General features: G+C 43.2%; 1 protein-coding gene across 10 annotated transcripts; it reads right to left on the bottom strand.

The window, feature by feature from the left end:
- Window positions 1-17,172: 17,172 nt before the first annotated feature.
- On the bottom strand, window positions 17,173-68,404 carry TPM2 (tropomyosin 2). 10 transcript variants are annotated; one of them, XM_075187469.1, is made up of 9 exons: window positions 68,182-68,404; window positions 66,691-66,816; window positions 40,496-40,629; window positions 37,539-37,656; window positions 32,496-32,566; window positions 28,851-28,926; window positions 27,872-27,934; window positions 27,704-27,773; window positions 17,173-18,072 (listed from the first exon to the last, which is right to left on the bottom strand). In XM_075187469.1, exons 1-9 carry the CDS (start codon window positions 68,293-68,295, stop codon window positions 17,990-17,992), a joined length of 855 nt encoding a protein of 284 aa, XP_075043570.1. In that variant the 5' UTR covers window positions 68,296-68,404; the 3' UTR covers window positions 17,173-17,989. The 10 variants fall into 10 exon arrangements, with proteins under 10 accessions (XP_075043570.1, XP_075043558.1, XP_075043590.1 ...); XM_075187457.1 differs by lacking the exon at window positions 28,851-28,926 and adding an exon at window positions 28,163-28,238; XM_075187462.1 differs by lacking the exon at window positions 17,173-18,072 and adding an exon at window positions 26,912-27,403.
- Window positions 68,405-72,089: the final 3,685 nt, after the last annotated feature.

The raw sequence follows: 72,089 nt of genomic DNA, 5'->3' as shown, positions 1-72,089 counted from the left end.
AACCGGACTATACTAGACCTAGTAATAACAAATAATGTGGATGTAATATTAAATATTCAAGTAAGGGAGCACTAGGGAAACAGTGATCATAATATGGTCTCATTTGAAATTAGTTTCCAGAAGCAACTGTATAAGGGATCAACTAGGACCAGGGGCGGATCTAGGCAACTGCTCTACCCGGGGTGATTTTAGGGGGGGGGGATTTAGGCCCCGCCCCTTTCTAATTTCTAAGGCTGCCGGCGGCTGCACAGTATGTGAAGGTCCGCTCGGCAGTGGCAGTGTGCTGTCCCGCGTGTTGTGTTTAAAACACAATCAGAGCATCCGGGCAGCACACTGTCAATGCTGAACGGACCTGCACAGTGTGCAGCTGCCGGCAGCAAGCCCCTGCTAGGGGTGCGATCGCCCTGATCGGCCCCTACCTGGATCCGCCACTGACTAGGACTTTAAACTTTAGAAATTCAATTTTTAACATGCTAAAGGAGTCTATAAAGAGCATAGACTGGGACGCAGTATTTGAAGGAAAAAATACAGAAGAAAAGTGGGCTGTCTTTAAAATGTTGTTGGAAACATACACGTATAAGTTCATTCCTATTGAAAACAAAGGTAAAAATATTAAGTCTAAATCAATGTGGCTAAATAAAAAGGTAAGGGAAGAAATGCAAAGGTAGAAGCGTGCATTTAAATTGTTTAAGTCTGAAGGGTCAGAGGAGCAGGGCCGTCTCTCCCATTGGGCACAATGAGCAGGTGCCAGGGGGCCCTGCAGCCCAGGGGGCCCGTCAGAGGCAGCTCACTTTTTTTTTTAACGTGTATATATATATATATATATATATATAGGGGCCCCGGTGCACTGCTTTGCCCGGGGGCCCATAATGTTGTTAAGAGGGCCCTGCAGAGGAGTCCTTCCGTAGGTACAAGGAATGTAATAAAACATGCAAAAAAGAAATCAGACTAAATTAGAAAATGAAAAATAAGTTGCAAAAGAAAATAAAACAAACCCTAAAATATTTTTTAAGTATATAAATGGCAAAAGGATAAAAAAAAAGATAATATAAGACTCCTAAGAAGTGAGATGGGTGAATTGCTAAATGATACTAAGTAAAAAGCAGAGATATTAAACACTTTATTTACTTCAGTATTTTACTAGAGAGGAACAAATGGTAGGAGCAATACATAAAAACGGAATTGAAACCGTATCATTAATTAATACTTGACTGACTAAGGAGGAAGTCCAAAGGCGACTGAAGAATATTAAGCTAAATAAAGCTCCAGGTCCAGATGGCATAGACCCAAGGTTTCTTATGGAGCTAAACCAGAAATAGCTAGAACACTGTGACAGGTTGGACCGCCTACGCCACCCTGTCTGTTGTTGCTTTGAACCGGCTGCGCTTACTTTGCCACCGCCCTCTTTCGTTATTCCGAATACGCCCCACCTGCCGCAGTAGGAGGAGCCTCCTGCCACCTGTGAGGATACCGCGTTTAACGTAACTTTCTGCATTGCACAGCTGGCCTACCCAGTACCTATCCAAGGTTCAAATCATCCAGTCAAATATCCAAAATAATACAAATAAGTTTATTTAACAAAATGGTAGCAAAAAACAGCAATAAACATATTTAAATAATAACTTACAACAAATAACACTACAATCTGTCACGGACAACATACAGGGTATAATGAAAACACCTCACCAGTAGCCTTGTTACTCTCAGAGACTGCTGTCTATCAATCCAAGCCTTAAATCACTGTCACTCTGCTTACAGTGGACACACAGCTCCCCAAGACCTGGAAAGGTAGATCAGGGCAACGGCAGTACTCCAGGGACCTCTCCTGTCAGGGGCAGAGATCTATAGCTCAACGCCAGCCTGACTTCTGTGCTGGTACACTTGGGCTGGTACCCCTGACCGCTTACTATGGATCAGGGTGCTGTGGATGGATCCCCCCTGGCCTATCACACTGGCCAGAGCTGCTGAGTAGCGGCAGAACGGTGGTACTGGAGAGCTGGGTCCCAACCTCAGATACAGCCGGAGGACGGATTAGATTTAGGGTCTAATCTGTAGGTCACAGGATTACAGCAATATTGAAGAAGTTGTCAAACAGGGTCTTGAAACAAAGAGTATTGTTTATTTTGCTCAAATACAGTTCCATTGATTAAAGGTATCAGGTGGTCAGGTCAGATGGAACATCAGAATGATACATTTCAGTGTACAAGGTGTCTCTTTTATACTATTTTAGTCACAGCCTTACAGGTTATTTTTAGAATCAGGATGTAACCTGTTTACCAAAACATAGATTTACATGTATTGCAAAGCTAACAATATTTATGCTTATCTGTGATATCTTAAAACCTTGCTGTGATATCCTGCATCTTAATTTGGACACAGTGGACATTTGACATCTGACAGCAAGTCTAATTACATCCTCCTATGTCTTCAAGTGCTAGACCCTCACACATCAAAAGGTCTAATTAGCATGGGTCCTTTCTTCAAACAGTTGCAAAATACACATTTCCTCCAAAGAAAAGAATTTCCCCCAAAAAAAGTTGCAAACCCCAAACAAGGCATTGCCTTACACCAAGATATACAAAAGGCTTTCTAAACAAAGGCTTATTGTATCAGATATATAAATCAAAAATAAGGCATTTCCTCCAGCAAGGTTAAAACAGAAAAAACTAATTTTCTTCCCTGGTCTCAGAAATAAAGATTTCCTATATCAAAGTATACACAATATCAAAAATACGTGCATTGACAATTATATAAATAAGTGCCCTGTGCTATTTCCTTTAAATAAGTTTATACCATAAGTTATTTATAAGTGATCCAGTCACACTGCTTATTGCCTATGTATGTACCAAACACCGGCTTACTGACCATGTACTTCGGATTTAGCCACCCCTCACTATATCCACTACGATAGTGAACTGTTCTGGGGGCAGTGATCTGCGAACCTTTGGCAGCGAAGTCCATACCACCTTGTGGGGGTTCCTGGTGAAGACTGGTGGGTTCCTGAGATTCCATGCCCTGGTTTGGCCTCTGCCAACATTATTTGATAGTGAACTCCATCTTGCTGTAGGGGGCGCGCCAGATATCTTGAACTTAATGGCCGCTCTGCCAATGTTCTCTATCAGCGAGATAGGGATCTGAGTCCTCGTCTCCCTGCTCCAGCAGATTTACCATGTGAACAGATCTGTGAGCAACTCTGGATGGAGAAGAGCTCCTGGGTAGCAAGATAAATGAAGTAGTTGTAGGATCAGACGCAGGAATCACGATGGAGCTGGTGAGAGACGACTCTACACCAAGCTCTGGGAATCCTTCAACACCCTCTAGTCTCCCTTGATGGTTCAAAAGTTCTTTCTGGGGAAAGTCCACCCTGCATGTGTAGTCCCAGATCTGTTGGGAAGAGGATTGGATGTGATGGACAATTGGGTTCATGATGGGCAAGATTCTCCCTGCTCAGGGCTCTCCACTGTTGGGCAGCACGTTGGCTATGTGGTTAGCACTTCTGCCTTACAGCACTGGGGTAATGAGTTAAATTCCCGACCATGGCCTTATCTGTGAGGAGTTTGTATGTTCTATCCGTGTTTACGTGGGTTTCCTCTGGGTGCTCCGGTTTCCTTCCACACTCGAAAAACATACTTGTAGGTTAATTGGCTGCTAACAAATTAACCCTAGTCTGTCTGTCTCTCTGTCTGTCTGTGTGTGTGTGTGTGTGTGTGTGTGTGTGTGTGTGTGTATTAGGGAATTTAGACTGTAAGCCCCAATGGGGCAGGGACTGATGTGAGTGAGTTCTCTGTACAGCGCTGCGGAATTAGTGGAAACAATAACCCATGAATTATTAATGTAACCCACCTGACAACTTTTATGAATCAGATGGGTTTTAGGTCTGTGTCATATACAAATAACAAATATATGTAGATATAAATAGATACTCCAGTTTCAATATATCATATATAATAAATTTTAACTTATATACCATGATACATGGAATCATCACAACGCATTGGATTTATTATCACTGCATAATTGAACCCGCTAGTTTTGGGGAAGACAAGGAGAGGTGCCAGAATAATGACATATTTCACATGGTGCACTTAGAACAATTTATTACATCAAGTCTGGTTAATCTAACCAATAACTTATGTACGCACAATGATATAAATGACCATTATATATTTTATACTAGAAAATCCTAACCCTATCTCACCAATTACCTATAAGACATTTGGAGGCATCAATTACTATAGCGGTAGTTACGGAAGGGTTAATCTATTTTTAAACTTCTTTTCTTATCTTTTCTATGTGTTTTTATCTCTAGATTTTACCGTATATTCACTATATGCTCTAATAAGGGTCATGGCCCTGATATATGTGATATACTTATTTAATTACCCTCTGGAAACCGGAGTGCCCTTGTTCTTTGAACTACAACTTATTTTTTTTAATTTGATTTTGATTTTAAAAATGTGTCTAAATCTGTATATAAGTCCTGTCTTGTACTGGAAATTGTTCTTCTGATTCCATCTGACCTGCTCCCCGGTACCTTCAACCAGTGTGAGCAAATAGACATCACTTTCACTTGCTTCAAAGACCTGCTTGAGAACATCTTCCATGCTGAAAATCCTGTGACCTACAGATTAGACCCAAAATCTAATCCGTTTCCGGCTGTCTGAGGTTTGGACCCAGCTTCCCAGCACCACCGCTCTGCCGCTACCCAGTAGCTTTGGCCAGTGTGATAGGCCAGGGGGGATCCATCCACAGCAGCCCTGATCCATAGAAAGAGGTCAGGAGTACCAGCCCAGGTACACCAGTAACGGGGTACACAAACACGGTCAGTTACCCAGAAGGAACGTGGTTCTGGAGTCCAGTGGTGGCAGCTTTTGTAAGCCCCTCCTACAGTGGTGAGAGGGCGCGTTTGCTATACCGAAAGGGAATGGTAGCAAAGTAAGCCCAGCCGGTTCCCAGCAGCAGCAGACAGGGTGGCATAGGCGGTACTGTCACAGGTGACCTGATTTTTTATTTTTTTTTAATTAAAAGCATATGTGACCCAAGTGAAGTGGTGGCATAAGACCAGAGGGGGGCGTGGTCAGTTTTTGCAGGGGGTGTAAATTATGGATATAGATTACAGAAGCTATTTTTGGTAAATGAACATTAGTACAACAGGTGTCATAGCAGCAACTACAAATATACTAGAGATGCTCACTGACCCCCGTGTTTTGGTTTTGGTTTTGGATCTGGATTAGCATCGTGTTTTGGTTTTGGTTTTGGTTTTGCAAAACCGCCATTGCGTGTTTTGGTTTTGGTTTTGGATCTGGATTACCATCGTGTTTTGGTTTTGGTTTTGGTTTTGCAAAACCGCCATTGCGTGTTTTGGTTTTGGTTTTGGTTTTGTTTGGTTTTGTTTTGCTATTTTGTTGGAAAATCAATGTTTTTGTGCATAAAATAACCACATTTAGTGCTCCACCTGTTTCTTGGATAAGTAATGTAATTGTAAAGCTAATACATTATCAAAAAAACAGTTTAATTCCTGGTAGGCCTTCATTAATTCTACACACAAAACAGATTGTCTTCCTCTCCATCTATGCATATTGGCAATGCAGCCATCGTCTTTGGATGTATATTACACCCTACACTTATAGTTAAATATGTAAAGAAATGGACAAAGGCAGTTTGGTTTCTGTCTCTCTAGGCCGCCCTCCAGTTGTAGAAAATACAAATAAATTCAGCCGTTATAGACTGTACAATATTAATTGAAATGGACAAAGCCAGTTTGGGGTCAGTCTGTGTATGACACCCTACCCATAATGAGAAATTGCCAAAACAGCAACCTTTCAAGATGGTATGTGATATGGAAATGCCCCAAGTCCCTTTCCTCTTTGGGGGTAGATTGAACCCTACACTTACATAGAAAGTTTTAAAAAGATGTTATCGGCATCATCTTCAGCTTAATCCTCACCCTCATCAGTGTGTACGTCATCATCACAGACTATCAATTCATCGCCGCTTGAATCCGCCATTAGAGAACAGTCAGTGCTTGGATGTCTTGGATGGGGAAGGCCTTCCTCCTGGAAGATGTAGTTCATTTTTATAAACATCATTTTCTCCACATTTTTGGGAAGTAACCTTCTACGGCGATCACTGACTAAGTTCCCGGCTGTGCTGAACACTCGTTCAGAGTACACACTGGAGGGTGGGCAGCTTAGGTATTGCAAAGCAAGTTTGTACATGGGTTTCCAAATGGCCTGCTTTTCCTTTCAGTAAGGAAAGGGACTGTCTGACATTTCCATATCAATTACATCTTGAAAATAATCCTCCACCATCCTTTGCATGTTTATACTCGTATTGGATGGAGTTATGGGCAAGGTGACACATTTTTTTGAAAAATCCTTCAAACCAGCCCAGATGTTAAATTGTTCTGGTCTGCCCCCTACGTCTTCCCTGCTTTTTTTGGGGAAATTACATTTTTTACGAGCAGCAGCAGCTTGAGAAAGTGAAGGAGGACACGTTGTCAAGCCGAGGCCCAGTTCAGCGGCCAACTTGCTGAGCAATAGCTCCTTGCAAAAGTTCACATCTCGTTCATTTTGAAGCAAAGACTCAATGTAGGTCTTAAACCTTGGATCAAGCACAGTGGCCAAAACGTACTGATCCGAGTTCAAGATCTTAATAACTCGAGGATCATTGTGAAGCGAATGAAGTACTTGATCGTCAAGGCCAACATACTTTGCGGAATAGCTTGATTTCATCTCCTCCTTCAGTTTCTCAAGCTGCTTTTCCAATAGTCTAATTAAATGAATGACTTGGCTCAAACTAGCAGAATCTGCACTCACTTCACACGTCACAACTTCAAATGGTTTCAGCACCTTGCACAGGACTGAAAGGATTCCCCACTGTGCAAGAGTGAAATACATCCCCCCTCCTTTCCCAATGTCATGGCTTGTGCAATACGCTTGGATGGCTTTGTGCTGTTCCTCCATCCTCTGAAGCATGTACAGGGTTGAATTCCACCTAGTTACCACCTCTTGCTTAAGTTGGTGGCAGGGCAAGTTAAACTGCTCTTGGAGCTGCTGTAATCTCCTACATGCTGTGGCCGAATGCCTGAAATGGCCTGAAATCTTACGGGCCACCGAAAGCATCTCCTGCACCTCACGGTTATTTCGTAGGAAGCTCTGCACCACCAAGTTGATGGTGTGAGCAAAACAGGGAATGTGCTGGAAATCACCCAGCTGTAATGCTCGCACAATATTGTTGGCGTTATCTGAAATGACATACCCTGGGGAGAGTCCGAGTGGTATAAGCCATGTATCAATCGCATCGCTTAGTTTGCGTAACAAATTGTCAGCTGTATGCCTGTTAGTGAAGCCGGAGACACAAAGAGTGGCCTGCCTGTGACAAATGTTACGTAGTGGTATACATGCTGCTGCTGTTCCTGCTGGTGAAGGTGAATGACCAACCCAGTGGGCTGTCACAGTCATATAGTCTTTGGTTTGACCACTTCCACTTGTCCACATATCTGTAGTTAAGTGTACAGTGGGCAGAATGGCATTTTTCAGCACAATCTCTACATTTGTACACACTTTTTGGTATAGTTGTGGAATAGCTTTACGGGAAAAATGGTGTCGCAATGTATTGTAATTCTGGAACGCGGACACAAAACCTCAATTAACTGTGAAAAACCAGCTGCGTTTATTGTGGATATTGGACGCAGATCTAACATTAACATGGCAGCCATGGCGTCTGTGATTCGCTTGGCGACTGGGTGACTGCTGTCATATTTGCTTCCCCTAGCAAATGATTGTTTCACAGTTGAAATGTAGGACTGCTCATTTTCTGGGCCTTCCTCTGGGCTGACGATTTACCCCCAGCAGCAGCAACAGCAGCAGCAGCAGGACTAACGCTTTCTTCAGAGAAATCAATAATAGTGCAGGAGTCATCCAGCCTTAATAAGTGGGATGCCGGGCTAACTCCGAGAGCCACTGAGGATATTGATGAGGATGGTGTTGTGGGTGTATTTTGTAGCCGTCGGGATGTCGATGACCGGAGGGTCCTAGCTGATGATGGAGTGCTTGTAATTTTTGTGGAAGAACTTTCAGCTTTTCCCAACACTTTGCCATGAACTCTCACCAAATGGCGCAACATAGACGAGGTTCCAAGATGGTTAAGGTCCCTCCCTCGACTGACTGTGGCTTGACATACACTACAAATGGCTATACAATTGTTGTCTGGATTGGGGTAGAAATAATTCCACACATAAGAAGTGGATTTTTTAGTTTTATGGCCTGGCATGACAATGCCCTTTTTCTTGTCACGTGCCAGAACTGCTGCCACTGGTGCAGGACTTACACAAACCTCGTCGCCTACACAAATCTCCCCCTCATCCTCTTCTATTTCCATAGTGGCATCCTCAATTTGTGTATCACCGGCTACACTCGGGCTGTTCAGGCACACATCAGCAGAACTGCTGAAAGGGCCCCTCTTTATGGGTACACTAACAGAATGCTCACGATTAGACATCCCACTGTTGGATGGACTCTACACAGGGATTGGTGTCATTTGTGATTCAGAGCAAACATTATCCTCTAATGCCTTACTGTTATCTTGCAGCTCGGCTTTGACGCGTAACAGTAGTTGTGCACCACTTGTAGGCTCGGTAACATTTTTGGATCTGCCACTAATAGAGAAAGGTGAAGGCCTTATTCTCTCTTTGCAACTGCGTGTGTAGAATGGCATGTTGGCATTTTTTTTTTTATCGGCACTTAACTTTTCCTCAGTTACACTTCTTTTTCGCTTCAACACAGTACATTTTTTTTGGGGGTGTGTTTTTTTGACTGATTTCAAAACACTGTGTAGTTTTGCATCGCCTTGCCCAGATGACGTACTGGGAACACTACCATCAGGACTGGTGACAGAACCTGGTTGCTCATTCTGCTCATATGTGGACTGCTTTGAATCCATTCTGAGCCCAAAGCACTTGTAGTGCTACAAATTGTTTTAGATACTGCTGACAAATATGACTTTTGACAGCCAGAAATATTAAAGCAAAAGAATGGGGGACACCCCAAATGCACTTGGGAGTGCGAAAAAAAAAATTCAGACTGCTGACAAACAGGACTTTTGACAGCCAGAAATATTAATGCAAAAGAATGGGGGACACCCCAAAAGCACTTGGAGTGCTAAAAAATATTTTTAAGATTGCTGGCAAACAGGACTTTTGACAGCCAGAAATATTAATGCAAAAGAGTGGGGGACACCCCAAAGCACTTATAGTGCCAAATATTGAAAAAAAAGACTCCTCTATCCTCTTCTCTTCTCAATTGTTATCAGAATTGTAATCAGAATTGTAATCAGAATTGTTATCAGAATTGTATTCTCTGTCCCTGCTCTAATCAGCCTGTGACTACATCCTGCTCTCTCTCTCTGTCAAATGGCGATGGATTGCTGTGGAGGCAGGTATTTATAATTTTCAAATATCCCGAGAACCAAGCCCCGAGAACCGACGACGTCACAATGACGTTCGGCCTCGATTTGGAATCCTAGCGGGCAGGAGAGTACTGAGCCTACTCGGCCCGGTTCTCGGATAGGCAAAGTTAGGGTGGGTTCGGTTCAGGGAATCGAGCCCGCCCATCTCTAAAATATACACAACATGTCTAATCAGAATATTTGCCGTCTCCTGCCAAATACACTGCTTCCTGCAGACATCTCCTTCCCAATCTCCCGCCTTTGTCATGGAAGTATGACTTATAGGTCCTTCTAAGTGGGTAAGGGAGCTTGGAGAGACATGAAAAACGCAGTTCCCTCACCTTGAATACTGTCTACAATTCTAGAGGCCATATCATCAAAAAAACAAAATAATGACAAACTATTCACTGAAGGGCTTCTAAAATGGTGCATGTGGTATATAACAAAAATAATCAGGAGAGACTACATGCTAATTATTGTACTGCTTGGAGGACAGAAGGGAATAATAGAAACGTAAAGATATTAATAGTTCAGGATGGCCCTATTATTATTTACAATAAGAGAATTTCTAGAATAAGGCGACATGTTTCTGGAGTAAAAGACTGAAAGATAATATAAGGAAGAAAAAAGAGTGATGGATCCATGTAATAATCTTTCATCATTTGTGGTAAGGAGTCATACCCCCTCCCCCAGTAGGTACCACACTATTTGTGTCTCCCCCTTTCCTTTAGGATGTTAGCTCTCAGGAGCAGGACCCTCTTTCCTTGTGTGCTCCTTCTAATATTCCATCACCCCTGTACCTCTTGGCTGCTTCCCTAGCCCTGTTTTCTTAAGCTTAGTACTACTTCCCGCTGATATCTACCATCACTCTCACTCCCTGTCCCTCATATAATTTGATCTACATTACCATGTTCAGTGTCAGACTGGGGCATGAAGGGCCCAATAAATTAATAGCATTTGTGTATAATAAATATACCTATTTCCTGCAACTGACACTGGCATTAAATAATTCATATTCACATTTTATAAATAGACCTCATGCTTCAGGTGGTGAAAGTGACAAGAACAGGTCGGAGAGAGCAGGACAGTCTGCCAACTGTCCTGAATCTGGTGGGACAGTCCCAAGTTTGGATGACTGTCTCAGGATTTGGTCCGACTGCAAGGACAGTTGGGAGTTTTTTATTTTTTTATTTTCTATCATTATCTTTTATTTATAAGGTGCCACAAAGTGTCTGCAGCGCCTTATAAAGATTATTACATGGATCCATCACTCTTTTTTCTTCCTTATATTACCTTTCAGTCTTTTACTCTACAAACATGTCACCTTATTCTAGAAATTCTCTTATTGTAAATAATAATAGGGCCATCCTGAACTATTAATATCTTTATGTTTCTATTATTCCCTTTTGTCCTCCAAGCAGTACAATAATTAGCATGTAGTCTCTCCTGATTATTTTTGTTATATACCATATGCACCATTTTAGAAGCCCTTCAGTTAATAGTTGGTCATTATTTTGTTTTTTTGATGATATGGCCTCTAGAATTGTAGACAGTATTCCAGGTGCGGGAACTGCGTTTTTCATGTCCCTCCAAGCTCCCGTACCCACTTAGAAGGACCTATAAGTCATACTTCCATGACAAAGGCAGGAGATTGGGAAGGAGATGTCTGCAGGGAGCAGTGTATTCTGATTAGACGTGTTGTGTATATTTGTAGTTGCTGCTATGACACCTGTTGTACTACTGTTCATTTACCAAAAATAGCTTCTGTAATCTATATCCATAATTTACACCCCCTTCAAAAACTGACCACGCCCCCTCTGGTCTTATGCCACCACTTCACTTGGGTCACATATGCTTTTAATTAAAAAAAAAAATCAGGTCACCTGTGACAGGACCGCCTATGCCACCCTGTCTGTTGCTGCTGGGAACCGGCTGGGCTTACTTTGCTACCGTTCCCTTTCGGTATACCAAACGCGCCCTCTCATCGCTGTAGGAGGGGCTTACAAAAGCTTCCACCACTGGACTCCAGAACCACGTTCCTTCTGGGTAACTGACCGTGTTTGTGTACCCCGTTACTGGTGTACCTGGGCTGGTACTCCTGACCTCTTTCTATGGATCAGGGCTGCTGTGGATGGATCCCCCCTGGCCTATCACACTGGCCAAAGCTACTGGGTAGCGGCAGAGCAGTGGTGCTGGGAAGCTGGGTCCAAACCTCAGACAGCCGGAAACGGATTAGATTTTGGGTCTAATCTGTAGGTCACAGGATTTTCAGCATGGAAGATGTTCTCAAGCAGGTCTTTAAAGCAAGTGAAAGTGATGTCTATTTGCTCACACTGGTTGAAGGTACCGGGGAGCAGGTCAGATGGAATCAGAAGAACAATTTCCAGTACAAGACAGGGCTTATATACAGATTTAGACACAGCCTCACAGGCTATTTTTAAAATCAAAATCAAATTAAAAAAAATAAGTTGTAGTTCAAAGAACAAGGGCACTCCGGTTTCCAGAGGGTAATTAAATAAGTATATCACATATATCAGGGCCATGACCCTTCTTAGAGCATATAGTGAATATACGGCAAAATATAGAGATAAAAACACATAGAAAAGATAACAAAAGAAGATTGAAAATAGATCCCTGTAACGTTACACTTAAGCGGTGCACAATGTTGAATTCTGCTGCCTTATTGCAGCAAGTTTCAAAAGATGGGAGAAGTACTTGTATATATCGGTGTTTCACTAGGGATTTGGGGGAATCCCATCCCAGCTTGAACAGGAAGAACTGTTATGGCCACCAGTGCAGCATAAACTCATAGAACAGGTAGAAGAGGTCTTCACCTATAGCAGCCGCCTTTCCCATAGAGACTGGTTACTCTCACAGGTACTCAGATGCCCCCAGGTCTTATGCTCAGAGTAGTATGAGCTTATGCTAACACGGCAGCGCACAGGTATAGGAGGCAGCACACAGAGTAGCGGCAGGCCAGAGATCAGCGGACTGGACAGAGCACCAGAGAGTATGTCAGATACAGGCAGAAGGGTCAAGGACACAAGCACAGGTTCAGGATCCAGGGACAGGCGATAGGTCATACACAGGTAATCAATCACAGGTTTCAATACCAAACACTGGAACTGGAGCAGGCAGCAGTACTTGGAAAGAACGCTATAACCGGCAGTGAGGCTCAGTCCTCACTGCCTTAAATACTGCAAGGGGCGAATCAGACCAAGGCCCAGCAAGGTGCTGCTTAATTCATTACTGGCATGCAGCCAGTAACAGAGAACGGAGACCTCACTGATCCGCCCCCTAATCAGCCCTAAATGGCTGACTGAAAAATTGACCTGCGCGCATGCGCCCCAGCAGGGATCTAGATGCGTCCCGGTTGTCGCCTAGGCAAACCGGAAGGAACCGCAGGAACCGGAAGTGACGTCCCGGTCGTCATGGAGACGGCCAGGATGTCAACAGTAGCCCCTAAAGAGTTGCGGCGGCCGCGGGCACCGCCGCGACTGCTAACAAGAACAAAATGCAAACACAAAATTTTTCTGAATATGATTGTGCAGAACTAATGAGACAAGGATCTTTGGTTTTATCTGACATAGATACACCGCTACCAGATGCAGACATCTTACGCTACCACATAGATGGTGTTTCTTATACAGGGTGTGCTGTAACCACACACACAGAAATAGTGATTCAACAGACTCTACCGAGTCACGTCAGCGCAAGATGCTGAATTAAAGGCCCTGACACTTGCATGCATATATGCAAAAGGACAAAGAGTAAACATTTACATTGATTCAAGTTATGAGTTTGGAATTGCGCATGATTATGGCCCTATATGGAAAAGTAGGTACGTATGGGTTCAGCAAGCAAACCAGTCAACATGCTCAACATATCAGGGCACTGTTCACCGCATTCCAGCTGCCCTCCAAACTCAGTGATAAAGATAAAGACACACACAGAGACACTACCCCCGAAGCTAAGGGAAATAGACTGGTAGACCAGGCCGCACGAGAAGCCGCCATAGCTCCAGTACTCCAAGGGGAGGCTATATACATGGTGACCCCCTGACCCCAAGTTTGACCGAACCACACTCCAACTTATGCAGAGACAAGCAACAGAGAATGAGAAAAAGACTTGGGCAAAACAAGGAGCACTAGAAGTGCAAGGAGAGTGGTGTAAAGGTCGGCGTTTGTGTCTGCCAAAAGCACTTTATCCCATTATGGCCAATATAGCACACGGCAAAGTGCATCTGGGGGAAGATGCTATGGTCGCACTCACTAGCAGGTTATGGATAGCACCAGGGTTCGCCCAAGCAGCACAGGCGTTAGTGGCAGGATGCCTAATCTGTGCACAGAATAACCCGGGTAAGTCTGTCCCAACTCCATGGAAAGGCACAGCCCAGAAATAGTATCCCTATAAGAGGATACAGATAGACTCTATACAACTTCCAAATGCTCGGGCTTTGAGAATGTGCCGACTTCTTTAGTCACTGGCTGGAGACATGGCTGTATAGAAAAGCCAATGCTAAAGCATTAGCCAAGAACATTACGAGTGAGGTAATCTGCAGATATGGGGTACCAGAGGTCATTGAAAGTGACAGTGGGACACACTTTACTGGGCAAGGATTCCAGGAACTGTTAAAAGACATGGGAATCATATCTGCCCTTCACACCCCTCACAGACCCCAAAGTTCGGGATGTGTGAAGAGCTTTAATGGTACTCTGAAATTGAAAATGCAGAAAATAATGGCTGAAACAGGCCTGCCATGGATCTCAGTAAGAAACACTCCTAGGGAAGACACAGGTTTAGCACCAAATCAGATGTTTGGCACAGCACACAGAACAAGCTGTTACTTTCCATAGCAACTACAGCCTGTACATGGTGATTTGTTGAACTATGTTGCTTTATTATAGAAACAACAAACTGAAATAAATGGTCAGGTGATTTCTTTCATTCCAGGCCCTAATTTTGCTGCAGGTACCCATAAACTGCAATCGGGGGACTGGGTCTTCATGAAAAAGCACGTTAGGAAGTCTTGAACCCAGATATGAGAGTCCTCTCCAGGTCTTATTGACGACTCCCATGGTAGTGGAAGTACAGGGAAATGACACCTGAATACACGCATCCCACTGCAAGATCTTCAGACATGGGGAGTCTGAGTAAAATGTATTTTACAAGTTTTTTAAAGGTCTAAGGGAGACCAGAGAGTGGTGTTCATTGATATTAGCAGGAGGAATATTGATTGCACATTATGTTCCTTTGCTGTAGGCTGTAGATGTGTACTAGTCTAGAAAGGAAAGCCAGGTCTGGAAGAACCAGACTCATGCCAATAGTAATGTAGATAGAGATCATTATACATAATGAGAAAAATTCTAATATGAAAGTTTAACCCAACCAAATAAGAACAGAGCAACCCATGACTGTAGGGTTTACACCCAATACAGAAATGTATTTCTGAGTATTGTGGCCCAACACATTATTACATTTACACAAGACAATAGGTACTGCCTGACCCTAAATATGTAAATTGAAGCCCAGGGTTGCACCTTTTTAACTAGTGATGCAGATGATCCAGAGAAAATGTTTAATGAACACTTACAAAAAAATGAAGACATGAAATAGAATTTGTAAAGGAGCGCACTGGAGATGCTTATCTAGAAGGATAGTTTTCATGGCTGTACCTGGCCGATTGGTTCAAGGGTATAGGAGGATGGTTATCAGGTTTTATAGATGTTGTACTTCAAGGACTGTTACTAATCCTTATTATTATATATATACTAATAAAACTGATGATGTGGCTTATTACATCTGTCTTAACCGCTGTACTGTACACCCCATCTAATGAGTGTGAACCTTGTGGAACTCTCAGTACTTCTGCCAGTTGTGATCAGTGCAGAAACCAAGAACCTTTTCCTTGGAATCCACATGGTCGTTACTGAAGTTTATCCTTATGAAGATACACAGCACAATGGACAATCCCTTCTATTATGAAATAAGTGACATATAACACTTGCCGAGCGCACTGTGTATTTTCTCCCTCCCTTTCCTGTTTTCCTTCCCTAAGAAATCCACAGTTAGAAGATAAAAAGGAAGCACAAGAGGCCCCAGAGCCTCTCATGTTCACTGATATATGTGAAGATCTGACATCAGGACATGCAGCGGGTGCAAGACGGTTGTCGACTCATTGACCATCTATCAGCTAGAAGAGGGATCATGGACTTGTTATTGATGGGGGATGGGTTGTTCTATGTATCCAGTTTTAGGCATCCCTATTCATATGTTCTGTTAGAAGGGTGTATGCGTATAAGTACCCATTAAAAGCGACAGCAAAAATGTGATCTCAGATAGGTAGTGTTAGAGCAAATAATGAATAAAAAGATGGGAAATGAGAAATGAGATTTTGCTAAGCTGACGCCATCTTGTTGCCTGATGGCCATTTTGTTCTGTTATAGCTAAAAGACAGATTATATACAGCTAGTTTGTAGGAGTTATTCATTGTTTGCAAGAAACTGCCCATGACCTTGAATATGGCAGCACAGGAGATAAACCAACTCCCCCCTGGGGAGTATTCCTGTGTGAAAATGAGAGAATATAGCAACATCTGTGTGAAGGGAACATGATTGGTTAAAACCTTTTGGGGCGTAGTTTTCTGTAATACGTGATTTTTGCTATATAGATATGGACTTGTAAGTTATAAAGCAGAGTTTATTGTACACTCAAACCATGCAGTGTATTTAATTCTCTCCAGCTGATGAGCTCATAACTTATAAACTGACACTTACAAGTGAACAATCTGATTTCGATTCGACAACCTCTTAATGAGCCCTTCTCCTGTTTATTCACTGTTAACATTCAGGGCATATTATTAGGACAAATGTGACAGTAGCAGGTAATTGCTTGTGAGAGGTATGAGGTATGAGGCATTAATAAAAGGTATGAACTGTATGGAGAACATAGAGCATTTCTCCTCCATGAATGGAACAATGAGGTACATGGGAGCTTATTATAAACAGGTTATTATAGGTCTCAGCCATTTCCCATGTTATTTATGAATAATACCACTGGATAATCCTGGAGGCAACAAAATGCATGTTATGTTTTCTAATATACACAGCTTCAGTGTCTCTCACATGTTGCACAGTAACACATGTATGTGTATTAAATGATATACACGTGAATGTGTTTTGTGTGTTGCACAGTAACACGTGGACGTCCCTCGTATATTCCATCATACGTGACCACATCATCACCAGATTACATCCAACTGTCCTTAGATCTCAATTTCTCCTCTTTAAGCTACAAGTTTTATTACAATAACTCAATACGTTGTCATATCCCGTTACTGCTATGATGTATGATTACAATGCAGGACACAGGGGGACTATGTGAATAGTTAGAGGCGCTGATGAAATGCTCCGTATTCCTCTGTCTCAGGAAGAAGAGGTCATTTTACTCTGAACTAAAACTGTCCCGACAAAATAATTGTAATCTGTCCGTTTATTTATACCGTATTTTATTTATGTTGTGACATTATTGGGAAGCTTGTAAAGCATATTGTGAATAAGTTGTCATTGATGGCACATCATACTGATCTTTGGGTTGCAACACATTGAAAACATGATGGTTCAAGGTTTGTATTTCATTCTTTGGTTATTTTAAAGAAACCCCTGTGAAGGTGAAAGATCGGATGTGAGGAGAGACTCAGATGTTTACTAACAACAATACTCAGGATTATGTTGCTGAAGTTTATTAACACGACATTATGGACAATAAAGTGTAAACATTAGAGATCATTCCACGTATTCCTCAGTCAGTGCTTCATTCCCATGTGAGACGCTGGTGGCTGAGAGAGCCCAGAAGGGGACTAGTGAGTCATTGCCATGGACTACCTCGGGAACGTTTCATGCCGTCATATAACTGCTTCTCCTACTGGTTTAGCTTTATAAACACACTGACATCAGGTTAGAGGATATATGACATAGCGTCATAGGAAGGAGATATGTGGATAGTGATAATCATATTAGAATATTATAGATCAGAGAAAAGATTAGGATTACAGGTAGACAATGGCTCTAAACTATAAGTGAGGATATTAGGGTTATAGAGAGGGGACAACTCCTTTTTCTCTTGGAAGAGATAATAAAACGTAGTTGTGTTGTGGACTATTTATGTGAAAAAGAGTTAAATCATTTTGGATAATCAGATCAGGACATATTTGGATAGAAATAAGTAGCCCATGTTAAATAACCTTGGAGGTTGCTATGTTCTGTGATCTTCTTATCCATAAACATGGATGATACAATTCTCTTCCTTTGCAGTATTATGGGCATCAGACTATAGGAGCAGTAGATTAATCATTAGGGGGTTCATACAGCAAAATGGGGTGAATAACGATTGAATATGAGCACAGGAATGTGAGAGGTCATCAGTTTATCTTCTGGCTGTTCAGATGAATCTTGAGGACATGTGATGCGTGAAACAACGTAAAACACATGAGGACAAAGTGTTTGTGGGAGTGATAGGGTGTGAACGGGTCTAGCGGTGTCTGTTACATGTTGTTCAGCTCCAGCAAGGTCTGGTCCAGTGTCTGCTGAATATTAATGTTTTCCTCCTTTGCCACCGTGAGGGTCTCTAGGGGCACAAAGTGTTACAATCAGAACGAGACACAAAGTATTAATAGCAGACAGATTACTGACCCCTCTCATACACTCCTTACAGTGTGACAATAATAATATCTCAGCCGACAATGTCAAAAAGATTTCCACCGAACTATGTCTCACCCGCTTCTGGCATTATACAAATAGTCCGTCTGTAACACCCATCTTCTAACACCATCCCAATGTACCATAGCCCACATGTACACATGTGCCTTCTAACACACACACGGACTGTATCCTACATGTACACATGTGCCTTCTAACACACACACGGACTGTATCCTACATGTACACATGTACCTTCTAACACACACACGGACTGTATCCTACATGTACACATGTGCCTTCTAACACACACACGGACTGTATCCTACATGTACACATGTGCCTTCTAACTAGAGATGGGCGGGTCCGGTTCTCCGAGAACCGAACCCACCCGAACTTTGGGTATCCGAGTACCGAGCTGAGCAGCTCGGTACTCTCCCGCCAATTCCGAATCCAAATCGAGGCCGAACGTCATTGTGACGTCGTCGGATCTCGGGACTCGGTTCTCGCGATACTTCAACTTTATAAATACACGCCTCCACAGCAATCCATCGCCATTTGACAGAGGGAGAGAGCAGGGTGTAGTCATAGGCTAATTAGAGCAGGGACAGAGAAAGAATACAATATTGTTCTTGCAATTGCTCTAACCAAAATCGCTAGTGCAGAGAGGAGGATAGAGGTTTATTATTTTTTCTTCATATTTGGCACTCCCCAGCGCTTTTGGGTTGTCCCCCATAATTGTGCATTAATATTTCTGGCTGTCAAAAGTCATATCTGTCAGCAGTATCTACTCAATAAATGTTAGCACTCCTCAGTGTTTTTGGGGTGTCCTCTCTAATTGTGCATTAATATTTCTGGCTGTCAAAAGTCATATCTGTCAGCAGTATCTACTCAATAATTTTAAGCACTCCTCAGTGTTTTTGGGGTGTCCTCTCTAATTGTGCATTAATATTTCTGGCTGTCAAAAGTCATATCTGTCAGCAGTATCTACTCAATAAATTTTAGCACTCCTCTGTGTTTTTGGGGTGTCCTCCCTAATTGTGCATTAATATTTCTGGCTGTCAAAAGTCATATCTGTCAGCAGTATCTACTCAATAAATGTTAGCACTCCTCAGTGTTTTTGGGGTGTCCTCTCTAATTGTGCATTAATATTTCTGGCTGTCAAAAGTCATATCTGTCAGCAGTATCTACTCAATAAATTTTAGCACTCCTCAGTGTTTTTGGGGTGTCCTCTCTAATTGTGCATTAATATTTCTGGCTGTCAAAAGTCATATCTGTCAGCAGTATCTACTCAATAAATTTTAGCACTCCTCTGTGTTTTTGGGGTGTCCTCCCTAATTGTGCATTAATATTTCTGGCTGTCAAAAGTCATATCTGTCAGCAGTATCTACTCAATAAATGTTAGCACTCCTCAGTGTTTTTGGGGTGTCCTCTCTAATTGTGCATTAATATTTCTGGCTGTCAAAAGTCATATCTGTCAGCAGTATCTACTCAATAAATTTTAGCACTCCTCTGTGTTTTTGGGGTGTCCTCCCTAATTGTGCATTAATATTTCTGGCTGTCAAAAGTCATATCTGTCAGCAGTATCTACTCAATAAATGTTAGCACTCCTCAGTGTTTTTGGGGTGTCCTCTCTAATTGTGCATTAATATTTCTGGCTGTCAAAAGTCATATCTGTCAGCAGTATCTACTCAATAAATTTTAGCACTCCTCAGTGTTTTTGGGGTGTCCTCTCTAATTGTGCATTAATATTTCTGGCTGTCAAAAGTCATATCTGTCAGCAGTATCTACTCAATAAATTTTAGCACTCCTCTGTGTTTTTGGGGTGTCCTCCCTAATTGTGCATTAATATTTCTGGCTGTCAAAAGTCATATCTGTCAGCAGTATCTACTCAATAAATGTTAGCACTCCTCAGTGTTTTTGGGGTGTCCTCTCTAATTGTGCATTAATATTTCTGGCTGTCAAAAGTCATATCTGTCAGCAGTATCTACTCAATAAATGTTAGCACTCCTCAGTGTTTTTGGGGTGTCCTCTCTAATTGTGCATTAATATTTCTGGCTGTCAAAAGTCATATCTGTCAGCAGTATCTACTCAATAAATTTTAGCACTCCTCAGTGTTTTTGGGGTGTCCTCCCTAATTGTGCATTAATATTTCTGGCTGTCAAAAGTCATATCTGTCAGCAGTATCTACTCAATAAATGTTAGCACTCCTCAGTGTTTTTGGGGTGTCCTCTCTAATTGTGCATTAATATTTCTGGCTGTCAAAAGTCATATCTGTCAGCAGTATCTACTCAATAAATGTTAGCACTCCTCAGTGTTTTTGGGGTGTCCTCTCTAATTGTGCATTAATATTTCTGGCTGTCAAAAGTCATATCTGTCAGCAGTATCTACTCAATAAATTTTAGCACTCCTCAGTGTTTTTGGGGTGTCCTCTCTAATTGTGCATTAATATTTCTGGCTGTCAAAAGTCATATCTGTCAGCAGTATCTACTCAATAAATTTTAGCACTCCTCAGTGTTTTTGGGGTGTCCTCCCTAATTGTGCATTAATATTTCTGGCTGTCAAAAGTCATATCTGTCAGCAGTATCTACGCAATGGATTCAAAGCAGTCCACATATGATCTAAATGAGCAACCAGGTTCTGTCACCAGTCCTGATGTTAGTGTTCCCAGTACGTCATCTGGCCAAGGCGATGTCAAACAACAGAGTGTTTTCAAATTAGTGCAAAAAACAAAAACCAAAAAAAAATTTACTGTATTGAAGCGAAAACGAAGTGTAACTGAGCAAAAGTTAAGTGACGATAAAAAAAAAATTGCAAGCATGCCATTCTACACACGCAGTGGCAAAGAGAGAATGAGGCCTTCACCTTTGGCTATTAGTGGCAGATCCCAAAAAGTTACCCAGCCTACAATTGGTGCACAACTACTGTTACGCGTCAAAGCTGAGCTGCAAGATACCAGTGAGGCATTACAGGAGAATATTTGCTCTGATTCACAAATGACAACAATCCCTGTGGAGAGTCCATCCAACAGTGGGATGTCTAATCGTGAGCATTCTGCTGATGTGTGCCTTAATAGCCCGAGTGTAGCCGGTGATACCCAAATTGAGGATGCCACTTTGGAATTAGAAGAGGATGAGGGGGAGATTTGTGTAGGCGACGAGGGCGCTAATGAGGATGTTGATGAGGATGAGGTTGTTTGTGTAAGTCCTGCACCAGTGGCAGCAGTTCTGGCACGTGACAAGAAAAAGGCCATTGTCATGCCTGGGCATAAAACAAAAAAATCCACTTCTTATGTGTGGAATTATTTCTACCCAAATCCAGACAACAATTGTATAGCCATTTGTAGTGTATGTGAAGCCACAGTCAGTCGAGGGAGGGACCTTAACCATCTTGGAACCTCGTCTATGTTACGCCATTTAACGAGAGTTCATGGCAAAGTGTTGGGAAAAGCTGAAAGTTCTTCCCAAAAGAATACAAGCACTCCCTCATCAGCTAAGACCCTCCGCTCACCGACATACCGACGGCCACAAAATACACCCACCACACCATCCTCATCAATATCCTCAGTAGCGCTCGGAGTTAGCCCGGCATCCCACTTAAGGCTGGATGACTCCGGCACTATTATTGATTCCTCTGAAGAAAGCGTTAGTCCTGCTGCTGCTGTTGCTGCTGCTGGGGGTGAATCGTCATCCCAGAGGCAGGTGAATAAAATGAGCAGTCCTACATTTCAGCAATTAACTGTGAAACAATCCTTTGCGAGGGGAAGCAAATATGACAGCAGTCACCCAGTCGCCAAGCGAATCACAGACGCCATGGCTGCAATGTTAGTGTTAGATCTGCGTCCAATCTCCACCATAAACGCAGCTGGTTTTTCACAGTTAATTGAGGTTTTGTGTCCGCGTTACAGAATTCCATCGCGACACCATTTCTCCCGTAAAGCTATTCCACAACTATACCAAAAAGTGTGTAAAAATGTAGAGATTGCGCTGAAAAATGCCATTCTGCCCACTGTTCACTTAACCACAGATATGTGGACAAGTGGAAGTGGCCAAACCAAAGACTATATGACTGTGACAGCCCACTGGGTTGGTCATTCACCTTCACCAGCAGGAACAGCAGCAGCATGTACACCACTACGTAACATTTGTCACAGGCAGGCCACTCTTTGTATCACCGGCTTCACTAACAGGCATACGGCTGACAATTTGTTACGCAAACTGAGAGATGTGATTGATGCATGGCTTATACCACTCGGACTCTCCCCAGGGTATGTCATTTCAGATAACGCCAACAATATAGTGCGAGCATTACAGCTGGGTGATTTCCAACATATTCCCTGTTTTGCTCACACCATCAACTTGGTGGTGCAGAGCTTCCTACGAAACAACCGTGAGGTGCAGGAGATGCTTTCGGTGGCCCGTAAAATTTCAGGCCATTTCAGGCATTCAGCCACAGCATGTAGGAGATTACAGCAGCTCCAAGAGCAGTTTAACTTGCCCTGCCACCAACTTAAGCAAGAGGTGGTAACTCGGTGGAATTCCACCCTGTACATGCTTCAGAGGATGGAGGAACAGCGCAAAGCCATCCAAGCATATTGCACAAGTCATGACATTGGGAAAGGAGGGGGGATGTATTTCACTCTTGCACAGTGGGGAATCCTTTCAGTGCTGTGCAAGGTGCTGAAACCATTTGAAGTTGTGACATGTGAGGTCAGTGCAGACTCTGCTAGTTTGAGCCAAGTCATTCCTTTAATTAGACTATTGGAAAAGCAGCTTGAGAAAATGAAGGAGGAGCTGAAAGCAAGCAATTCAGCAAAGTATGTTGGCCTTGTCGATCAAGTACTTAATTCGCTTCACAATGATCCTCGAGTTATTAAGATCTTGAACTCGGATCAGTACGTTTTGGCCACTGTGCTTGATCCAAGGTTTAAAACCTACATTGAGTCTTTACTTGTAAATGAGCGAGATGTGAACTTTTGCAAGGAGCTATTGCTCAGCAAGTTGGCCGCTGAACTGGGCCTCGGCTTGACGACGTGTCCTCCTTCACTTTCTCAAGCTGTTGCTCGTAAAAAATTAAATTTCCAAAAAAGAAGCAGGGAAGACACAGGGGGCAGACGAGAACAATTTAACATCTGGGCTGGTTTGAAGGATTTTTCAAAAAAAAGTGTCACTTTGCCCATAAGTCCATCCAATATGAGTATAAACATGCAAAGGATGGTGGAGGATTACTTTCAAGAGGTAGTTGATATGGAAATGTCAGACAGTCCCTTTCCTTACTGGGAAGAAAAGCAAGCTATTTGGAAACCCATGTACAAACTTGCTTTGCAATACCTAAGCTGCCCACCCTCCAGTGTGTACTCTGAACGAGTGTTCAGCACAGCAGGGAACTTAGTCAGTGATCGCCGTAGAAGGTTACTTCCCAAAAATGTGGAGAAAATGATGTTTATAAAAATGAACTACATCTTCCACGAGGAAGGCCTTCACCATCCAAGACATGCAAGCACTGACTGTTCTCTAATGGCGGATTCAAGCGGCGATGAATTGATAGTCTGTGATGATGACGATAACACTGATGAGGGTGAGGATGAAGCTGAAGATGATGCCGATAACATCTTTTTAAAACTTTCTATGTAAGTGTAGGGTGCAATCTACCCCCAAAGAGGAAAGGGACTTGTGGCATTTCCATATCACATACCATCTTGAAAGGCTGCTGTTAGGGCAATTTATCCTTAAGGGTAGGGTGTCATAGACAGAGTGACCCTAAACTGGCTTTGTCCATTTTTCATAATATTGTACAGTCTATAATGGCTGAATTTTTTAGTATTTTATACAAGTGGAGGGGGGCCTAGAGAGACAGAAACCAAACTGGCTTTCTCCATGTCAATTAATATTGTACAGTCTATAATGGCTGAATTTTTTAGTATTTTATACAAGTGGAGGGGGGCCTAGAGAGACAGAAACCAAACTGGCTTTCTCCATGTCAATTAATATTGTACAGTCTATAATGGCTGAATTTTTTAGTATTTTATACAAGTGGAGGGGGGCCTAGAGAGACAGAAACCAAACTGGCTTTCTCCATGTCAATTAATATTGTACAGTCTATAATGGCTGAATTTTTTAGTATTTTATACAAGTGGAGGGGGGCCTAGAGAGACAGAAACCAAACTGGCTTTCTCCATGTCAATTAATATTGTACAGTCTATAATGGCTGAATTTTTGGGTATTTTATACAAGTGGAGGGGGGCCTTGAGAGACAGAAACCAAACTGGCTTTCTCCATGTCAATTAATATTGTACAGTCTATAATGGCTGAATTTTTTGGTATTTTATACAAGTGGAGGGGGGCCTTGAGAGACAGAAACCAAACTGGCTTTTTCCATTTCTTTACATATTTAACTATAAGTGTAGGGTGTAATATACATTCAAAGACGATGGCTGCCTTGCCAATATGCATAGATGGAGAGGAAGACAATCTGTTATGTGTGTAGAATAGGCCTACCAACGAAGAATTAAACTGTTTTTTGGGATGATTTATTACCTCAACAATTAGATTACTTGTCTCTAAAACAGTTGGAGCACTAAATTGGGTTAATTTAGGCCCAAAAACATGGATTTTCCCAAAAAATAGCAAAACAAAACCAAACAAAACCAAAACCAAAACCAAAACACGCAATGGAGGTTTTGCAAAACCAAAACCAAAACCAAAACACGACGGTAATCCAGATCCAAAACCGAATCCAAAACCAAAACACGGGGGTCAGTGACCATCTCTACTTCTAACACACACACGGACTGTATCCTACATGTACACATGTACCTTCTAACACACACACAGACTGTATCCTACATGTACCCTGTGACACATACACACGAACCGTATCCCACATGTACCTTCTAACACACACACGGACTGTATCCTACATGTACACATGTACCTTCTAACACACACACGGACTGTATCCTACATGTACACATGTGCCTTCTAACACACACACGGACTGTATCCTACATGTACACATGTGCCTTCTAACACACACACGGGACGTATCCCACATGTACCTTCTGACACACACACGGACCGTATCCTACATGTACACATGTACCTTCTAACACACACACAGACTGTATCCTACATGTACCCTGTGACACATACACACGAACCGTATCCCACATGTACCTTCTAACACACACACGGACCGTATCTTACATGTACACATGTGCCTTCTAACACACACACGGACTGTATCCTACATGTACACATGTACCTTCTAACACACACACGGACTGTATCCTACATGTACACATGTGCCTTCTAACACACACACGGGACGTATCCCACATGTACCTTCTGACACACACACGGACCGTATCCTACATGTACACATGTACCTTCTAACACACACACAGACTGTATCCTACATGTACCCTGTGACACATACACACGAACCGTATCCCACATGTACCTTCTAACACACACACGGACCGTATCTTACATGTACACATGTGCCTTCTAACACACACACGGACTGTATCCTACATGTACACATGTACCTTCTAACACACACACGGGACGTATCCCACATGTACACATGTGCCTTCTAACACACACACCGACTGTATCCTACATGTACACATGTATGTTCTGACACACACACACACACACACACACACACACACAGACTGTATCCTACATGCACCCTCTGACACATACACAGGGACCGTATCCTACATGTACACATGTGCCTTCTAACACACACACGGACCGTATCCTACGTGCATCCTCTGACACATACACATGGGACATATTTCTACATCTTCATATATGAGACAGTTTGATACTTACTCCTTGTACTAAGAATAACGTGTGTCGTGTTTGTTAGACGCACTCACAGCTTAGAAGGACAGGAGCAGTCAGAGATAGAATAGGAAACATTTGTAGCTGTAGGAGGACAGAGGAAAGACCTTACAAAGTACTGTCCAGCTGTCTGTATGTGGGAAGAGAGCTGTGTAACATGTTCTGATGACAATGCCACATTGATTTCAGGAGGGACACAAAGATTAAATATACTTATACCAGTAGCCAAAGCAATCTGATGAACGGTCTTATTCAGACAGATATTCCATTATATCAGCGATGCAATAAATGTAGCACTCACTTTTGTCTGCATCTCAATAATACTACTCTCATGGATCCTACATTTTAAGGAATGGTGTGGGATTTACGTCAGTGACGTGTCTAATTAAGTCGGCCGTGCAGGACAATCTAAAGGCTCAGTCTGGTATCCCCAGTCTCTCCTCCAACAATGACTGTTACTTACCCTACAATGTCCTCGCAACTTAATTCCCCAATGACCTTTTACACTTGTAAACAGTAGTTCAACTCGGTCCTTGGAATATTAACTTTACTATAAGGTTCAAATTTGTTTTTTCACCATATGTTTAAGTACATCTAATCCATACCCCTGAGTCCCTGCCAATCTCTCCTCTCTATGGTCCCTAAACACGTGGGACTGACTGAGAAGTTTGTTCCAAGAATCCACCACTCTTTCAATATGTGTCAAGTCTCCGGCATTACACAACTTGCCCCCATGTTCCCTTATCACTATCCCCTCCTGGGTCTGAGTACGATCAGTCCACAATCTGAGAATTATCTGAGACACTGAATTATAAATCAGAGATCAGAGTCTACCTAGAGCAGATGAGGGTCATACTGTGTTATTTTGTGTCTTGATGGGAATGTGAAGCAGAACGGAGACAGTGAGACAATAGGTAGAGAAGTAGCACTTTATTTAGACATCAGCATAGAAAGATGTGACTCATAGTGTGATGGGAACTGATCCACACACCATGTAAATCTTTATTCATCACTTGCTCTCTCCTGCACCCGCTGACATATATACACCACGAGAGAGACAGAGAATATGAATGAGACAGATCCAGATTTATGTACAAGACATGAGGCGCTGGTGACATTTCCTACATTCATTATCAGGCTGGATAATAAGAGGTGAGAGACATGCATGAAATAAAAGATATTACATGGCGGACAGTAATCCAGAGACAGGCAGGCAGAAGAGACTCTTGTGTAGGTGCCATGGTGCACAGACAGATCGCAGGAGAGATGGGCATGTAAAGAGACAGATCATGGCAGGAGAGAGACAACTTGTGGAGATCAGGGCTCAGAGTGAGGTGATGTCATTAAGGGCATTGTCCAGCTCCTCACTGATAGCCTTATACTTCATCTTCTGAGCATAGACCTCATCTATAGAAGACAAGGAGAAGACACAGAGCACAGCAGGGGAAGGAAGGAAGCGTGGGTAACAGAGGGCGGGACAGGAGGAAGAAACATATGTAGAGTGAGTGGGATACAAGAGCAAGGAGCAGAGACATAGGAGCAAGTGACACGGGAAGGGAAAAGATTGAAAACCGTAAGAAAATGATAGAATCAAACCAACTGTTACAGATAAAAGCTTATAGTAAAATACGAGTAGTGTGCGGTGAACAGACAAACTGAGACATGTTTCTGTGTCAAGAAAATAAGATTCACAACAATGCATTTTACCTTCCAGGTCATCAATGGTCTTCTCCAGCTTAGCCACTGATTTCTCTGCAAACTCTACTCGGCTTTCAGTCTGAGAAAACAGGGGGAAAAAAATCACAATATAATTCCCTGCTGTGCAAGAACTTTGTATTGCCCAAGATATAGAAGAATCCCCAGCACAGGCTTTACCTCCTTCAGCCGTTCAGTAAGATGTCTGATCTCTTCTTCGTATTTGTCTTCCTTTGATGAATACTATGAGATGACAGAGAAAGAATGTGAAGATCACACAAGTGTTTCATATTCGAATTAGAAGTGTTAGAGAACAGACCGGACTGGGGTTTTCAAGATACATATTAGGGGGAGGGAGGTTCCTCCACAAATTAGAAGAGGAAGACAACACTGGGGACCCTGAAGTATTAGCACAGATGCCTCCACACGTTATACACATGCAAGACTACCCTGTATGCACACACGTGATACCTTATCAGCCTGAGCCTCAATGGACTTTAGATTATTGGTGACATTCTTCAGCTCCTCCTCCAAATCACCACATTTACTGTTCCAAGATAACACAGGGGACAGAAGGGGGTGAGGGGCAGCGCCAAGGGACACACATTGGTGGAATAGAGAAGGAAGAAGGGAAAAAGAGAAAAACAAATGGTGGAATAGCAAGAATGAGTTTATTTGGAAAAGAAACTAGACAATGAAATGACAGCAGAATATAGAAAAAAATAAAAAGACAGAAATAAATAAAGGACTGGAAGACAGGAGAGGAGGAAATATTATACATAAAGGAAATAAAACCTGATTTATTACACTGGATTTGATAAGTTCTATATAATATCTACTTGTGCATTCGCAATAACTTCCACTTGACCAATACAAGTTCGCTGACAGGTTTCTAGTTTATCTGTCAGGTTAGGGGACACATAGCCGGGCACACGTCAGGTAGCCACTGTGGCTTCTATAGTGTAGGACTAGAATGGACGGATTGATGGTTATCTGAGGTCTATCACTGTGCTGTAGGCCAGCGGGAGAAGATCCCGCAATGTGGACAGAGCAGAGAGTGAGAGTAGAGCCAGGAGAAAGAGCTGGAAGATCTGATATGTAAAGAGACACGGCCAGAGGCCAGACAGGAAGAGATGGGAGATGTTCTCCCTTCCAGTACCTCCTCCTCTGCTGCTATGACAGATTTCAAGCTCTGATCCATGGTTCGAAGTTCTGCTTCTAGCTGCCTGTACCGACTTGGAGAGGAAAAATGGTGAGAATGTTGCAGGGTCTGTTAGTCCTTCTGATAATGTTACATTGCTTCACGGAAGATTGTAAACAGTTAGGGAATATCAGACTCTTCTTATCAGTGACAACGCTCCTGACATTGCCTCAGACATATCATCCATCTTCCCTACCTGTGACCTCACCATGGAAATGGAAGTCTAATGACTGGGTCAGGTAGACTGGGATAGAGGTCAGGAGCAGCAGACAAATGTATTTATAACATCATCTGACATACTGTCTGTTCAGGCTACACCTGCACATAAACATAAATCAGGTAAATACAGAACTACACCTAATCATTCAAAGTCTCCGGTCCAGCTGTCTAGCATCACTTACTCAGATTAATCTACTAAAATCATCATCATCATCATCATCTTCATCAACATTTATTTATATTGAGCCAACAAATACCATAGCACTTTACAATAGTAATAAAACAATACTTGGAAATGCAGACAGAGATGTAAGAAGGCCCAGCTCACAGCTTACAATCTATGGGACAATAGGGGTCTGATATATGAGGCTAAGTGCTACATATTGCATATTGGTCCAGCTAGATTGCAGAGGTAAAAGTGCTTAGTGGGCTGTATGATCCAGTCACACAGCAATGTTGGTTAGGGGGTCAGAGAGGTGTTGCCTTGTGTCAACTGTGTAAAAGTTGATTATATGATAATCTAGGGAGTTTAGGAGGTGGTTGAGGAATATTATATGCTTGTCTGAAGAGGTGGGTTTTCAGAGAACATTTAAAGGAAAGTCTTATTGTGCGAGGGAGGGAATTCCAAAAAATGGGTGCAGCCCGAAAAAAGTCCTGTAACCGGGAATGGGAGCAGGTAATGGGTGGATGAGAGACACAGATCTTGTGCAGACTGAAAGTTTTGAGTTAGGAGATATTTTGAGACAAATGAAGAGATGTATGTTGGTGCAATTTTGTTGATGATCTTGTATGTTAGTAGAAGAATTTTATATTTTGGTTTCGGTAACAAACAGGAGGAAGAATGATTTGCAAGGAAAATCGGTCTGGCTGCTGTGTGCAAAATAGATTGTAGGGGCGAGAGTCTCTTTTGGGGAAGACCAGTAAGGAGGGGATTGCAATAGTCGATGCGGGAGATGATAAGTGCATGAATTAAAGTTTTTGCATTGTCTTGTGTGAGATATGTGTGTATTCTGGAAATGTTCTTTAGATGTATGTAACATGATTTAGATATAGAGTCGATGTCGGGAACAAAGGACAGTTCCGAGTCAAGGATTACACCTAGGCAGCGAGCTTGTGGGGTGGGATTTATGGTCATGTTATCAACAGAAATAGAAATGTCAGGCAGGAAGCTTCTGTTTTTGGGTGGGAATATTATTAACTCTGGTTTTTAAAGATTGAGTTTGAGTTGGCGAGAAGACATCCAAGATGAAATGGCAGAAAGACAGTCAGTTACACGGGACAACACAGATGGTGAGAAATCAGGAGAAGATAGATAGATTTGTGTATCATCCGCATAGAGATGATACTGATATCTAAAGGAGCTTATTAGTTTTCCAAGAGAAGGGGTGTAGATAGAGAACAGCAGAGGACCTAGGACTGAGCCTTGTGGTCTCCAACTGATAAAAGAAGCGGAGCAGAGGTGGATCCAGAGAAATTAACACTGAAAGAGCGATTAGAAAGGTAGGATGAGAACCAGGATAGGACAGTGCCTTCAAGACCTAGGGATTGTATCATTTATATGAGGAGAGACTGGTTAATAGTGTCAAGTGCAGCAGAGAGATCCAGGAGAATTAGAAGAGATTAATGGTCTTTTGTTTTAGTAATGATTAAATCATAGTCAACGCAGTCTCTGTGGAGTGTTGAGAACTAAAGTCAGACTAAAAGAAAATCCCAGCCATCAAAGATAATTGAGACAGTATGATTGAGAAGCCTTGGCATCGGACACTGTTACAAATGCTGCGGTGGAGGGGGGGATGCGGGTAGAGACCTACAGGAGTCCAGGTACAGCTCACTAATTACATCATATAATGGCCATATTGATATAGGGCCTCATTTAGAGTCGGACGTAAGTTTGTTTGTGGAGTACAACAAGATGCCGCTCCCGCACTGTGCATGCATACAAACATTCCTCCGTGTTTAGATTTGACCGTGTCTTAGCACCATGACGTCAAGGTGGAGCGGGGATGGGCAAACGTAAGCCGAGTACAGTAAGGAATGCAATCATATATGTAACATGTCCACCTGGACATGCAACCTAATTAGATTTGGACACATCTCTGGATACTCATCCCAGGAGTTCTGCAGGGACATAAGGCCTGGTATAAAGAAACGTGACAATGATGATTTTCATGATGGTGGTGGTGATGATGGTGGTGGTGATGATGATGGTGGTGGTGGTGATGATGGTGGTGGTGGTGGTGGTGATATGGTGGTGGTGGTGGTGATGATATGGTGGTGGTGGTGGTGGTGGTGGTGATATGGTGGTGTTGATATGATGATGATGATGATGATGATGATGATGGTGGTGATGATGATGGTGGTGGTGATGATGATGGTGGTGGTGGTGATGATGATGGTGGTGGTGATGATGATGATGGTGGTGGTGATGATGATGGTGGTGATGATATGGTGGTGGTGGTGGTGATGGTGGTGGTGTTGATATGATGATGATGATGATGATGATTTTGATGATGGTGATGATTGTGATGAGACCAGAAGCAGTATCTGATATATTCTGATTGGCTGACTGTGCATAGACCCTTCCAGTTGATAAAACTATGTCAAGCCGTCTATTCACATTTTTTATTTGTCATTTCCATTTGAACAACTGCAGGGAAGAAGGTTCCCCTTGGATTTATAAAGCGGTAAATGTTGGATGTGGGAGTGTTTGTATTTAATTACGTTATATGGAAAATGTAATTTTCACATATATTAATAACGATGACAAAAGACGATTCTTTCTTGTGCATATGGCACTTCATTACATTATATTGTGTATGAATAGGACAATGTGACCCTATCACGGTCACGTCGCATCTCTAAACTACTATGGAGGCAAATATAGACAATTGCACACTTGACTGTGTTTTCAGCTGGATGTTTCTCGATATATGTGCGACTCAAGATACACAATTGAGTAGGCTTTTTGCAACAGAATTTGTACGTCCTAACTGAAAATGAGGCCCATAGTGTAGACTGAATAGATAATAATACTGCTAAGTGGTGAGAGTAAAAAACAGTTGGGAGTAGGGAACCCCTCCTTATTAATATTATACATTTCTAGCGCATTTCGCCTTCAGATCAAAGAGAAATAATAACAGCATTTCTGTAATCTCCTGTAACATGAAGGTCTTACAAGTTATGTATATTATGCTAAAAAGGTACATTCTATACAAGAATATGACAATAAAATGTCTGCTCTGTCTAGTGCTGTCCGCATATAATGATCAGCACCTATATTTCCAGCACTGTGCACTAGTTCATGCCCTCATGGGTTTACAGAGGTCAGCTTCCTTATGTATAGCAGACCTCTGTTCCTTAACGATTACAGGAAATGTAACTCACCTTTCAGCTACCTCAGCCCTCTCCTCAGATCGTTCTAGCTCCCCCTCAAGAACCACTAATTTACGGGCCACCTGTGACATAAGAGAGAAAGACATGGACAAGTTAGAAAAAATACCAAATCTGTACGTTTCCCCATCCTCTGAATCTGAGAACTGTCCACTCTACAGGTCTGCTATGGAAACATAACATGGGTATGGGGATAGGTTATCTTCAGCTATCGGATGAAGATGGTGGACATCTTGGCTATGGAAACTCTATGTGGAATTTTTTGAATAGCTTGGTATCCAGCGATGGATGTACAAGACAAAAATAGACAAATTAGCTCCACCTATGTAGGTGAAAGATGAGCATAGTAGATGGCTGCCTCAACTTACTGTGATACAAAAGAAACATGGTGGATAAGTTATCAATTGAAATACATGATAAGTATGTTAGCTTCACCATGGGTTAGCTTCACCATGGACGTAAAGGAAGAAGCTACACAAAGTGCGGCCTTGTATATAAGAGAATATAATAGAAACCTGATTAACAGGTAAGCTCTACTTATAGAGATCTCAAAGGAACAGGGTGGACAGGTAAGATCTAGGGCAGGATTTCCCAAAATCAGTCCAGGTATAGAGATAGAAGATGCACAATAAGGACCAGGTACACAGATATAAGAGGAACATGATGGACACATAACATCCAGGTATAGAGCATTAAGAGGAACATGGTGGACAATAAGGTCCAGGTACAGAGATATAAGAGGAACATGATGGACAGGTAAGATCCAGGTACAGAGCTATAAGAGGAACATGATCGACAAGTGAGATCCAGGTATAGAGATATAAGGGGAACATGATGGACAGGTAAGTTCAGGTACAAAGATATAGGAGGAACATGATGGACAGATAAGGTCGAAGTATAGAGATATAAGAAGAACATGATGGACAGGTAAGGTCCAGGTACAGAGCTATAAGAGGAACATGATGGACAGATAAGGTCCAAGTATAGAGAATTAAGAGGAACATGATGGACAGATAAGGTCCAAGTATAGAGAATTAAGAGGAACATGATGGACAATAAGATCCAGGTACAGAGATATAAGAGGAACATGATGGACAGGTAAAGTCCAGGTACAGAGATATAAGAGGAACATGATGGACAGGTAAAGTCCAGGTACAGAGATATAAGAGGAACATGATGGACAGGTAAGGTCTAGGTATAGAGATATAAGAGGAACATGATGGACAATAAGGTCCAGGTACAGAGCTATAAGAGGAACATGATGGACAGGTAAGGTCCAGGTACAGAGATATAAGAGGAACATGATGGACAGGTAAGATCCAGGTACAGAGCTATAAGAGGAACATGATCGACAGGTAAGGTCCAGGTACAGAGCTATAAGAGGAACATGATGGACAATAAGGTCCAGGTACAGAGCTATAAGAGGAACATGATGGACAATAAGGTCCAGGTACAGAGCTATAAGAGGAACATGATGGACAGGTAAGGTCTAGGTATAGAGATATAAGAGGAACACGATAGACAGGTAAGGTCCAGGTACAGAGATATAAGAGGAACATGATGGACAATAAGGTCCAGGGATAGAGATATAAGAGGAACATGATGGACAATAAGGTCCAGGTACAGAGCTATAAGAGGAACATGATGGACAATAAGGTCCAGGTACAGAGCTATAAGAGGAACATGATGGACAATAAAGTCCAGGTACAGATATATAAGAGGAACATGATGTACAGGTAAGGTCCAGGTACAGAGATATAAGAGGAACATGATGGACAGGTAAGATCCAGGTACAGAGCTATAAGAGGAACATGATCGACAGGTAAGGTCCAGGTACAGAGCTATAAGAGGAACATGATGGACAATAAGGTCCAGGTACAGAGCTATAAGAGGAACATGATGGACAATAAGGTCCAGGTACAGAGCTATAAGAGGAACATGATGGACAGGTAAGGTCTAGGTATAGAGATATAAGAGGAACACGATGGACAGGTAAGGTCCAGGTACAGAGATATAAGAGGAACATGATGGACAATAAGGTCCAGGGATAGAGATATAAGAGGAACATGATGGACAATAAGGTCCAGGTACAGAGCTATAAGAGGAACATGATGGACAGGTAAGGTCTAGGTATAGAGATATAAGAGGAACATGATGGACAGGTAAGGTCTAGGTATAGAGATATAAGAGGAACATGATGGACAATAAGGTCCAGGTACAGAGATATAAGAGGAACATGATGGACAATAAGGTCCAGGTACAGAGCTATAAGAGGAACATGATGGACAATAAAGTCCAGGTACAGATATATAAGAGGAACATGATGTACAGGTAAGGTCCAGGTACAGAGATATAAGAGGAACATGATGGACAGGTAAGATCCAGGTACAGAGCTATAAGAGGAACATGATCGACAGGTAAGGTCCAGGTACAGAGATATAAGAGGAACATGATGGACAGGTAAGATCCAGGTACAGAGCTATAAGAGGAACATGATGGACAATAAGGTCCAGGGATAGAGCTATAAGAGGAACATGATGGACAGGTAAGGTCTAGGTATAGAGATATAAGAGGAACATGATGGACAGGTAAGGTCTAGGTATAGAGATATAAGAGGAACATGATGGACAATAAGGTCCAGGTACAGAGCTATAAGAGGAACATGATGGACAATAAGGTCCAGGTACAGAGCTATAAGAGGAACATGATGGACAGGTAAGGTCTAGGTATAGAGATATAAGAGGAACATGATGGACAATAAGGTCCAGGTACATAGCTATAAGAGGAACATGATGGACAGGTAAGGTCAAGGTACAGATATATAAGAGGAACATGATGGACAGGTAAGGTCCAGGTACAGAGATATAAGAGGAACATGATGGACAGGTAAGGTCCAGGTACAGAGATATAAGAGGAACATGATGGACAGGTAAGGTCCAGGTACAGAGATATAAGAGGAACATGATGGACAATAAGGTCCAGGTACAGAGATATAAGAGGAACATGATGGACAATAAGGTCCAGGTACAGAGCTATAAGAGGAACATGATTGACAATAAAGTCCAGGTACAGCTATATAAGAGGAACATGATGGACAGGTAAGATCCAGGTACAGAGCTATAAGAGGAACATGATCGACAGGTAAGGTCCAGGTACAGAGATATAAGAGGAACATGATCGACAGGTAAGGTCCAGGTACAGAGATATAAGAGGAACATGATGGACAGGTAAGATCCAGGTACAGAGATATAAGAGGAACATGATGGACAATAAGGTCCAGGTACAGAGATATAAGAGGAACATGATGGACAATAAGGTCCAGGTACAGAGCTATAAGAGGAACATGATGGACAGGTAAGGTCTAGGTATAGAGATATAAGAGGAACACGATGGACAGGTAAGGTCCAGGTACAGAGATATAAGAGGAACATGATGGACAGGTAAGGTCTAGGTACAGAGCTATAAGAGGAACATGATGGACAATAAGGTCCAGGTACAGAGCTATAAGAGGAACATGATGGACAGGTAAGGTCTAGGTATAGAGATATAAGAGGAACAAGATGGATAGGTAAGATCCAGGTATAGAAATATAAGAGGAACATGATGGACAGGTAAGGTCTAGGTACAGAGCTATAAGAGGAACATGATGGACAGGTAAGGTCTAGGTATAGAGATATAAGAGGAACACGATGGACAGGTAAGGTCCAGGTACAGAGATATAAGAGGAACATGATGGACAATAAGGTCCAGGGATAGAGATATAAGAGGAACATGATGGACAATAAGGTCCAGGTACAGAGCTATAAGAGGAACATGATGGACAGGTAAGGTCTAGGTATAGAGATATAAGAGGAACACGATGGACAGGTAAGGTCTAGGTATAGAGATATAAGAGGAACATGATGGACAATAAGGTCCAGGTACAGAGCTATAAGAGGAACATGATGGACAATAAGGTCCAGGTACAGAGCTATAAGAGGAACATGATGGACAATAAAGTCCAGGTACAGATATATAAGAGGAACATGATGTACAGGTAAGGTCCAGGTACAGAGATATAAGAGGAACATGATGGACAGGTAAGATCCAGGTACAGAGATATAAGAGGAACATGATGGACAGGTAAGATCCAGGTACAGAGCTATAAGAGGAACATGATCGACAGGTAAGGTCCAGGTACAGAGATATAAGAGGAACATGATGGACAATAAGGTCCAGGTACAGAGATATAAGAGGAACATGATGGACAGGTAAGGTCTAGGTATAGAGATATAAGAGGAACACGATGGACAGGTAAGGTCCAGGTACAGAGATATAAGAGGAACATGATGGACAATAAGGTCCAGGGATAAAGATATAAGAGGAACATGATGGACAATAAGGTCCAGGTACAGAGCTATAAGAGGAACATGATGGACAGGTAAGGTCTAGGTATAGAGATATAAGAGGAACATGATGGACAGGTAAGGTCTAGGTATAGAGATATAAGAGGAACATGATGGACAATAAGGTCCAGGTACAGAGCTATAAGAGGAACATGATGGACAGGTAAGGTCTAGGTATAGAGATATAAGAGGAACAAGATGGATAGGTAAGATCCAGGTATAGAAATATAAGAGAAACATGATGGACAGGTAAGGTCTAGGTACAGAGCTATAAGAGGAACATGATGGACAATAAGGTCCAGGTACAGAGCTATAAGAGGAACATGATGGACAGGTAAGGTCTAGGTATAGAGATATAAGAGGAACAAGATGGATAGGTAAGATCCAGGTATAGAAATATAAGAGGAACATGATGGACAGGTAAGGTCTAGGTACAGAGCTATAAGAGGAACATGATGGACAATACGGTCCAGGTATAGAGATATAAGAGGAACATGATGGACAATAAGGTCTAGGTATAGAGATATAAGAGGAACATGATGGATAGGTAAGATCCAGGTACAGAGATATAAGAGGAACATGAGGGATAGGTCAGCCCAAGCTCACATGAATCTTATAATTCTGCACATTCTGTTGGACTTCAAGAACTTACCTCCTCATATTTCCTATCGGAGTCTTCAGCTATGTGCTTTGCTTCTTTAAGCTGCAAATCCTGGTCATGCATCTTCTCTTCATCTTTGGTTGCTCTGTTCTCAATTACTTTCATTCCTCTGTAAGACAGCAGTTTCCAGTGATGAATGTAACAGTTCAGACAATCCCAAACAGCAGCCCATCCATCGGATTACTAAACAGAACACTAAGACCATATTTTTATATTTCACACTGAGACTGTCTTCTTAAGGCTCAGTTACCCACTATCATTTTTAAATGCTGTGCCTGACTGGTGTTTTAACGCAAATGCAAGGATGCAACTGCATGTTAGAACCCACTCTACTCACTGTGTCTGCACCGTCTGTGTCTATGGGAATGCATCGTGTACATTCCCACTATGGGTTAACAAGTGGTTTAACCAGCACTGTGCTCAGGGCAGTCAGATCAAGTCATGGGTGTCACAGTGCCTATCACAGTGGGTATGGAGACTGAAGAGCTCAGTTGCTCTACACACTTTGTACTATTACTAATTTATACTGAGACACGATTGCAGGCCAAGGGTTCCGGGAAAAGCCCCAGTGCTTATCAGGTCGGGGCTGGTAGACTTTGGAAGCTGGCATTTGGTATCTCCCAGCCACCCTCCTGTCCTGCGCTGTCCACACTATGACAGGAGGATGTCACGCTTGTTGCCCCCTGTTTCAGTAGCAGGGCTTCTCCAGTTCTTTTCACATGCTGACAACCACTCTGTGCTAAGCGGGATGTATTCACAAGCACACGTGAATAGATCCTACATATACTAAACATGAGCCACACATAGTAGGCAAGCTCGGACATACAACGTAACGTTTAATGTGTTTCCTGATGCACACGCAATGTCATTGGGTACAGGGCCTAAGTAATAGCCCCGGCTGTTATCATAAGGCGACCTTCTCTATAATACAGAAGAGGAAGTTGCTCAATCAATTTATAGGTTCATAGCAGGTGCGTGAAAGGGTGGAGTTATCCTAAAAGGAACAAATACAGAGAAAATCCCCCAGCACTCTGCTATACCCAGCAAAGAAACTACTATTTCTACTTGTACATAAAAATACAGAAATCTCAGTTGCACACATTTGCAAATGTATGGAAAGCCACCTGCCACTCCACAGAGCTTCTGCTAATAGGGTAGTGTGACAGGATGGACCTCCTATTCCACCCTATCTGTTCCTGCTGGGAACTGGCTGGGCTTACGTTGCCACCGTTTCCTTTCATTATCCCAATTGTGCCCTCTATCCGCAGTAGGAGGGGCTTACAAATGCTGTCACCACTGGACTCATTACCGGCATCCAGAACCGGGTTCCTTCTGGGTAACTGATGCTGCAAGTGTACCCTGTTACTGGTGTACCTGGGCTGGTACCCCTGACCTCTTCCTATAGATCAGGGTTGCTGTAGATGGATCTCCCCTGGCCTATCACAGTGCCCAGAGCTGCTGGGTAGCTGGCAGAGCGGTGTTAATGGATACTGGGTCCAAACCTCAGAAACAGCCGGGACCAGATTAGATTTTGGGTCTAATCTGTAAATCACAGGTATAGAGAAGTTTCCAAGCAGGACTTTGAAGCAAGTGATGTTTATTTGCTCACCCTGGTTGAAGGTAACAGGGAGCAGGTCAGATGGAACAAGAAGAACAATGTTCAATACAGGACAGTGCTTTTTATACAGATTTGAATACAGCCTAACAAGATAAGCCAGCCCTGAGGTCTGAGCTATTTTTAGAATCAGGATGCAATTTGTTTACCCAAACATGGATTTACATGCAATGCAAAGCGAACACTATTTATACTTAGCTGTGATATCCTAAAACTTGCTGTGATTTCCTGCATCTTGCTTTAGAAGCCGGAAATCTACTAGCAAGTCTTAATTAAACCTTCCTGTGCCTTCAGGTGCTGGACCCTCACACATCAAAAGGTCTAATTAACATGAAATTAACATGGTCTTTTCTTCAGACATCTGTAGAATACACATTCCCAAAGAAAGTCAGAAAAACCCCAAACAAATCATTTCCCCACTCCAGGATACACAAAAGACCTCCTCAACAAAGACTTATTATATCAGATATATACCTCAGAAATGCATTTCCTCTAGCAAAGTTAAAACAAACAAATTTCTTCCCCTGGTCTCAGAAATAAAGATATCTCCTTTACCAACATACACACAATATCGAAAATAAGTACATTTGCAATTATATAAATAAGCGCCCTGCGCTATTTCCTTTAAATAAATGTATAAGTTATTTATAAGTGATCCAGTCACAGGTGGTCCTAACTCTAAACAGTGAGAGTCCCTATATTGGTCTATACTATATGTGTTTTTAAATTGAGAACTTACCAAGAGTTACCCCAAAAGCCTCCAAATGATAATATAGCACCAGCACTCCCCATCAACTACTCTCAATTTAAAAACACGTATATGTATGGCCCATAATAGGGACTCTCACTGTTTAGAGTTAGGACCACCCTATTAGCTGAGGTTGTGGGTGGCTTTCCGTACATTTGCAAATGTGTGCAACTGAGACTTTTGCATTTTATGTACAAGTAGAAATAGCAGCTCCTTGGCTGGTTACAGTCGTGTGCTGGGGGTTTCTCTGTATTTGGACATATTCTATAATGTTTCCTGACACATTGCGGACAACGAAGCATCCAATTCTTATCATAAAGTGACACAGGAGGAGATTGTATACTGACAGCAGATATACGCCTGTTCCCATCTCCAAGAATATACTGCAATGGGTGCACAGAGGTGTAGTTGTACTGAGAGAACACTATACGCTATGTACTGAGTGGATATTCTGTGACACAGAGTGGACACTATTCTCTATGTCCAGAGTGGGTATTCTGTGATATTGAGTGGACACTATTCTCCATGTCCTGAGTGGGCATTCTGTGATATTGAGTGGACACTATTCTCTATGGCGTTACACACCTCTCACTCTCATCCACGGCCTTCTCAGTCTCCTCCAGTTTTTGCAGAGCTGTTGCCAGACGCTCCTGGGCCCGATCCAACTCCTCCTCCACCAGCTGGATGCGTCTGTTCAAAGAAGCGACATCAGCCTCAGCCTGGAACAGAGAGAGCAGGAAGCAGTTAGAGACATAGATACCCTGGCCACTAGGCGGCACTGTGCTGAAGCTTTCTATGGAATCAATTTTATTCTACCCAGTGAATTAATATGTTGAAAAGTATACATTATAATTTAAAGAACATCTAAAATGACTATTTAATATAACAAAGATTATATGACATCATAGTGCAGTATATAGAGGTACAGGATATAAGGGTGTATATAGGACATCACGGTGCAGTATATAGAGGTACAGGATATAAGGGTGTATATAGGACATCACGGTGCAGTATATAGAGGTACAGGATATAAGGGTGCATATAGGACATCACGGTGCAGTATATAGAGGTACAGGATATAAGGGTGCATATAGGACATCACAGTGCAGTATATAGAGGTACAGGATATAAGGGTGTATATAGGACATCATGGTGCAGTATATAGATGTACAGGATATAAGGGTGTATATAGGACATCACAGTGCAGTATATAGAGGTACAGGATATAAGGGTGTATATAGGACATCACGGTGCAGTATATAGAGGTACAGGATACAAGGGTGTATATAGAACATCACGGTGCAGTATATAGAGGTACAGGATATAAGGGTGTATATAGGACATCACAGTGCAGTATATAGAGGTACAGGATATAAGGGTGTATATAGGACATCATAGTGCAGTATATAGAGGTACAGGATATAAGGGTGTATATAGGACATCACGGTGCAGTATATAGAGCACATAGGGCGTATCCCTCCACTCTAGGAGGAGGGTAGGTGATGGCCTCAGACAATAAAGAAGGGGTGGGGGGTTCTGTAAAATCCCCGGCACTTAGGCTGGCACCCAGTGTGGGGGCACCACAGGGAAATTTAAAACACTGAATGAGGGACATTATGGTGCCTCATAAACTCTCTTAAGTTCTAGACGACCATCTGAGTTCTGATAAGCAGATCTGTCCACATAACTTCTGATAGTGACATCAGTCCTTTATATTATATATATAATCACATCAGTCCTTTATATTATATATATAATCACATCAGTACTTTATATTATATATATAATAATTGCATCAGTACATTATATTATATATATAATTGTATCAGTACATTATATTGCCTCTCTACCATCTCTTCCTGGATGTCCTCCAGATTTCTAAAATGTAACATTGCTAAAACCGAACTTATTGTCTTGCCTCCATAAAAAAACCCCGTCCCCCCAGACCTGACTATCAATGTTGACAACTCCCCTATCTCATGTGTTCGCCAACTTCGCTGCCTCTGTGTCACCCTCGACCCCTCTGTCTACTTTGCCCCCCGCATCCATTCTTTTGCCGAATCCTGCCAGTTCCAGTTACGTAACATTGCTCGCATTCGACCCTTCTTCTCCTCTCGCAGGACACCACCAAATCTCTCATACACTCCCTGATCATCTCTCGGTTGGACTACTGTAACCTTCTCCTCACTGGCCACCCCACTCTCATCTCCCTCCTCTTCATTCTGTACCTAATGCCGCCACCAAACTCATCTTCCTTTCTCGCTGTTCCACATCTGTCTCCCCCCTCTATCATGCCCTTCACTGGCTCTGTTTCCCCCACAGATTCCTTTTCAAGCTCCTCACCCTCACGTACAAGGCCCTCGCCAACTCCACTGCTCCCTACATCTCCAACCTCCTCCCTATTCACACTCCTTCCCGCCCACTGCGATCAGCCAGCGATCGTTGCCTCTCCTCCCCGCTGATAACCCCTTCCCAGTCACGTATTCAAGACTTCTCCCGAGCTGCCCCCCTCCACTGAAACAATCTCCCTCGTACTATCAGACGTCCCCCAATCTAAGCAGTTTCAAACCGGCTTTCAAAACCCACCTCTTCTTAAAAGCCTTTCAGTCATCTGCCTAACTACCCACCTGTCGGCTACCTCCCCCTCTCTCCCCTTCCACCTTCTTGCTCCGTTCAACACTGTCCCCATTTCACTTTCCCTATGTCAGTTTGTCTGCCTTTCCCCTTAGATTGTTAGCTCCTCTGAGCAGGGTTTTACTCTGCTCTACAGCTACTCTTCTTACCTCTTTCTTTAGCCTCCTGCCCAGCGACTCCGCTCCTGCTTTTCACTGCTCCTTCTTTTACCTGTTGCTGCGCCCACCCTCTTCCTTCGGTGCTGTCTTTCAGTCACCCTTTAACTGTGTTGTAAGCTTCCCGAGTTATTGTGCTGCTCGTTTATTGTATTGTAATGTCATACCTTGTACTGTCCTATTGTTAGTTCCTATACGGCTCTGCGGATACTTAATAATAATAATAATATTATATATATAATGGCATCAATATTTTCTAATATATAATATATATATATATATATATATATATATATATATATATATATATATATATATATATATATATATATATATATATATAATGGCATCAGTCCTTTATATTATATATACCATGGTATCAGTCCTATATATTATATATATACTGGCATCATTCCTTTATATTGTTTATAAAGTGGTACAAGTCCTTTATATTAAATTTATAGTGGTATTAGTCTTTTATATTATATATCTGTGACAGGATGGACCATCTATGCCACACTGTCTGTTGTTGCTGGGAACCGGCTGGGCTTACTTTTCCACCATTCCCTTACATTATCCCAAATGCGTCCTCTTGCCGCAGTAGGAGGGGCTTACAATGCTGCCACCACTGAGCTCCCTTATGGTGCTCAGAACAACATTCCTTCTGGGTAACTTTCATTGCTAGTGTACTCCAGTGCTTGTACACTTGGGCTGGTACTTCTGACCTCTTCCTATAGATCAGGGTTGCTGTGGATGGATCCCCCCTGGCCTATCACACTGACCAGAGCTGCAGGGTAGCAGGCAGAGCAGTGGTACTGGAGAGCTGGGTCCAAACCTCAGTAACAGCCGGAGGACGGATTTGATTTAGTGTCTAATCTGCAGGTCACATGATTACAGCAATATTGAAGATTGTCAAGCAGGGTCTCGAAGCAAAGAGTGATGTTTTACTTCACTCAGGTGCCCTGACAAGGACAGTTCCACTGATTAAAGGTATCAGTGATCAGGTCAGATGGAACATCAGAATGATACATTTCAGTGTACAGGACAGTGCTTTTATACATAGTTGGACACAGACTATTTTTAGAATCAGGATGTACCCTGTTTACCAAAACATAGATTCACATGAATTGCAAAGCTAACAATATTTACACTTATCTGTGAAATTCTAGAAATGCTGTGATGTCCTGCATCTTTGTTTTAGACGCAGGAAATCGAGCAGCACGTTTTAAATTAAACTTTCCTGTCTCCAAGTGAAACCTCACACATCAAGAGACCCAATTAACATATGGGGGTAAATGTATGAACCTCCAATTTCTGCAAGTAGCCGGAAATCGGCGACTTTGCAGTGAAAATTTAAAGCGGCGATGGCTTGTAAAGGCATGTGACTTGCAGAAATCGGAGGTTCATACATTTACCCCATGGGGTCTTTCTTCAGAATACACATTCCCACAGAACATCACAAACCAAAACAAGCAATTTTCCCACATCACAATACACAAAAGGCTTCCATCCACAAAGGCTCATTGTTTCAGATATACACATCAAAAATAGACATTTGCTTTAGAGAAGTTAATACAGAAAAAAATATTTTCTACCCTGGTCTCAGAAATAATGATTTGCCTCACCAAAATATACTTATATATATATATATTTATTTATTTATTTATACCATAAGTTATTTATACGTGATCCAGTCACAATATCTAACAGCATCAGTCCTTTATAATATATATATATAATGACATCAATCCTTTATATTATATCAGCCCCACGTGCAAAGTCATGGTTATTTTTACACTACATTTAGTGAGACCTCCCACTTATTTGCATACAGTGCCAGTGGCATTTGCTATGCCAGCAATGTGATCTTATACATAGGTATGTGTACATGGCGGTCACGGCACAGATGCAGTAATGAATTATTCCTGGGGACACTTTATAATGTATGAGGTAATTGCGTCTTCCTACATGTGAGAAGGAATGAATTATTCATGTATATGGAGAAATGACAGCAGGATTTTCATCCATTATGTCATCTCAGCCTGGTGATTTATCTGATAGCTAGAGGAACGTGTCATAGAATCTACTCCTACCTGGTCATGTGTGTGACTTGGTGTGTGTCCCCTCCTACCTGGTCATGTGTGTGACTTGGTGTACCCCCCCCCCCCTCCTACCTGGTCATGTGTGTGACTTGGTGTACCCCCCCCTCCTACCTGGTCATGTATGTGACTTGGTGTGTCCCCCCTCCTACCTGGTCATGTGTGTGACTTGGTGTGTCCCCCCTCATACCTGGTCATGTATGTGACTTGGTGTGCCCCCCCTCCTACCTGGTCATGTATGTGACTTGGTGTGTGTCCCCTCCTACCTGGTCATGTGTGTGACTTGGTGTGCCCCCCCCCTCCTACCTGGTCATGTGTGTGACTTGGTGTGCCCCCCCCCCCTCCTACCTGGTCATGTATGTGACTTGGTGTGTCCCCCCTCCTACCTGGTCATGTGTGTGACTTGGTGTGTGTCCCCTCCTACCTGGTCATGTGTGTGACTTGGTGTGTTCCCCCTCCTACCTGGTCATGTGTGTGACTTGGTGTGTCCCCCCTCCTACCTGGTCATGTGTGTGACTTGGTGTGTGTCCCCTCCTACCTGGTCATGTGTGTGACTTGGTGTGTCCCCCCTCCTACCTGGTCATGTGTGTGACTTGGTGTGTCCCCCCTCCTACCTGGTCATGTGTGTGACTTGGTGTGTCCCCCCTCATACCTGGTCATGTATGTGAATTGGTGTGTCCCCCCTCCTACCTGGTCATGTGTGTGACTTGGTGTGTGTCCCCTCCTACCTGGTCATGTGTGTGACTTGGTGTGTCCCCCCTCCTACCTGGTCATGTGTGTGACTTGGTGTGTCCCCCCTCATACCTGGTCATGTATGTGACTTGGTGTGCCCCCCCTCCTACCTGGTCATGTATGTGACTTGGTGTGTCCCCCCTCCTACCTGGTCATGTATGTGACTTGGTGTGTGTCCCCTCCTACCTGGTCATGTGTGTGACTTGGTGTGCCCCCCCCTCCTACCTGGTCATGTGTGTGACTTGGTGTGCCCCCCCTCCTACCTGGTCATGTATGTGACTTGGTGTGTGTCCCCTCCTACCTGGTCATGTGTGTGACTTGGTGTGTCCCCCCTCCTACCTGGTCATGTGTGTGACTTGGTGTGTGTCCCCTCCTACCTGGTCATGTGTGTGACTTGGTGTGTGTCCCCTCCTACCTGGTCATGTGTGTGACTTGGTGTGTGTCCCCTCCTACCTGGTCATGTGTGTGACTTGGTGTGTCCCCCCTCATACCTGGTCATGTATGTGACTTGGTGTGCCCCCCCCTCCTACCTGGTCATGTGTGTGACTTGGTGTGCCCCCCCTCCTACCTGGTCATGTGTGTGACTTGGTGTGCCCCCCCTCCTACCTGGTCATGTATGTGACTTGGTGTGTCCCCCCTCCTACCTGGTCATGTGTGTGACTTGGTGTGTGTCCCCTCCTACCTGGTCATGTGTGTGACTTGGTGTGTCCCCCCTCATACCTGGTCATGTATGTGACTTGGTGTGCCCCCCCTCCTACCTGGTCATGTATGTGACTTGGTGTGCCCCCCCCTCCTACCTGGTCATGTGTGTGACTTGGTGTGCCCCCCCCTCCTACCTGGTCATGTATGTGACTTGGTGTGCCCCCCCTCCTACCTGGTCATGTATGTGACTTGGTGTGCCCCCCCCTCCTACCTGGTCATGTATGTGACTTGGTGTGCCCCCCCTCCTACCTGGTCATGTGTGTGACTTGGTGTCCCCCCTCCTACCTGGTCATGTATGTGACTTGGTGTGTGTCCCCTCCTACCTGGTCATGTGTGTGACTTGGTGTGTCCCCCCTCCTACCTGGTCATGTGTGTGACTTGGTGTGTGTCCCCTCCTACCTGGTCATGTGTGTGACTTGGTGTGTCCCCCCTCATACCTGGTCATGTATGTGACTTGGTGTGCCCCCCCTCCTACCTGGTCATGTATGTGACTTGGTGTGCCCCCCTCCTACCTGGTCATGTGTGTGACTTGGTGTGCCCCCCCTCCTACCTGGTCATGTATGTGACTTGGTGTGCCCCCCCTCCTACCTGGTCATGTATGTGACTTGGTGTGCCCCCCCCTCCTACCTGGTCATGTATGTGACTTGGTGTGCCCCCCCTCCTACCTGGTCATGTGTGTGACTTGGTGTGCCCCCCCTCCTACCTGGTCATGTATGTGACTTGGTGTGTGTCCCCTCCTACCTGGTCATGTGTGTGACTTGGTGTGTCCCCCCTCCTACCTGGTCATGTGTGTGACTTGGTGTGTCCCCCCTCACCTCCCCACAATCTGATGCTTATGTGGCTTTAAGTGACTTATATAGATAACAGAAATATGTCCATTCATACACACAGATGATCCAGGAGGGAGAAGACCCCAATAAGTACAGTACTGCCAATCAGACTACTCTCTGCATCAACATACGTGTCACTGTATCATACATGGATCATAAACTATCATATGTGTCCTCATGTCATAATGGATCACATCTATCATCATATCATACAAGGATCACATATTTCATATCATACATTAATCATATCTGTCATCATATCACACATGGATCACATCTTTCATATCATACACGGACCACATCCGTCATCATATCACACATGTATCACATCCGTCATCATAAAATACACGGATCAAATTTGTCATCATATACACAGATCACATCTGTCATCATACCATACACAGATCACATCTGTCATCATATCATACACGGATCACATCTGTCATCATATCATACACAGATCACATCTGTCATCATATCATACACGGATCACATCTGTCATCATATCATACACGGATCACATCTGTCATCATACCATACACGGATCACATCTGTCATCATACCATACACGGATCACATCTGTCATCATATCATACACGGATCACATCTGTCATCATATCATACACGGATCACATCTGTCATCATACCATACACGGATCACATCTGTCATCATATCATACACGGACCACATCTGTCATCATATCACACATGTATCACATCCGTCATCATAAAATACACGGATCAAATTTGTCATCATATACACGGATCACATCTGCCATCATATCATACACGGATCACATCTGCCATCATATCATACACGGATCACATCTGTCATCATATCACACATGGATCACATCTGTCATACCATACACAGATCACATCTGTCATCATATCATACACGGATCACATCTGTCATCATATCATACACGGATCACATCTGTCATCATATCATACACGGATCACATCTGTCATCATACCATACACGGATCACATCTGTCATCATACCATACACGGATCACATCTGTCATCATATCATACACGGATCACATCTGTCATCATATCATACACGGATCACATCTGTCATCATACCATACACGGATCACATCTGTCATCATATCATACACGGACCACATCTGTCATCATATCATACACGGACCACATCTGTCATCATATCACACATGTATCACATCCGTCATCATAAAATACACGGATCAAATTTGTCATCATATACACGGATCACATCTGCCATCATATCATACACGGATCACATCTGCCATCATATCATACACGGATCACATCTGTCATCATATCACACATGGATCACATCTGTCATATCATACACGGATCACATCTGTCATCATATCATACACGGATCACATCTGTCATATCATACACGGATCACATCTGTCATCATATCATACACGGATCACATCTGTCATCATATCATACACGGATCACATCTGTCATATCATACACGGATCACATCTGTCATCATATCATACATGGATCACATCTGTCATATCATATCATACATGGATCACATCTGTCATATCATACATGGATCACATCTTTCATATCATACATGGATCACATCTGTCATATCATACATGGATCACATCTTTCATATCATACATGGATCACATCTGTCATCATATCATACATGGATCACATCTGTCATCATATCATACATGGATCACATCTGTCATCATATCATACACGGATCACATCTGTCATATCATACACGGATCACATCTGTCATCATATCATACACGGATCACATCTGTCATCATATCATACACGGATCACATCTGTCATATCATACACGAATCACATCTGTCATCATATCATACACGGATCACATCTGTCATCATATCATACACGGATCACATCTGTCATCATATCATACACGGATCACATCTGTCATCATATCATACACGGATCACATCTGTCATCATATCATACACGGATCACATCTGTCATATCATACACGGATCACATCTTTCATATCATACATGGATCACATCTGTCATCGTATCATACACGGATCACATCTGTCATCATATCATACACGGATCACATCTGTCATATCATACACGGATCACATCTGTCATATCATACACGGATCACATCTTTCATATCATACATGGATCACATCTGTCATATCATATCATACATGGATCACATCTGTCATATCATACATGGATCACATCTTTCATATCATACATGGATCACATCTGTCATATCATACATGGATCACATCTTTCATATCATACATGGATCACATCTGTCATCATATCATACATGGATCACATCTGTCATCGTATCATACACGGATCACATCTGTCATCGCATCATACATGGATCACATCTGTCATCGTATCATACATGGATCACATCTGTCATCATATCATACATGTATCACATCTGTCATCGTATCATACATGGATCACATCTGTCATATCATACATGGATCACATCGTATACAATATTTAAGATCAAAATCATTGTTTGACTTTCTGACATTTTCAACTCCACGTTTATTGATAAGACGGACAGAGCGTTTTATATATATATATGTAGTACTGTAGCGCCCCCACGTTCCTAGTATCATCATTTGTCTATTGCTAAGAGATGCCCCCATCTTACCCTCTCCCGTTCCTGCCTCTCCAAATTAACCTCCCTCTGCATCAGATCAGCTCGTTCCTCAGCGTTATCCACCATCTGCTGAAGGCCTTCGATCTTCTTCCTCACGGCTGCTATGGAGTTGGCACCGGGCATGGTCGACCTATAGGTGAGCCTGTTCTATATGTCATCGGATAAAAGCATGTATCCTATGGCATCCTACTGACAACCTGACTACATCTATCTTCCTGCAATATATATATATATATATATATATATATATATATATATATATATATATATATATATTATAACATGACCAAATTTAACACAACTAACAGACAGTTCATGAAGCAACTCTGCGTCTCCAAATCTGTTCCAAACCAGGACTGCGGAGCACTAATTACCCTTACATGGAGAAGTCTGCACAAACCCCATATAGAGAGCGGGAGACTGTGCCAGGAGAGCAAGAGAGTGTGCTGGGAGACATGAGAGAGACTGTGCTTGGAGAGCGAGAGAGAGTGCTGGGAGACATGAGACAGAGAGAGAGACTGACAGGAGAGCGAGGAGAGAGTGCCGGGAGACCAGAGAGAGACTGACAGGAGAGCGAGGAGAGAGTGCCGGTAGGCGTGAGACAGAGAGAGAGACTGACAGGAGAGCGAAAGAGAGTGCTGGAAGACATGAGACAGAGAGAGAAAGAGAGTGTGCCAGGAGAGCGAGAGAAAGTGCTGGGAGACATGAGCCAGAGAGAGAGACTGACAGGAGAGCGAGGAGAGAGTGCTGGGAGACATGAGACAGAGAGAGAGAGAGAGAGAGTGAGACTGTGGCAGAAGAGCGAGTGAGAGTGCTGGGAGACATTAGACAGAGAGAGAGAGAGACTGTGCCAGGAGAGCGAGAGAGAGTGCTGGGAGACATGAGACAGAGAGAGAGACTGACAGGAGAGCGAAGAGAGAGTGCCAGGAGACATGAGACAGAGAGAGAGAGAGAGACTGTGCCAGGAGAGCGAGAGAAAGTGCTGGGAGACATGAGACAGAGAGAGAGACTGACAGGAGAGCGAGGAGAGAGTGTTGGGAGACATGAGACAGAGAGAGAGAGAAAGAGACTGTGCCAGGAGAGCAAGAGAGAGTGCTGGGAGACATGTGACAGAGAGAGAGACTGACAGGAGTGTGAGGAGAGAGTACTGGGAGACCAGAGAGAGAGACTGACAGGAGTGTGAGGAGAGAGCACTGAGAGACCAGAGAGAGAGACTGACAGGAGTGTGAGGAGAGAGCACTGAGAGACCAGAGAGAGAGACTGACAGGAGTGTGAGGAGAGAGTGCTGGGAGACCAGAGAGAGAGACTGACAGGAGTGTGAGGAGAGAGTACTGAGAGACCAGAGAGAGAGACTGACAGGAGTGTGAGGAAAGAGTGCTGGGAGACCAGAGAGAGAGACTGACAGGAGTGTCAGGAGAGAGTACTGAGAGACCAGAGAGAGAGACTGACAGGAGCGTGAGGAGAGAGTACTGAGAGACCAGAGAGAGAGACTGACAGGAGCGTGAGGAGAGAGTACTGAGAGACCAGAGAGAGAGACTGACAGGAGCATGAGGAGAGAGTGCTGGGAGACCAGAGAGAAAGACTGAAAGGAGTGTGAGGAGAGTGTGCTGGGAGACCAGAGAGAGAGACTGACAGGAGCATGAGGAGAGAGTACTGAGAGACCAGAGAGAGAGACTGACAGGAGCGTGAGGAGAGAGTACTGAGAGACCAGAGAGAGAGACCGACAGGAGTGTGAGGAGAGAGTGCTGGATTACCAGAGAGAGAGACTGACAGGAGTGTGAGGAGAGAGTGCTGGATGACCAGAGAGAGAGACTGACAGGAGTGTGAGGAGAGAGTGCTGGATGACCAGAGAGAGAGACTGACAGGAGTGTGAGGAGAGAGTGCTGGGAGACCAGAGAGAGAGACTGACAGGAGTGTGAGGAGAGAGTGCTGGATGACCAGAGAGAGAGACTGACAGGAGTGTGAGGAGAGAGTGCTGGATGACCAGAGAGAGAGACTGACAGGAGTGTGAGGAGAGAGTACTGAGAGACCAGAGAGAGAGACTGACAGGAGTGTGAGGAGAGAGTGCTGGGAGACCAGAGAGAAAGACTGACTGGAGTGTGAGGAGAGAGGGCTGGGAGACCAGAGAGAGAGAGACTGACAGGAGTGTGAGGAGAGAGTGCTGGGAGACCAGAGAGAAAGACTGACTGGAGTGTGAGGAGAGAGTGCTGGGAGACCAGAGAGAAAGACTGACTGGAGTGTGAGGAGAGAGGGCTGGGAGACCAGAGAGAGAGAGACTGACAGGAGTGTGAGGAGAGAGTGCTGGGAGACCAGACACAGAGAGAGACTGACAGGAGTGTGGGGAGAGAGTGCTGGATGACCAGAGAGAGAGACTGACTGGAGTGTGAGGAAAGAGTGCTGGGAAACCAGACACACACAGAGAGAGAGAGAGACTGATAGTAATTTGAAGAGAGAGTGCTGGGATACCAGAGAGAGAGAGAAAGAGAGACTGTTCCAGGACAGCGAGGAGAAAGTGCAGAGTGATGCAAGAGAGAGGGAGAGAGAGAGACTGTGAGAGGAGAGTGAGGAGGGAGTAACAGAAGATCAGAGATACAGTGGGAATATAAATCACATTTGGTTGCAATGAACAGTCTACACCAGCAGCAGAATAGCGGACATCCTCCATCCCAGAAAACTATATGAAGAATGTCAGCCCCATCAACGGGTACCCAACAGATTATACTATGTATCATAAAACTGTATAATACAGTCCTCACCTAGGTATCAGTGTGCCTCATACCTAATCCTGTGTCTCTCAGCACTCTCAGGTATCAGTGTGCCTCATACCTAATCCTGTGTCTCTCAGCACTCTCAGGTATCAGTGTGCCTCATACCTCACCCTGTGTATCGCACCGCTCTCAGGTATCAGTGTGCCTCATACCTCATCCTGTGTCTCTCAGGGCTTTCAGTTATCAGTATGCCTCCTACCTCATCCTGTGTCTCTCAGCACTCTCAGGTATCAGTATGCCTCCTACCTCATCCTGTGTCTCTCAGCACTCTCAGGTATCAGTATGCCTCCTACCTCATCCTGTGTCTCTCAGCACTCTCAGGTATCAGTATGCCTCCTACCTCATCCTGTGTATCGCACCGCTCTCACCCTGCTGCCTCTGTCTGGAATTCGAGATGCAGAAATGACTCTTCTAGTTCCTCTCTGCTCCAAGAAGTCTCCCCCACCATGTTCCCACCCTCATCATGTCCCCTCCCTGTAATCTCCTCCCCTCACACTCACCCTCTTAACTCTTCCTCTCCCTCTTATTCCCATATATGCTCCTGGTAACATTGTACAGCTGCATGGAGCAGGGAGAAGAGATACATTGTAACCAGTTCATCATGTGTCCTTCTCGCAGTGACACATAGAGAATGTTCATCTCTATGGTAAAGAGTTATTGTTAATTCTTCTGATCACTCTGATAGAGGGATCACTTATATATCTGCTATAGGAATCACATATCTCTCTGTGATAGGGATCACTAATCTCTCTGCTATAGGGATCAATTATCTCTCTGCTATAGGGATCAATTATCTCTCTATTATGGGGATCACTAATCTCTCTGCTATAGCGATCACATATCTCTCCGCTATAGGGATCACTAATCTCTCTGCTATAGGGATCAATTATCTCTCTATTATAGCGATCACTAATCTCTGTTATAGGGATCACTAATCTCTCTGCTATAGGAATCAATTATCTCTCTGCTATAGGGATCAATTATCTCTCTGCTATAGGGATCAATTATCTCTCTGCTATAGGGATCAATTATCTCTCTATTATGGGGATCACTAATCTCTCTGCTATAGGGATCACATATCTCTCCGCTATAGGGATCACTAATATCTCTGCTATAGGGATCAATTATCTCTCTATTATAGCGATCACTAATCTCTGTTATAGGGATCACTAATCTCTCTGTTATAGAGATCACTAATCTCTCTGCTATAGGGATCAATTATCTCTCTGCTATAGGGATCAATCATCTCTCTGCTATAGGGATCAATTATCTCTCTATTATGGGGATCACTAATCTCTCTGCTATAGGGATCACATATCTCTCCGCTATAGGGATCACTAATATCTCTGCTATAGGGATCAATTATCTCTCTATTATAGGGATCACTAATCTCACTGCTATAGGGATTATTATCTCTCTGGATCTCTTATCACTCTGCTGTAGGGATCATTTATATCTGTGCTATAGGGGTCATTATTCTCTCTACTATAAGATTCACTTATCTTTCTGCAATACGGATCACTTTGCTCTCTTCTATAGGGATCATTACACTGTTCTGCTATAATACTTCTGTTCAATCAAGTGGGGAGTCTACCCTGGACAGTTACCTCCATACTGCTCTCAAACAGCTGAAGGATGCTGATCCAGTAACTCCAAGAGGCTGCCGAATGCTGCGCTGCTGCAGACAGAACTACTAGATCAGCTTGCCCACCATCATGGATCTCAGTAGAGGGTACTGACAGATCCCGTTGTCACCCGAGGCACGTGAGTGCTCCGCATTTACCACCCCATTTGGGCTGTTTGAGTTTTTGGTCATGCCCTTTGGAATGAAAAATGTCCCTGTGTCCTTCCAGCACCTGGTCAATGATCTGCTAGTGGGCCAGGAGGGACATGCGGTTATCTACCTGGATGACATTGCGGTGTTCAGCCAGACCTGGGAGGAGCACCTGATCCATCTGAATAGTGTGTTAGACCGAATTACTGAGGCAGGTCTGACTATCAAGCCAGAGAACTGCCAGCTTGGCATGCGTGAAGTGCAGTACTTGGGGCACCATGTAGGGGGAGGTACCCTCCGCCCAGAGCCAGGCAAGGTAAAGGCTATCACGGCGTGGCCTACCCCTACCACGAAAAGAAGGTCATATCTTTCTTAGGTACAGCTGGGTATTATCGAAAGTTTGTGCCTCATTATAGCAAGCTAGCCAAACCTCTGACTGATTTAACAAAAAGGAAATTACCAAAGGTGGTTAATTGGACAGAGGATTGTGAGAGTGCATTTACAGCTCTGAAATCTGCCCTGGCCCTGTGCTACAGGCCCCAGATTTCAAATGGGGGTTTATAGTACAGACTGAGGCGTCTAACTATGGGCTAGGAGCTGTCCTTAGCCAGGTGACAGTGCAGGGGGAGGAGCACCCCATCATTTTCCTAAGTACAAAACTACTCCCCCGAGAAGTGGCATATGCTACCATCGAACGAGAGTGCCTAGCCAACGTATGGGCACTGCAAAAGCTACAGCCCTACCTGTATAGATGGGATTTCACCATTATTACAGACCATAATTCTCTAAACTGGCTGAATAGAGTTTCTAGGGATAATGGAAAGCTTTTAAGATGGAGTTTAATTTTGCAGCAATATAACTTCACCATTCAGCACCGTAGGGGCGCAGAACATGGAAACGCACATGGCCTCTCGCGCCAAGGAGCTGAAGTGGTGAATGGGCAGGAGAGACAGTGACAGGTTACAGTCCTCCATGCCCTAGGTTTAGGGGGAGGTGTGACGATTATGTAGTATATCTAATGACTGATTGTATTTTCTGTTGAATTCGTGTATGACAATGTTTATTAATGTAACCTTGTAATGTAATCTCAATGTGTGCTTTGCTAGATGACATGAATCTGAACCAATGCAAGTGTCAATAATCTTTTTAAACTAGCCAGAAAGAGTTTTTTGGTTATGCAGAAGATGTGGTTAGGCTTGGCTCGTTCAGCCAAACCAAACGAGCAGAGGTGAGAACTCAGGTCCTGTGAACATTCCCGATCTCAGGACATCCCTAGCTCACTTGGAAAGCCCTGTGACATTTGGGAGATCAATCTGTCCTTATTGACAGCTAAACTCCAAAGGTGGGGGGTGAGAGCTATGTGGAAAAAGGTTTAAAATATTCTGCCTTAGACAATACCGTGTGCATTTTCATGAGGGGGTCTATCAAGACTGAAATGTCCCATATTTCTCATTTATGTTCCCTCACACACCAAGGGCTAGATTTACTAAGCTGCGGGTTTGAAAAAGTGGAGATGTTGCCTATAGCAACCAATCAGATTCTAGCTGTCATTTTTTAGAAGCCACTAAATAAATGATATCTAGAATCTGATTGGTTGCTATTGGCAACATCCCCACTTTTTCAACCCCGCAGCTTAGTAAATCTAGCCCCAAGTCTTGACTAGTAAGTAGTGACTTTTTATTTCCTATTTTATTTTCTGAAAGTTATTTGTGCAACTTATTGTGTGTTTTGTTATTAATGGTTCTGGTTAACATAAGGACACCATAATAAATCCTGGCAAAAAAGGTGTATTCATTGGTAAGTGACTAAAGTGACGCCAGTAACGCCAACTGTTCAGATTGCTGTATCTGGGACAGGCTGGGAGTTCGTGACACCCATCATCATCATCATCATCACCATGAACATCATCATCTTCATCATCGTCACCACCACCAACATCATCATCATTGTTTAATTATATAGCGCCATAAATGTTGCAGCATGATATAAACAAGTGAAATAAAGAATACTGGGGTAGGAGATTATACCAGTGAGTAGTGGATACCATAATACTGGGGTAGGATTATACTAGTGAGGATTTGCTACTATAATACTGGTGGAAGGATTAAACCAGTGAGGATTGGTTACTATAATACTGGGGGTAGGATTATATCAGTGAGTATTGGTTACTACGATAGTGGGGTAGAATAAAAATAGTGAGGATTAGATACTATAATACTGGGGTAGGATTATACCACTGAGCATTGCTTACTATAACACTGGGGGGAGGATTAAACCAGTGAGGATTGGTTACTATAATACTGGGGTAGGATAATAACAGCAAGGATTAGTTACTATAATACTGCAGGAGGGATTAAACCAGTGAGGATTGGTTACTATAACATTGGTGTACAATTGTACCAGTAAGGATTGGTTAACATAATACTGGAGGGAGGATTATACCAGTGAGGATTGGTTACTATAATACTCGGTAGGATTGTACCAGTGAGGATTGGTTACTCTAATACTCGGGTAGGATTGTACCAGAGAGGATTGATTACTATAATACTGGAGGGAGGATTATACCAGTGAGGACTGGCTACAATAATACTGGGGTACAAAAATAATAGTGAGGATTGGTTACTATAATACTGGGTTAGGATTACACCAGTAAGGATTGGTTACTATAATACTGGGGTAGGATAACAATAGTGAGGATTTGTTCCTATAATACTGGGGTAGAATTGTACCAGTGAGGATTGGTCACTATAATACTGGGGTAGGATGATACCAGTGAGCATTGGTTACTATAAAAACGGTAGGGACAATTAATTCAGTGTGGATTGGTTACTATAATACTGTTGTAGGATAATAACTACGAGGATTAGTTACTATAATACTGGGGTAGGATTAAACCAATGAGCACTGGCTACAATAATACTTGGGTAGAATAATAATAGTGAGGATTGGTTACTATAATACTGGGGTAGGATTATACTAGTGATAATTGGTTACAATATTACTGGGGTAGAATAATATTAGTGAGGATTGGTTACTATAATATTGGTGTACAATTATACCAGTAAGGATTGGATACTATAATACTGGGGGTAGGATTATACCAGTGAGGGTTGGTTACTATAATACTGGGTTAGATTTATACCAGTGAGAATTAGTTACTAAAATATTGGTGTAAAATTATACTAGTAAGGTTTGGTTACTATAATACTGGGGGGAGGATAATAACAGTGAGGATTGGTTACTATAATACTGGGGTAGGATTATACCAGTGAGCATTGGTTACTATAATACTGGGGTAGGATAATAATAGTGAGGATTGGTTACTATAATACTGGGGTAGGATTATACCAGTGATAATTGGATACTATAATACTCGGGGGAGGTTTAAACCAGTGAGGATTGGTTACTATAATAACGGTAGGGACGATTAATTCAGTGTGAACTGATTACTATAATACTGTTGTAGGATAATAACAACGAGGATTAGTTACGATAACACTGGGGTAAGATTATACAAGTGATGATTGGTTACTATAATACTGGGGTAGGATTGTACCAGTGAAGATTGGTTACTAAAATACCGGAGAAGGATTAAACCAGTGAGGAATGGTTACTATAATACTGGGGGTAGGATATAAATAGTGAGGATTAGTTACTATAATGCTGTGATAGGATTATACCATTGAGGATTGTATACTATAATACTGGGGGTAGGGTAATAATAGTGATGATTGGTTACTATAATACTGGGGTAGGATTAAACAAGTGAGGATTGGTTAATATAATACTGAGGTAGGATTATACCAGTGAGGAATGGTTACTATAATACTGGGGTATGAATACACCAGTGAGCATTGGCTAATATAATACTGGGGTAGGATAATAATAGTGAGGATTGGTTACTATAATACTAGGGTAGGATTGTACCAGTGAGGATTGGTTACTGTAATACTGGGGGTAGGATAATAATAGTGAGGATTGGTTACTATAATACTAGGGTAGGATTGTACCAGTGAGGATTGGTTACTGTAATACTGGGGGTAGGATAATAATAGTGAGGATTGGTTACTATAATACTAGGGTAGGATTGTACCAGTGAGGATTGGTTACTATAATACTGGGGGTAGCATAATAATAGTGAGGATTGGTTACTATAATACTAGGGTAGGATTGTACCAGTGAGGATTGGTTACTATAATACTGGGGGTAGGATAATAATAGTGAGGATTGGTTACTATAATACCAGGGTAGGATTGTACCAGTGAGGATTGGTTACTTTAATACTGGGGGGAGGATTAAACCAGTGAGGCTTGGTTACTATAATACTGTGGTAGGATAATAATAGTGAGGATTGGTTAATATAATACTGGGGTAGGATTGTACCAATGAGGATTTGTTAATATAATACTGTGGTGAGGATTATACCAGTGAGGAATAGTTACTATAATACCAGGGTAGGATAATAATAGTGAGGATTGGTTACTATAATACTGGCGTAGGATGATACCAGTTAGGATTGGTTACTATAATACTGGGTTAGGATTATACCAGTGAGGATTAGTTACTGTAAAACTGGGGTAGGATTGTACCAGTGAGGATTGGTTACTATAATACTGGGGGTAGGATAATAATAGTGAGGATTGGTTACTATAATACTAGGGTAGGATTGTACCAGTGAGGATTGGTTACTTTAATACTGGGGTAGGATTGTACAAGTGATAATTGGTTACTATAATACTATGGGAAGGATTAAACTAGTGAGGATTGGTTACTATAATACTGTGGTAGGATAATAATATTGAGGATTGGTTACTATAATACTGGGGGGAGGATTAAACCAGTGAGGAATTATTACTATAATACCGGGGTAGGATAATAATAGTGAGGATTGGTTACTATAATACTGGCGTAGGATGATACCAGTGAGGATTGGTTACTATAATACTGGGTTAGGATTATACCAGTGAGGATTAGTTACTAAAATATTGGTGTAAAATTATACTAGTAAGGTTTGGTTACTATAATACTGGGGGGAGGATTATACCAGTGATAATTGGTTACTATAATACTATGGGAAGGATTAAACTAGTGAGGATTGGTTACTATAATACTGTGGTAGGATAATAATATTGAGGATTGGTTACTATAATACTAGGGGAGGATTATACCAGTGATAATTGGTTACTATAATACTATGGGAAGGATTAAACCAGTGAAGATTGGTTACTATAATACTGGGGTAGGATTATACCAGTGAGGATTGGTTACTATAATACTGGGGTAGGATTGTACCAGTGAGGAATGGTTACTAAAATACCGGGGAAGGATTAAACCAGTGAGAATTGGTTACTATAGTAACGGTAAGGACGATTAATTCAGTGTGGACTGGCTACTATAATACTGTTGTAGGATAATAACAGCGAGGATTAATTAGTATAACACTGGGGTAGGATTATACCAGTGAGGATTGGTTACTATAATACTGGGGTAGGATTATACCAGTGAGGATTGGTTACTAAAATATCGGGGAAGGATTAAACCAGTGAGGATTGGGTACTATAATAACGGTAGGAACGATTAATTCAGTGTGGACTGGTTACTATAATACTGTTGTAGAATAATAACAGCAAGGATTAGTTACTATAACACTGGGGTAGGATTATACCAGTGAGGAATGGTTACTATAATACTACGGGTAGAATATTAATAGTGAGGATTGGTTACTATAATACTGGGGTAAGATTGTACCAGTGAGGAATGGTTACTAAAATACCGGGGAAGGATTAAACCAGTAAGGATTGGGTACTATAATAACGGTAGGGACGATTAATTCAGTGTGGACTGGTTACTATAATACTGTTGTAGAATAATAACAGCGAGGATTAGTTACTATAATACTGGGGGTAGGATTATACCAGTGAGGATTGGTTACTATAATACTGGGTGAAGGATTATACCAGTGAGCAATGGTTACTATAACACTGGGGGTAGGATATTAATAGTGAGGATTGGTTACTATAATGCTGGGGTAGGATTGTACCATTGAGGATTGTTTAATATAATACTGGGATAGGATTATACCAGTGAGGATTAGTTACTATAATATTGGGTGAAGGATTATACCAGTGAGGAATGGTTACTAAAATACCGGGGAAGGATTAAACCAGTGAGAATTGGTTACTATAGTAACGGTAAGGACGATTAATTCAGTGTGGACTGGCTACTATAATACTGTTGTAGGATAATAACAGCGAGGATTAATTAGTATAACACTGGGGTAGGATTATACCAGTGAGGATTGGTTACTATAATACTGGGGTAGGATTATACCAGTGAGGATTGGTTACTAAAATACCGGGGAAGGATTAAACCAGTGAGGATTGGGTACTATAATAACGGTAGGAACGATTAATTCAGTGTGGACTGGTTACTATAATACTGTTGTAGAATAATAACAGCAAGGATTGGTTACTATAACACTGGGGTAGGATTATACCAGTGAGGAATGGTTACTATAATACTACGGGTAGAATATTAATAGTGAGGATTGGTTAGTTACTATAATACTGGGGTAAGATTGTACCAGTGAGGAATGGTTACTAAAATACCGGGGAAGGATTAAACCAGTAAGGATTGGGTACTATAATAACGGTAGGGACGATTAATTCAGTGTGGACTGGTTACTATAATACTGTTGTAGAATAATAACAGCGAGGATTAGTTACTATAATACTGGGGGTAGGATTATACCAGTGAGGATTGGTTACTATAATACTGGGTGAAGGATTATACCAGTGAGCAATGGTTACTATAACACTGGGGGTAGGATATTAATAGTGAGGATTGGTTACTATAATGCTGGGGTAGGATTGTACCATTGAGGATTGTTTAATATAATACTGGGGTAGGATTATACCAGTGAGGATTAGTTACTATAATATTGGGTGAAGGATTATACCAGTGAGGAATGGTTACTATAATACTAAGGGTAGAATATTAATAGTGAGGATTGGTTACTATAATACTGGGGTAGGATTGTACCAGTGAGGATTGGCTACTATAATAATGGGAGTAGGATAATAATAGTGAGGATTGGTTGATATAATACTGGGGTAGGACTATACCAGTGAGGTATAGTTACTATAATACTGGGGTAGGATAATAATAGTGAGGATTGGTTACTATTATACTGGGGTAGGATTAAACCAGTGAGGATTGGTTACTATAATACTGGGGTGGGATTATACCAGTGAGGATTGGTTACTATAATACTGGGGTAGGATTTTACAAGTGAGGATTGAGTACTATGATACTGGGGTAGGACTATACCAGTGAGGAATAGTAACTATAATTTTGGTGTACAATTATACCAGTAAGGATTGGTTACTATTATACTGGGGTAGGATTATACCAGTGAGGATTGGTTACCATAATACTGGAGGTAGGATAATAGTAGTGAGGATTGGTTACTATAATACTGGGGTAGGATTATACCAGTGAGCATTGATTACTATAATACTGGGGTAGGATTGTACCAGTAAGGATTGGTTACTATAATAATTGTGGAAGGATTAAACCAGTGAGAAATAGTTACTATAACATTGGTGTACAATTATACTAGTAAGGATTGGTTACTATAATACTGGGGTAGGATAATAATAGTGAGGATTGGTTACTATAATACTGGCGTAGGATTATACCAGTGAGCATTTGTTGCTATAATACTGGGGTAGGATTATACCAGTGAGGATTGATTACTATAACACTGGGGTAGGATTGTACCAGTGAGGATTGGTTACTATAATACTGTGATAGGATAATATTAGTGAGGATTTGTTAATATAATACTGGGATGACGATTTTACCAATGAGGATTGGATACTATAATACTAGGTGTAGGATGATACCAGTGAGGATTGGTTACTATAATACTAGGGGTAGGATGATACCAGTGAGGATTAGTTACTAAAATATTGGTGTAAAATTATACAAGTAAGGTTTGGTTACTATATTACTGGGGGGAGGATTATAACAGTGAGGATTGGTTACTATAATACTGGGGCAGGATAATAATAGTGAGGACTGGTTACTATAATACTGGGGTAGGATTATACCAGTGATAATTGGGTACTATAATACTCGGGGGAGGATTAAACCAGTGAGGATTGGGTACTATATTACTGGGGTAGGATAATAATAGTGAGGGGTGGTTACTATAATACTGGGGTAGGATTACACCAGTGATAATTAGTTACAATAATACTGGGTTAGGATTGTACCAATGAGGATTTGTTAATATAATACTGGGGTGAGGATTATACCAGTGAGGAATAGTTACTCTAATACTGGCGTAGAATTACACAAGTAAGGATTGGATACTATAATACTGGGGGAAGGATGATATCAGTGAGGATTGGTTACTCTAATACTGGCGTAGAATTACACAAGTAAGGATTGGATACTATAATACTGGGGGAAGGATGATACCAGTGAGGATTGGTTACTATAATACTGGGGGGGAGGATTAAACCAGTGAGGCTTTGTTACTATAATACTGTGGTAGGATAATAATAGTGAGGATTTTTTACTATAATAGTGGGGTAGGATTGTACCAATGAGAATTTGTTAATATAATACTGGGATGAGGATTATACCAGAGAGGAATGGTTACTATATTACTGGGGGGAGGATTATAACAGTGAGGACTGGTTACTATAATACTGGGGTAGGATAATAATAGTGAGGATTGGCTACTATAATACTGGGGTAGGATTATACTGGTAATAATTGGTTACAATAATACTGGGGTAGGATTGTACCAATGAGGATATGTTAATATAATACTGGGGTGAGGATTATACCAGTGAGGAATAGTTACTATAATACTGGGGTAGGATAATAATAGTGAAGATTGGTTACTATAATACAGGCGTTGGATTATACCAGTAAGGATTGGATACTATAATTCTGGGGGTAGGATGATACCAGTGAGGATTGGTTACTATAATACTGGGTTAGGATTATACCAGTGAGGATTAGTTACTAAAATATTGGTGTAAAATTATACTAGTAAGGTTTGGTTACTATAATACTGGGGGGAGGATTATACCAGTGAGCATTGGTTACTATAATACTGGGGTAGGTTAAAAACAGTGAGGATTGGTTACTATAATACTGGGGTAGGATTGTACCAGTGAGGATTGGTTACTATAATACTGGGGTAGGATTGTACCAGTGAGGATTGGTTACTATAATACTGTTGTAGAATATTAAACAGCAAGGATTAGTTACTATAATACTGGGGTAGGATTATACCAGTGAGGATTGGTTACTATAATACTGGGGTAGGATTTTACCAGTGAGGATTGGTTACTATAGTACTGGTTGAAGGATTATACCAGTGACGAATGGTTACTATAACACTGGGGGTAGGATCTTAATAGTGAGGATTGGTTACTGTAATACTGAGGTAGGATAATAATAGTGAGGATTGGTTACTATAATGCTGGGGTAGGATTGTACCATTGAGGATTGTTTATTATAATACTGGGGTAGGATTGTACCAGTGAGGATTGGCTACTATAATAATGGGGGTAGGATAATAATAGTGAGGATTGGTTAATATAATTCTGGGGTAGGATTATACCAGTGAGGAATAGTTACTATAATATTGGTGTACAATTATACCAGTAAGGATTGGTTACTATTATACTAGGGTATGATTATTCCAGTGAGGATTGATTACTATAATACTGGGGGTAAGATAATAGTAGTGAGGATTGGTTACTATAATACTGGGGTAAGATTATACCAATGAGGATTGGTTACTATAATACTGGTGGAAGGATTAAACCAGTGAGGAATAATTACTATAATACTTGGGTAGGATTGTACCAGTGAGGATTGGCTACTATAATAATGGGGGTAGGATAATAATAGTGAGGATTGGTTAATATAATACTGGGGTAGAATTATACCAGTGAGGAATAGTTACTATAATACTGGGGTAGGATTATGCCAGTGAGGATTGGTTACTATAATACTGGGGTAGGATTGTACCAGTGAGGATTGGTTACTATAATACTGGTAGAAGGATTAAACCAGTGAGGAATAGTTACTATAACATTGGTGTACAATTATACCAGTAAGGATTGGTTACTATAGTACTGGGGGGTGGATTATAACAGTGAGGATTGGTTACTATAATACTGGGGTAGGATAATAATAGTGAGGATTGGTCACTATAATACTGGGGGGAGGATTAAATGAGTGAGGATTGGTTACTATAATACTGTGGTAGGATAATATTAGTGAGGATTGGTTACTATAATACTGGGGTAGGATTGTCCCAATGAGGATTTGTTAATATAATACTGGGGTGAGGATTATACCAGTGAGGAATGGTTACTATAGTACTGGGGGCAGGATTATACCAGTAAGGATTAGATACTATAATACTGGGTGTAGGATGATACCAGTGAGGATTGGTTACTATAATACTGGGGTAGGTTTATACCAGTGAGAATTGGTTACTATAACACTGGGGGTAGGATATTAATAGTGAGGATTGGTTACTGTAATACTGGGGTAGGATAATAATAGTGAGGATTGGTTACTATAATGCTGGGGTAGGATTGTACCATTGAGGATTGTTTACTATAATACTGGTGGAAGGATTAAACCAGTGAGGAATAGTTACTATAACATTGGTGTACAATTATACCAGTAAGGATTATTTACTATAGTACTGGGGGGTGGATTATAACAGTGAGGATTGTTTACTATAATACTGGGGTAGGTTTATACCAGTGAGAATTGGTTACTATAACACTGGGGGTAGGATATTAATAGTGAGGATTGGTTACTGTAATACTGGGGTAGGATAATAATAGTGAGGATTGGTTACTATAATGCTGGGGTAGGATTGTACCACTGAGGATTGTTTACTATAATACTGGTGGAAGGATTAAACCAGTGAGGAATAGTTACTATAACATTGGTGTACAATTATACCAGTAAGGATTATTTACTATAGTACTGGGGGGTGGATTATAACAGTGAGGATTGTTTACTATAATACTGGGGTAGGATAATAATAGTGAGGATTGGTCACTATAATACTGGGGGGAGGATTATACCAGTAAGGATTGGATACTATAATACTGGGGGTAGGATGATACCTGTGAGGATTAGTTACTAAAATATTGGTGTAAAATCATACAATTAAGGTTTGGTTACTATATTACTGGGGGGAGGATTATAACAGTGAGGATTGGTTACTATAATACTGGGGTAGGATAATAATAGTGAGGATTGGTTACTATAATACTGGGGTAGGATAATAATAATAGTGAGGATTGGTTACTATAATACTGGGGTAGGATAATAATAATAGTGAGGATTAGTTACTATAATACTGGGGTAGAAATACACCAGTGAGGATTGGTTACTATAATTCTGGGGGTAGGATTATACCAGTGATAATTGGTTACTATAATACTGGGGTAGAATTGTACCAATGAGGATTTGTTAATATAATACTAGGGTGAGGATTATACCAGTGAGGAATGGTTACTATAATACTTGGGTAGGATAATAATAGTGAGGATTGGTTACTATAATACTGGGTTAGGATTACACCAGTGATAATTGGTTACTATAATACTGGGATAGGATAATAATAATGAGGCTTGGTTACTATAATACTGGGGTAGGATAATAATAATAGTGAGTATTGGTTACTATAATACTGGGGTAGGGTAATAATAGTGAGGATTGGTTACTATAATACTGGGGTAGGATTGTACCAGTGAAGACTTGTTAATATAATACTGGGGTAGGACTATACCAGCGAGGATTAGTTACTATAATACTGGGGTAGGATTGTACCAGTGAGGAATGGTTACTATAATACTGGGGTAGGATAATAATAGTGAGTATTGGTTACTATAATACTGGGGTAGGATTTTACCAGTGAGGATTTATTTCTATAATACTGTGACAATGTATTTTTTGCTAGTGAGCATGTTTACTGTAACACCCCAGTATTACTATATTTGTATGATATTATACTAAGAGCTGGGACACATTATATAGTGTAGTTATATAAAGGTGTTTACTGGTAAATGAAACACGGCCTCTGCTTATTTCTTGCTGGCTGTAACCGCGATCCTCAGTTTACTCACACCTTATAAATAACATGTAATTCATGCGAGTACTAGTGGGAGGGAGTGGGAGGGTCTGGGGGGGGGGGCGAGATACAATGGGGGTGGGTGGTATCATCAGAAGATGGGACCTTTATGAGGTATAAAGTAATATTTGAATATCTGTTGTGGAGAACATGGAATGAATAGGGAAATGCAGATATGCAAATTACAGTTCCACAGAATATGTTGGCATTAAATAAATAAATGTTAATGTAAGTGACTCACATCAGCTGCTTTCTTCTCTGCTAGTTCCAACCTCTCCTGAGCGTCCTTCACTGACTCTGAGTATTTCTCCACCTCATCCTCCGTCCCCTTCGTCTTCTTCTGCAGCCCCATAACCTCCTCCTCCAGCTGTGGAGAGAGACATTATTATATAAATTATATACCTCTATAATACACATCATATAAATTATATACCACCTCTATAATACACATCATATACATTATATACTACCTCTATAATACACATCATATACATTATATACCACCTCTATAATACACATCATATATCATATGGTAATTATAGGCAGTTCTGTGTGTGAGGCCTAAATATTTTAAAAAGTCAGTCCTGCTGCTGCTGAAAAAATCAGAATTGATAAATCTCCTGTTATTTCATTAATGGGGATTAAAAACTCCAATTATGACATCACTGGGGACAAATAAACTCCTGTTATGAGTTATGATGTCATTAGGGGTCAATAAAGAAGGCTCCTCATGTAAATGTCTGTGATGAGTAAGGACGGGTCTATGAACCCTATGTCCTGTACATTGCAATACCTACCACAAGATGGCGCTACAGCCCCAATGCCAGCTCCCCGGGTGGCATCTTCATCATAGGATAACCCACTAACTGGGTAACGTCCTGGAGACATCCCGGCCATCTGTCTGACACATTCATAGAGCAGAGTGTAAGATCCTTGGTTTAACTCAGCCTCCATCATCTCACTGAAGTGTAAGCTTCTTATATATATATATATATATCTCCATCTGATATCTCTAAGTACAAGAGCCCTCGCTGTGCCCGTTGTACAACTAGGTTGTTAGCTCCTCAGTCCAGCCCCCCTTACTAAGCAGGTTCCACAATGGTTGGGTCACATGAGGCACAATGTGGTAATAGCAGCAGAGATCAGTAGGGATGATGAGTACAGTAGTCTTCTATTAACAAAACAGAGCAATACATTGGGGGCTGTAGTAACAAGGAGGGAAGTAGAAGGACGCTGGGGGCAGTAGTACCACCCTGGGGGGCAGTAGCAGCACACTGGGGGCAGTAGTACCACCCTGGGGCAGTAGCAGCACACTGGGGGTAGTAGCAGCACACTGGGGGCAGTAGTACCACCCTGGGGGGCAGTAGCAGCACACTGGGGGCAGTAGTACCACCCTGGGGGGCAGTAGCAGCACACTGGGGGCAGTAGTACCACCCTGGGGCAGTAGCAGCACACTGGGGGTAGTAGCAGCACACTGGGGGCAGTAGTACCACCCTGGGGGGCAGTAGCAGCACACTGGGGGCAGTAGTACCACCCTGGGGCAGTAGCAGCACACTGGGGGCAGTAGTACCACCCTGGGGCAGTAGTACCACCCTGGGGGGCAGTAGCAGCACACTGGGGGCAGTAGTACCACCCTGGGGCAGTAGCAGCACACTGGGGGCAGTAGTACCACCCTGGGGGGCAGTAGCAGCACACTGGGGGCAGTAGTACCACCCTGGGGCAGCAGTATTACCTGCTTGCACCGGTCCTCCGCCTGCTTCTTGTCGCCCTCCGCCTGCTCTGCCCGGTCTATGGCATTCTCCTTGTCCAGCTTCAGCATCTGCATCTTCTTCTTTATGGCGTCCATGGCTGCGAGTGGGGGGCTGCTGCTAATGCAGAGGTCCTGGGGCTGCTGCTAATACAGAGGTCCTGGGGCTGCTGCTAATACAGAGGTCCGGGGGCTGGAGGAGAACTGCCCGGATTCCCAGCTTTATATCCCGGGACACAGACACCGCCCAGACCCGATCATCACAGCCTTGTAGGGTAGAGACGTGGCCCGGGAGGGAGGAGGATAGAGGGGGCTGCAGGGGGGTGAGAGAGTTACAGCAAGGGGAGATGAGGGGCAGACAGAGGTGATGTAAAGCGTAGGGGAGGGTGGTGAGGGGCAGGTAGGGGTGAAGGGTGGGCAGGATGTGATGTTAGGGGTAGGGGAGAGTGGTGAGGGGCAGATAGGGGTTAAGGGGGAGCAGGATATTATGTAAGGGGTAGGGGAGGGTGGTGAGGGGCAGGTAGGGGTGAAGGGGGAGCAGGATATTATGTAAGGGGTAGGGGAGGGTGGTGAGGGGCAGATAGGGGTGAAGGGGGAGCAGGATATTATGTAAGGGGTAGGGGAGGGTGGTGAGGGGCAGGTAGGGGTGAAGGGGGAGCAGGATATTATGTAAGGGGTAGGGGAGGGTGGTGAGGGGCAGGTAGGGGTGAAGGGGGAGCAGGATATTATGTAAGGGGTAGGGGAGGGTGGTGAGGGGCAGGTAGGGGTGAAGGGGGAGCAGGATATTATGTAAGGGGTAGGGGAGGGTGGTGAGGGGCAGATAGGGGTGAAGGGGGAGCAGGATATTATGTAAGGGGTAGGGGAGGGTGGTGAGGGGCAGGTAGGGGTGAAGGGGGAGCAGGATATTATGTAAGGGGTAGGGGAGGGTGGTGAGGGGCAGATAGGGGTGAAGGGGGACCAGGATATTATGTAAGGGGTAGGGGAGGGTGGTGAGGGGCAGATAGGGGGTCAGTGTGGGCAGGATGGATGTAAGGGGTAGGGGAGAGTGGTGAGGGGCAGATAGGGGTGAAGGGGGACCAGGATATTATGTAAGGGGTAGGGGAGGGTGGTGAGGGGCAGATAGGGGGTAAGGGTGGGCAGGATGTGATGTAAGGGGTAGGGGAGGGTGGTGAGGGGCAGATAGGGGGTAAGGGTGGGCAGGATGTGATGTAAGGGGTAGGGGAGGGTGGTGAGGGGCAGATAGGTGGGCAGGATGGATGTAAGGGGTAGGGGAGAGTGGTGAGGGGCAGATAGGAGTGAAGGGTGGGCAGGATGTGATGTAAGGGGTAGGGGAGGGTGGTGAAGGGCAGATAGGGGGTAAGGGTGGGCAGGATGTAATGTTAGGGGTAGGGGAGAGTGGTGAGGGGCAGATAGGAGTGAAGGGTGGGCAGGATGTGATGTAAGGGGTAGGGGAGGGTGGTGAGGGGCAGGTAGGGGTGAAGGGGGAGCAGGATATTATGTAAGGGGTAGGGGAGGGTGGTGAGGGGCAGATAGGGGTGAAGGGGGACCAGGATATTATGTAAGGGGTAGGGGAGGGTGGTGAGGGGCAGATAGGGGGTCAGGGTGGGCAGGATGGATGTAAGGGGTAGGGGAGAGTGGTGAGGGGCAGATAGGGGGTCAGGGTGGGCAGGATGGATGTAAGGGGTAGGGGAGAGTGGTGAGGGGCAGATAGGGGGTAAGGGTGGGCAGGATGTGATGTTAGGGGTAGGGGAGAGTGGTGAGGGGCAGATAGGAGTGAAGGGTGGGCAGGATGTGATGTAAGGGGTAGGGGAGGGTGGTGAAGGGCAGATAGGGGGTAAGGGTGGGCAGGATGTGATGTTAGGGGTAGGGGAGAGTGGTGAGGGCAGATAGGAGTGAAGGGTGGGCAGGATGTGATGTAAGGGGTAGGGGAGAGTGGTGAAGGGCAGATAGGAGTGAAGGGTGGGCAGGAGGTGATGTAAGGGGTAAGGGAGGGTGGTGAGGGGCAGATAGGGGGTAAGGGTGGGCAGGATGTGATGTAAGGGGTAAGGGAGGGTGGTGAGGGGCAGATAGGGGGTAAGGGTGGGCAGGATGTGATGTAAGGGGTAGGGGAGGGTGGTGAGGGGCAGATAGGGGTGAAGGGTGGGCAGGATGGATGTAAGGGGTAGGGGAGAGTGGTGAGGTGCAGATAGGGGGTCAGGGTGGGCAGGATGTGATGTAAGGGGTAGGGGAGGGTGGTGAGGGGCAGATAGGGGTGAAGGGTGGGCAGGATGTGATGTAAGGGGTAGGGGAGGGTGGTGAGGGGCAGGTAGGGGTGAGGGGCGGTCAGGATGTGATGTAAGGGGTAAGGGAGGGTGGTGAGGGGCAGATAGGGGTGAAGGGTGGGCAGGATGTGATGTAAGGGGTAGGGGAGGGTGGTGAGGGGCAGATAGGGGTGAAGGGTGTGTAGCATGTGATGTGAGGGGTAGAAAAAGATGGTGAGGGGCAGATAGTGGTGAAGGGTGGGCAGGATGTGATGTAAGGGGTAGGGGAGGGTGGTGAGGGGCAGATAGGGGTGAAGGGTGGGCAGGAAGTGATGTTAGGGATAGGGGAGGATGGTGAGGGGCAGATAGGGGTGCAGGGGGGGGCAGGATGTGATATTAGGCGTAGAAGAAGATGGTGAGAGGCAGATAGTGGTGAAGGGTGGGCAGGATGTGATGTAAGGGGTAGGGGAGAGTGGTGAGGGGCAGATAGGGGTTAAGCTCCATGGTACCACCAGTTGAAATTTTTCCAGGACTGGTCTATTTCCCCAGTCCAGATATATCCTGGCTACAGGCACTTCCTACTCCAGTCCATCTGCCACAGTAACTTTGGCAATGCGATCCTGCAATACTGCAGCATGATCAATAAGATTCACAACAGTAATTGAGCACCCTGAATCTCTAAGTCCTTCTCCTTGCAGGGGTCCCACTTGGAGGGTCTTTTGTACAAATATGTGACTCTCTCCACTGAGTCACCTTCGGACATATCTTGCTCCATTGGGCTGGCAGGGGTGGAAACAGTCTCAACAGCCTCACCCTCACCAGTTAAGCAAGTCAGCCGGGCCCCAGGACTCGGATTAGTGGTACGAGTCTGAGGTACTTGGGCTGTGGGACAGTTCATCCTCAAGTGACCGGTTTTCCCACAGCAGTAGAACCTCTTCTCCAGTCTGGGCTTGGGGACAGGATGGGGCAGTGGCTTGTGAGAGGGCCCCGGAGGGTTGTATACTGGCTTTTGGGGGTGAGTAGAAGAAGGGTGTCCCTCTGATTGTACAGTCCTTTGGGGTTGGCTATTAACCTGGTGCTTCTGCCAGTGTGGCCTAACAGCCATATATTGATCCATCAACAGGGCGGCTGCTTCCAAAGTGGCTGGCTTTCCGTTCAGCACTCATTCCTTCACCTCCGGTGCACACCGGCAGTGAAACTGTTCTTGGCACTTGAAATCTATTACCTCCTCCATGGTCTGGGCACCCACTCCATACACCCACTTCCTGACAGACTCCTGCAGCAGGTTGGCAAACTCCTCATGGGTATCATGGAGGTACTTGGCTAGGTCTCAGAATTTATGATGATAGGTCTCTGGGGTAATGGTGAACTGTTTAAGGAGTGCCCTTTTTACTATATCACAGTCCACACAGTCCTCTGAGGGCATTCCACAGTAGACCTCCACTGCGCGTCCTTGTAGTGTGGGCACCAGATGCTTAATGCATTCTGCTTTGGGTACAGCCTGTAGCCTGCAGGTCCTTTCAAATACCTGCAGGTGCTCATCAAGTCACCCAACACAGTCCTCAAATTTAGTGCAAGGTAAAGATGACAGTCCTGATCCCCTAGGGGGTGCCTCGCCCCTGGGCTGCATGGCTTCGCCCTTCCATCTAGGCA

Source organism: Mixophyes fleayi, chromosome 1 (genome assembly GCF_038048845.1).
Source record: "Mixophyes fleayi isolate aMixFle1 chromosome 1, aMixFle1.hap1, whole genome shotgun sequence".
Lineage (NCBI taxonomy): Eukaryota > Metazoa > Chordata > Amphibia > Anura > Limnodynastidae > Mixophyes > Mixophyes fleayi.
The sequence above is the reverse complement of the archived record's forward strand: the minus strand, read 5'-3'. Positions and strand labels throughout refer to the sequence as shown.

Excerpts from the sequence above, each read along its gene's own strand:
- TPM2 (XM_075187469.1), bottom strand. The coding sequence starts at position 68,295 with ATGGACGCCATAAAGAAGAAGATGCAGATGCTGAAGCTGGACAAGGAG. Across the intron at positions 37,657-40,495 it reads GCCGTGGATGAGAGTGAGAG|AGGAATGAAAGTAATTGAGA; the intron begins GTGTGTAACGCC and ends GCTGTCTTACAG. Across the intron at positions 28,927-32,495 it reads AGGGCTGAGGTAGCTGAAAG|TCGGTACAGGCAGCTAGAAG; the intron begins GTGAGTTACATT and ends TTCCTCTCCAAG.